General features: G+C 42.0%; 2 protein-coding genes and 1 pseudogene across 3 annotated transcripts; all 3 read left to right on the top strand.

The window, feature by feature from the left end:
- The first annotated feature begins 9,130 nt into the window (after positions 1–9,130).
- Positions 9,131–23,515, top strand: LOC306638563 (olfactory receptor 2AT4-like; annotated as a pseudogene). Its single transcript has 2 exons — positions 9,131–9,702; positions 23,511–23,515. The product of its transcript is annotated as an olfactory receptor 2AT4-like (transcript).
- Positions 23,516–23,750: 235 nt separating this feature from the next.
- Positions 23,751–24,714, top strand: LOC306638562 (olfactory receptor 2AT4-like; the record flags this gene model as incomplete). The annotated part of the gene is given in 2 exon segments (XM_079101781.1): positions 23,751–24,677; positions 24,679–24,714. Coding segments are annotated over 2 exon segments (963 nt in total).
- A 13,733-nt stretch (positions 24,715–38,447) lies between these two features.
- On the top strand, positions 38,448–39,413 carry LOC306638618 (olfactory receptor 2AT4-like; the record flags this gene model as incomplete). Its single annotated transcript, XM_079101811.1, has 1 exon — positions 38,448–39,413. The coding sequence occupies one exon, from the start codon at positions 38,448–38,450 to the stop codon at positions 39,411–39,413; it is 966 nt and encodes a 321-aa protein (XP_078957937.1).
- Between the last annotated feature and the right edge of the window lie 28,163 nt (positions 39,414–67,576).

The following is a 67,576-nucleotide window of genomic DNA, read 5'->3' as shown; positions in this document are numbered from 1 at the left end:
AGTTACTTTAGTGCTCTAAGCCTCAGTTTACTTGACTGACATTCAGTACATGTCAGGCACTGTTCTAAGTACTCTATTTGTATTGTACAGTCAGTGTTGCCAACAACCTATTATGATCCCCAATTTACAGATGAGGAAGCTGAGGCTCAGAGAGGCTAAGACACTTGCTTAAGGTTACACAGCTGGTAAGAGGCAGCCCGGGATCTGAACCTAGATAGCCTGGCCCCAGAATCCAAATGCCTAACCATGACTCTAACTGCTCAGAGGGCTGGCTTGAGGACTCAGCCACCAGCCACTAGTCCCTAAGCCTTGGAGTCGAATGCTGAGTTGAGTACTGAACTAGTGCCTGTGGCTGGGTTCCAGTCCTGTTCTACTGATGACCATCTGTGTGACTTCCCCTGTCAAACAACAGCAAGGGCTTAAATCCCAGCTGGTGACCCCCAGATCTCTGCTGCAGCCAGGGCTCCTCCTGAGCTCTTCGCATCCACCCCAGGAGAGCTCCTGGTCCTCTGGGGAAATGCCCCTCCCAGTCCCTGCTGAGCCACCAGTCTCCTCAGTGTCAGACCTGTCCCCAACTGTGTCCCTCCCCTCAACCTGTGTGACGACTCTGTCCTTCACATTCTTCTGCCTCCTCTTGCCCCCACCCCTGAGTCCAGAGCCCAGTCCTCAGTCCTCCGGGACCCTTGCACGGTCCCCTCGCTCTTGCGGGACTCCGCTCTCCCTGCTCCAACCCGCCCTCCACATTCCACCCATGTCTTTCTGAATGCTGGACTTACTGTGCCAGAAACTACGTTTAAGAAAACTCTTTTTTCTGGGAGCAAAACTTTCTCCCTTAGCCTGATATTCGACACCCATCCCCACATACCTGTGACCGACCTTCCCGGCCCCATCCAGTCACCAGCCCCCTCTTGTCTCCCTGCCTCTGGCCAAACGCCCTTCCTCAACCTCCAAGAACCACCCCGCCGCCCACACCTGAGCGTTTCCAGACTCCTCCAGGGAGAAGGTGGACGTGGCCGAGCTCGCCTCCCAGGTTCCACAAGCCCTCGGTGGAGGAGCAGCTGGAGCTGGCCGCCCGCATGGAGCTTCCCGCTCCCCTTGGCCAGCTCCTCTGCCCCAGCCGCCTCTCCCTGCTGCCCCTCTAGCGTCCCTCCAGTGAGGCAGAGTTCTGATGCTTCTTTCTCCTCTGGGACCCTGGACTAAGAACGAGGTGGCCCAGGGTGACCCATCGCAGGACCAGCACCGTCCCGAAGAGAAACTGTGGAAGAGTCTCAGCCTTCCCAGGGCGAAAAGCCTCAGAAGAAAGGACACCTGGGGTGGCCTCTGTGGGGCTGTAGGGGCGATGGTCCCACAGCACTTCACAGTTTGCAAAATACATAAAACGTGTCACTACACCTTTCCCGGAGCGATTGTGTGGGTACCATCACCCTCCTCCACGAAGGGGAGACAAAGGCAGAGGGAAATGCAGTCACCTGCCCAAGGATGCACGGCTGGTTGGTGGTAGAACTGGGATTTGAACCGAGATGCACGTGGCCCCACCCCACGGTGAATGCCCTTCCCTCAGACTGCACTCCTCCTGGTGGCAGTGAGAGGGTGACAGCAATCACGTCAGAGGCCCCAGCGGTGGGCGCCAATTCTGGACTTTCCTCCCCAGAGCTCTGTCGGGCTCCTGCCCAGGCTGGGGAAGGCAACCCGGGTTCTCTCTAGATGTATTTATAACTTCATTTTCTTTCTTGTCACTTTCGCATCTGGCCAGGCCTCACACAGGTGGCCAGGAGCAGTGGGGCTGAGACAGAGAGAGACAGATTGTCACCAGGGCCGGGCACGGGCAGTTGGCCTCTGCCTCAGCTGAGGGCTGGGCTATTTTCTGTTTTGAAGTTTTAAGTATTCCTGAGATGTAGGCTCCTTCTGTAGATGTTGCTGGACCTCGCCACCTGCTGAGAAAGGAGAGACAGTGGACAGTGAGTGTGTGGACCTTCCCAGAGAGAGGGACAGGGGTCCCTCATGCAATTTGGGTGGAGAATGTTTGTGACACCTTCTTGCATCCTCTACTGCCTTTGAACTTGCACCATGTTAGACGAAGCTTCCACACAGAAGTGCTGGAGCCCTGCTCAGTGGCGCACAGGCAGCTGAGGCAGGAGGATGGCAAGTTCAAGGCCAGCCTCAGCAATTTAGTGAGATCCTGTCTCAAAATTTAAAAATAGCCAACCACAGTGGCACACACCTGTAATCCCAGTGACTTGGGAGATTGAGGCAAGAGGACCACGAATTCAAAGTCAGCCTCAGTAAGTACAGCAAGGAGTTAAGCAACTCAGTGAGACCCTGTCTCTAAATAAAATACAAAAAAGCCCTGGGGATGTGGCTCAGTGGTTGAGTCCCCATGAGTTCAATCCCCAGTACCAAATGAAATAGAACAAAATTAATTAAAAATTAAAAATTAAAAAAAAAAGACTGGGGATGTAGCTCGGTGTAAAGCTCCCCAGGGTTCAATTTCCAGCCCTGAAACAAGACTAAACAACTTACTGGATGAACAAACACTCATTTCTTTCTTTCTTTCTTGTTTTTTTTTTTTTTTTGTTGTTTTTTTTTTTTCTTTTTTGCATCACTGTGGGTTGAACTCAGGGCCTTAGCACATGCTAGGCAAGCAAGCTACCACTGAGCTGCATTCCCAGAGCTTATAAACCCTCATTTCACAGAAAAGGAAACAGATTCTCAAATGTGTCAGACTTGAATTCAAATCCAGCTGGCACCAAGCTCTGAGCCTTATCTACTCTCCTGCCTCCCAGTCCTGTTTGATGGTGAACAAATACACCTACACTCCCAGCATCCTCAGGAAATTCTCCCAACACTCAGGAGGCTCATCCCCAGCTAGGTCTGTAAACTCACAGTACCAGGTCTGTAAACCTAACCTGTAACCCACTTTGTTTCTCGGCCCTTCTCTACTCCTTGAGACTCTGCCAACACTTCACGGTCAAGAGGCACCGGCCTTGCAGAGGGATCAAACTCTAACTCTGACCAAGGCAGGTTTGGAGACTTGACCTCTCTGAGCTTCCTCATCTATAAAAGAGGGGTAATAAAAATTACTGCTTGGATTAAATGAAATGAAGTATGTGGCCACCAGGGCACAGTTGTTAGCACAGGAAGCACTTAACAAGGGCAGCCGTTACTGTTACTGTTTTGACTCTTCCTGTTCCTTCCTACCAAGCTCCCTGGCTGGACTTCCTCTAGCCTCTCCTGTTCTCATCCATTCTCCTTGCCACGGTGACTCTGAGCTTTCTGAAACATGTCACTACAATGTTAGTGCGCCGTCTAGAGGCTGTATCTGGCTTTCTAGTGTCCTCAGGCTGAGTTCTTACTCCTTAGCCTGGAATTTGGGACCCTTTCCCTTCTGGCCCCCACGGACCCCTTTCACCTCACCTTTTGAGACTCCTGGTCTCTCCATCTATACTGGATTCCAAACTTCTGTCCAGCCCCCTACACGCCTCCTGCCTGTCCTGCTGTGGTGACTTGGTTTACCCCTTCCGTATTGGCCTGGGAGAATGCTCCTCATCTGCTTGTAATTTGTGATTTGGAAAGCCGTCTTCCATAAGACAAGTCTCCCGTGTCCTGCCCTCCTCTGGGCCTCGTGACTCTTGAGTAGCAGAGCTCACAGTGGTTATAAAGGCCAGTTTTTCCCTTGGCCACCCCACTAGACCGTCAGATGGCTGTGACGCGACACCCAGCATAAAGCTAGCTTCATTCAGTGTGGCATGAACATCGAGCTGCAGTTCTCCTAATCCTCAAATGGCAGCAGCCTGGTTAAGCCAGAGGGGCAAGTGCACTGGGGCCAGAGGGAAAGGCAGTCACGGAAGGTCCCCTGAAGGAGGAAGGACTTGGAACGACAGGGCATCGAGAAAGGGCAAGGGCAACAAAGAGCGAGAGCGAGCGAGCGAGTATGCAGAGGCAGGTAAGACTGGGGTCCAAGAGGCCTCTGCTGTCACACTTGCTCCTCTAGCTCCAGGGCATCCAAGGGGCCCCAAGACCAGTGGCACATTTTACAGTCACACAGAGAATCTCAGCCCTTTCTCATTGTGTCCTTGGTTGGCATAGAAGCTGGACTGGGGGTGAACAAAGCTGAGAGTTCAGATCTGCCTGGGCTTGGGTGGCTGCACCCCGGCACCCCTTCCACCCGAGCCTTCTCCCTGTCTGCACCTGATCATACCGATTGTTGTTCAGTCAGTCCCCATAGACCATAAAGTTTTATGTCCCAGTGAGGACTATTAATCTTGTTGTTCTAATTATCAGCAAAGCCCAGTGGTAGCTGCTAACAAACCACCTGGGAGTCCCCCCAAAACATTACTCAAGGTCACAGTGGAAGGGGATCTCTAGGGGTCAGGGTCCCGGCAGACTGGGAGGTGTAGAGCTTGGGAGTTAATGCAATGAGGCTCAGCCCTGAGCTGGATGGGGAGACGAAGGAGCCACTGCAGAGGCCTGGGTAGGACAGCTGGACTGGGCCAAGCTGTAGAGGTGTAGGGCAAGAAGGCCAATAGGGAAGTGCCCAGAGCTAGCCCCAGTCCCAGCAGGGACCCAGCTCCAGGAGGACAGGGTGTTGGGAGGAGGCAGTGAGGGCCCTTCACCCAACTCTCTGAGAGGGGCTCTAAAAGGAGGGAGGCAGCTCTGCTCCTTCTGCTTTAGTTGATGGCATTCTGGGCTGCCTGGGCTCTGCTGCTGAGTTGCCAGCTGTTGCCCTCTCTGGGCCTCCCCAACCCTCTGGCAAGAATAAGGGAACTGGACCAGAAGATCTTGACAGAGCTGAATGGCTTCTGATTATATCGCAGTGCTGGACAGAAAGCCCTGAGGTGGTCAGGACAGCCACGGCCCAATCTCTGCCTCTGGAAAATTAGGAAGCGAGGGGCCAGTGTACCACTGACATGCTAGCTTTCTAGGAGAGAGGGCAGAACGAATCCTGGCCCCAGAGAACCCCCAGGCCAGAGAGGAACAGATGCGTACGTGGACAACAACGCCTAGATGATCTGGGCCCAGACAGGCAGGCGTAAGTGTCTCTCCCATGCAGGGTCTTTAGGAGTCCTGGCCAGGGAACAGGTATAGGGCTTCTGGTGAAACTGCCACAAACTCTCTGTGTGACCTTGACCGAGTCATTCCCCTTGCTGAGTCATTTTTATTTGAAAAACAGGGTTCAGGGGAAGTGGGGATTAGACAACCTTGTTTGCCTGAGGCTCTGGAGATCTGGGATTGCCCAATATACCTTGCACCTTCATGGTCCGAGTGGGTGGTGGGAACAACATCTTGGAATTATAGCAAGTTTCAGAGAAGTGTGGTTTGTATTCTTTTAGAGGCTATAAGAAAAATCCCTGCTGACTGGTCCATTATGGGAAAAAGTTCAGCTTAACTCGTGTTAACCCTTATATTTATTAATTCATTTATTAGAAATCATCATAGAGGGTTTATTAGGAGTCAGGAAGCAGGTGTGAAACATTTATGCTTAGGATGTGAAGCTTGGGTGCCCAGACATTTTTTTTTTTTTTTAATGAAAATAGCCCAGTCCCTCTCTTCCTTATTTATTTATTTATTTATTTATTTATTTATTTTGCAGGGGTACCAGGGATTGACCTCAGGGGCACTTGACCACTGAGCCACACCCCCAGCCCTACTTTGTATTTTATTTAGAGACAGGGTCTCACTGAGTTGCTTAGCACCTCACTTTTGCTGAGGCTGGCTTTCAACTTGCGATCCTCCTGCCTCAGTCTCCGAGCCGCTGGGATTACAGGCATTAAATCCACCACACTAGGCCTTAAGTCACTTCTTGAAATAGCATTTTCCTAGCCATTTACAGCTCCTGCTTAGTATTCAGTCCATCTGAAACTATTTTGAAATGCCCTCAGAACAAAACAGTGATTTATAGCTGTCTCTGATATCAACCTAAGAAACAGAGGGAAATAAAACCTTTTGCCTAATTTTCCTCCAGGTGGAAATCAGAACTTCCAAGTTCTTTAGGTAGCTCGACTGGTGGCAAGGGTCAGAGCCAGAGCCAGGAATCCTGGCCCTAGGTCTGAGTCTGTCATAGACCAGCTGTTGACCTGATGGCGACCCCTCCTCCACCCCACCCAAATCTGATTCCTTCACTTGTGAGGAAAGAACATGGACACCACTATCTGTGGGGCTGTTTCCCCTCTTACATATTCTGTGACATGAGAAAGATTTTGTTAGAAGGAGAAGCCAAAGGTGGTGTTGGGAAAGCCAAGTGAAACTGTCCAAGGAGTTATCAGAGTAGAAGTGGCAATGTTCCAGAGGTCACATTACCTGGCCCTAGATGAAATAGAGGGACAAGTCCAAGGTAAAGGACAGGTCATCATCTTCCTTTAGCTCAGTTCTGTGGATTGTAAAGTCTCACTTTAGAGATCGTGGGGTGCCAGGAATGCCCAGTCAATTTTCTATTGCTGTAACTGAATACCACAGACTGGGAAATATATAAAGAATAAAGGTTTATTCAGCTCATGGCTCTTGAAGTCCAAGAGCACGGCGACAGCATCTGATGAGCATCTGGTAGGGTCTTCCTGCTGGGTCATGACGTGGTGGAGGGCATCACATGGTGGGACAGAGCAACACACTAAATCTTCCTTTTCTTAAAAAGCTACTAGTGTAACCATGGGGATCCCACTCTCATGACTTCTTGTTCTGTTACCCAGAGGCTCCCCCTCCAAGTGCATATGACTTTGGGAAATGTCTCCACATGAGTTTGGGAAGGGACAAATAACCAGACCATCACACCCAGTAACCTTCTCCCACAGCTTAGGGTGAAAGGAATGATTCTCTGCAGTGGTTGGTCTTTTCTTGCGACACCGGTTCTATGACTTTTCAGCTCTGTGCGACACCCTTTGAAGTAGGACAAAGAAAGGAAGCTCCAGGGTAGTGCATGAAACCACTAAACAGCAGCCAGGAGGAGGGAAGACCTACAGAGCGACTTGGTGGTACCCTGTGGACACGCTTCTCCTTCACGGGAAAATAGAATTCAACTTGGATTCCATCAGAGGAAAAGATTCCTTCTATCAAGGACATATTGCAATACAAAGTCTGCCCTCTGAAGGTGTCTGATGGTCTGGGAAACGAGGGACTTTCAGTGCTAAACCCAGGAAAGCTCTGGGCAAATCAGGATGGCTGATCACTGTACCACATGACAAGGAACTAGGATACAAAGGCAGGTCACAGGGCACCCAGGTTAGTCTGACACAGACACAGAGAGTCCCAGCACTGGTGCACAGAAGGGGAGGCCATTCCTGGGTTCCCTGGGGAAGCAGCTAAAGATAAAGATAACACAGACAGGGCAGGGGTCCTCAAGAGGATGGAAATGCAGAGTCAAAGATAAAGGGCAGACATGGTGTCCCTGCCCAGATGGAGTGAGAGGATGGAGTGGGCACAGAAGGAGAGGAGTTGAATCCAGAGCAGAGCAGAAGTGGTTCTTCCAGCCATCTCTGCAGAAACCTGCCAATTCCTCAGAGTTCATGGACACAAATCCTCATGGAGGCTAGGGACAATTCTGGAGGCCAGGGACAATCCTGGAAGCCTAGAGGAGAACCTCCAAGTAAACCACGTGGAGTTTTCTCTAGGACCTAACTTCACTCACTCTCAACCAGTGAATCTGCTGTCTTCAAAAGGTCCTGAATTAAACAAGTCCATTCAGGAATTGTGAAGAGCTATCTAGACTAGATGGGCTTGTATCAAATGACTGTAGTCAAGATGGCGGTGTGACTGTGGGCAAAACGTGGCAAGTGATTCGTCAACATTACTACACCCTGAATGTTCCTTCACCTGTGGTGGCAGCACTAGCCTGAAACATCAGACCTGCTTAAAGGAGCTACTTGATTTTATAGTTGGCATTTAAATATACCTCTCTAGTCTTTTTCTCTCAGATGGGTTCCATTTGCCTTCCAATCTTGCAGTATTATTAATGTTCACTTATGTAACTTTTTTTGTTTATTTTAGAACCCATAGATCTAGGTTTAGAAGGTTGCTTAAGGGTTTTAAATCTAGCTCCTATTCAAGTATTAAATCTCTTCTGTAGCGTCCAGCCAAAAAGACTCCACCTTGCATACATGTTCTTACATGGAATTCGCTACTTTCCAAGCTACCTTTTGCCTTATGCAATAGTTCTGATTGAAGGAAACTTCTTCCCTATGTGGGTTGAGCTCTGGGCTCCTGAAGCTGCTGCCACTCTTCCTAAGTGTTCTTCCTTTCTTCTCACAGCCCTTTAGGCATTCGCATCCACCTCTCTTCTCATCAAACAGGACCACCTCTCTCAACCATTGCTGTTAGACACTTCACGGTTCTGAGCATCTTACTCGTGCAAAAAATTCCTGACATAAAGAAAATGTTGGGCCAAGCACAGTGGCACATGTAATCCCAGCAGCTCAGGAGGCTGAGGCAGGAGGATCACGAGTTCAAAGCCAGCCTCAACAAAAGCAAGGTGCTAAGCAACTCAGTGAGACCCTGTCTCTAAATAAAACAAAATAGGGCTGGGGATGTGGCTCAGTGGTTGAGTGCCCCTGAGTTCAATCCTCCCTCCATACCAAAACAAAAATACAGAAAGAAAGAAAATATTGGGATTATGATCTATGGTTGGAAAGAAAAAATGCACGTGCTAGTTACAGTATTCCTGATTGCTCTGGGTTCCAAATGTGTCCTGATGTCCCCAGTTCTGTCTGCAGACACCCACTGTCTGATCCACTATGGGAGGCACAGCTTATACCGAATCAGAGGACTCCTTGACAGTCTCTGCCTGCTGGGCATTCCTCTTTGACAAGAGTCCCTCTTCCTCCCCTTCTTCTTGATTTTCTTCTTAATCTACTTGCTCATCCAGATGATAATGCCCTGATCCCAGTGGCTGTGGTGGCATAGCCCAGTGTCCACAAGCCCAGGTGCACATCTCTTTCTCAACCTCATTCTCTCTCTCTCTTTTCAATACTGGGGATTAAACCCAGGGTGCTCTACCATTGAGCTACATCCCCAGTCCTTTTAATTTTTTTATTTTGAGACAAGGTCTAGGTAAGTTGCCCAGGCTAGCCTTGAACTTGCATTTCTCTTGCCTCAGACTATGCAGTCTCTGGGATCATGGCTGTGTACGACCAAGCCCAGATCCATGCACCTCCTGATCAGTCTTTCAGCCCTGGACATCTTATCCTTGTACCCATTGTCCCTATTTCTGCTTGAGAACTACTTCCTCAGTTTCTCCACCTGCTTCTAGCAGATGCACCTGTTCCATGGCCTCAGCTGCTTAGAAGTCTTCCTCCTGGTGGTCAGGCCTATGACTGCTCTTGGTTATCTACTGCCCACTGCACTTCCCATCCACGTAATCCCACACATCAATGCTGCACTGGCAGCCAGTGCCTGGCTCACCGCCCTCCTCCTGCCCATCCCAGCAGTGGTACAGACCTCCCAGATGGCATCTGACAACATTGCCCACATCTATCACTGCTTCTGTGACCACCTGGCTGTGGTCCAGGCCTCCTGCTCTGACACCGCTCCCCAGGCCCTCATGGGCTTCTGCATCGCCATGGTGGTCTCCTTCTTCCCCCTTCTCCTGGTGCTTCTATGCTCACATCCTGGTCTTGGTGCTTCACATCAGCTCCTGAGAAGGACATTCAGAGGCCTTCTTCCCCTGCAGCTCTTATCCTGTGATGGTGGACATCCTTTGCAGTTTGAATGCTGGATGTACCACGAAGCCTTGGTCCCTAGGGTGGGGCTATTGGCAGGTGCCAGGAACCTTTAGGCAATGGGGTCTTGTTGGAGGTCCTGAGGTCATTGGGGACATGCTCCCAAAGGGGATTATAAGACCCTGGTCTCTTCCTCTTTACTTCCTGCTTCACGATATAATCACTTTGCTCCAACACACACATCTGCTATGATCTATCATCCTTACCAGAGACCCAAACTGATGATGCCACTTCATCTTGAACTGGAAACTCCAGAACTGTGAGCCAAAGTAAATTGGCTCAGGCATTTCACTATCATAACAGGAAGCTGACTAATACAGCACCTGCTATTCATCCACTGCCATCGCCATCAAGGCCTATAGAGCCCACCTGCTGAGAATGCTCTTTGTCCGTCTCACACCTGCGCTCAACCCACTCAGCTACACGCAGAAGGACTTACATTTGCAGGCAGCAACGCGGAGGAATCTCACTTAGTGTTGAACAAAATAATTAAGACTCAGCCAGGCACGGTGGTGTACATCTGCAAACCCAGCAACTTGGGAGGCTGAGGTTGTAGGATGCCAAGTTCAAAGCCACCCTCAGCTACTTAGGAAGGCCCTAAGCATCTTAGAGAGATCCTGGCTCTAAATAAAATGTAAAAATGGCTGGGGATGTGGCTCAGTGTGCACGTTTGCCCCTGGGTTCAATCCCTGGTTTAAAAAAAAAAAAAAAGAATTAAGACTCAAAATGATATAGTACTAATCGGTTATATAAAGTTTAGGACTGAACAGAACTAAATTTTTTTTTAATCAATGCATATAGAGGTCATAAATCGTGAAGAAAGAATAATTAATCATAAAAATCAGAATCATGGTTACTTCTAGGAGAGGAAGAGGGCTGTAAGCACTGAGAGACCCCAGGGGTTTGTGAGGTGTTGTCAGTGTTCTCTTCTGAATGTTGACACAGGGGGTTGCTTTAAATCAGACTGTACACAGTCGTGTGTTGCTTAACAGGGATAAGTTTTGAGAAATGCGTCACTAGGGGACTTCATCACTGGGAAGGCATCGCAGTGGATGGTGTGGCCGACTACGCACCGAGGCTGTATGAAATGCATTGCTCCCGGGGAGAAGATGAGCAAAATAGCGTGATAGTAAACCAAGTGATGCAATCGAAGACGAAAGAGATACAAAATGCAGGAGGCAACTGCCAGAGCAGCACAGCACGCTGGCTACAGTAAACTTTTTTTTTCATAAGTAGGACTACACACTAAAATAATTATTTAAAAGTATAGTATAGTAAATACCTAAAATGGTAACAGCCATTTATTAGCATTATCAAGCATTAGTTCTGTACATAATTGTGTAGCCTGCACTTGTACACAACTGGTAATGCAGGAGGGCTGTTCACGCCAGCCACACCTCAGACCCAGGAGGAAGGTGTGGCACTAGGATTATTTTAATCAGATTTTCTGCTGCTGTGACTAAAAGACCTGCCAGAACAGCTATAGAGGAGGAAGAGTTTGAGGGCTCACGGTTTCAGAGGTCTCAATCCATAGACAGCAGTTTCCATTTCTTGGGACTCTGGGTGAGGCAGAACATCATGGCAGAAGAAAGTGGTAGAGGAAAGTGGCTTACAGGGTGATCAGGAAGCAGAGAGTCTACTTGCCAGGTACAAATATAAACCCAAAGCCATGCCCCAATTCCACCTCCTCCAGCCACACCCTACCACTTCGGTTACCACTCAGTTAATCCCTATCAGGGGATTAAACCACTGATTGGGTTAAGACTCTTAAAACCCAATCATTTCTCCTCTGAACCTTCTTGCACTGTCGCACGCGTGAGCTGTTGGGGGACACCTCACATACAAACCATAACAATGACCCTCCAATGGCTATGACATCATAGGTAAAAAGGAATTTTTTGACCCCATTACAATTTTTTTGTTGTTGTTTGTTTTGTTTTATTTTTTTGTACCAGGGATTGAACTCAGGGTCGCTTTACCACTGAGCCACATCCCCAACCCTCTTTTATATTTTATTTAGAGACAGGGCCTCACTAAGCTGCTGAGGCTGGCTTTGAACTCAAAATCCTCCTGCCTCAGCCTCCCAAGCCTCTAAGAGTACAGGTGTGCACCACAGCACACCTTACAGTCTATGGGACCACCATCTTATATGCAATTTGTCATTGACTGAAATGTCATTATGTCACATATGACTGCAGTTAGGCTCTCTATATTCTTGTTCTGTATGAATCTTATATTTCATACCAAACTCACATAAGGCATTGCTCCAGGGCAGAGGTTGCGATAGTGGTTGTCAGTGTTTGGTCCAGGTCTTCCAAGGGCACAGTGGATGGTCTGCTCTTCACGTTCATCATAAGCATTAGCTGCTCAATATCATTTTCCCCATGAGTACACTCATCTGAGCAATCTCTCTCTCTCTCTCTCTCTCTCTCTCTCTCTCTCTCTCTCTTTCTCTCTTCTTTTGGTATCAAGGATTGAACTCAGGGATGATTAACTGCTGAGCCACATCCTTAGTATTTCTAACCCTATTTTATATTTATTTTGAAACAGGGTCTTGCTAAGTTGCTTAGGGCCTCCCTAAATTGCTGAGGTTGATTTTGAACTTGCTATCCTCCTGCCTCAGCCTCTGGAGACGCTGGGATTAGGGTCATGTGCCACCACACCTATTTTAAGCGACTTTGCTGAACTTTGGAGCTAGCAAGAAGAGCTAGAGGCCCAAAAAAAATTGGAACAGTCACTGCCCTCAAGATGCTTCCAGTCCAGGGAGGGTCATAGCAGTGGGCACAAACAGCACAGTGTGGTAGGTGCTATTGCTGAGATATCCAGGGATGGTAGGAGTGGAAGTTGGTGTTCAGTCATGAAGCATGTCTCCCATGAATGTTTCAATCCAGGGACCCTCTACTGCTCATTCTGAGTCACAATTATCACTGTTTTAAGTCAAAATTATGAAACAAGGAACAAGAGTGATATTTATGATTATCATTTCTCTAGCATATATTCTTGAGATAAATAAAAAACTTACACCAAATTCTGACTCAGAACTTTCTGTTTATATTTCAAATCACATGGTTCACTTTAATTTGTTATTTTCCCCTTACATTTTCTTAAAAGTATCTTCCCAGAGGTGTCCACACTAACATTACCTCCTTTCGCCTTTGAAGACTTGGTTATTTATAAACTAGATTTTTCCTAAGCAATGTATGTTTTAAATAATCTGCCCACTGTTTCTGTTATCTTTAAAGTCATAAAAGCTCTATCACTGAATGCTACTTCCACAAATATGTAAAAATTTGACAGTTTACTTCTAAATAACCAATGGGTCAAAGAAGAAATCATCAAGAACATTAGGAAGTATTATGAAAGAAATGAAAACAACATACTGTAACTTAGGGAATGCAGTTAAAGCAGTTCCTAGAGGGAAAATTATAGCTGTAAATGTCTATATTATATAGAAGAAAAATCTCAAATCAAAAAAATTTCATTATAGGAACTTAGAAAAGAACAGCAAATAAAACAGAATCAGGCACAAAATTATAAAGATTTGAGCAGAAATAAATGAAACAGAGAACAGAAAAACAATAGAGAAAATCAACAAAATCTAGGTTAGCTCTTTGACTATATCAGTCTTTACGCACGAAAAAAGAGAAGATTCCAATTACTAAAATAAGCAATAAATTGAGAGGGTATTACTACTCACCATATAGAGGCAAGTAAGAAATGTTAAAGGAAAAGACCACCACTCAGTATCTGAAACAAGCCAGGCAAGGTGGCACAAGCCTGTAATCCCAGTGGCTCTGGAGGCTGAGGCAGGAGGATGGCAAGTTCAAAGCCAGCCTCAGCAACTTAGCGAGGCTGTAACAACTGAGACCTTGTCTCTAAATAAAATACAAAAAAGGGCTGGGGATGTGCCTCAGTAGTTAAGTGCCCCTGGTTCAATCCCTGGTACTAAAATATATATAAATGAAACAAAGAGCTGGATTTATCACTAGCTCCTGTACATGGCTGGAAAACGTGGAGATCAGAGGCTGGTGGACTTCAGGCAGGGCAATTTAGGGACTGGTCTGCCTTTGTTGTGGAAGTGTGGTTATGGAGGGAAGATGTTCTGAGTGACTTTGAGAAGTGCGTGAACTGATGTGAAGCTGTCATTGAACAATAAGCAGGTTTAAAACCAGTTCTGATGATTATTCATTACCATGGCTAATAGAACAACCAGTCCTTTCCTAGAAGTATAACAATTTTATTCTCAGAGGTAATCAAAAGGTTTTTCATCTCATGATATAATAATAGCAGTTCTTCAAAATGTTGGCTTTTTCCAAAGAAATCTCCCCCAACATTTTCACTTTCCTGTTTTGGCTCATTTTCTTATATAAAACCAAATAAAACAAGAACCCTCTGAAAAAGACATCTAGACTTGGGTTTAGTTTGTCTGATTTTCCCTACTTTCCACAATTCTGCCAACGGTTGCACTCCACCTGGGTTCTTCCAGTCCAGGCACCCAACTCTTTTTATCAGTTTCAGCCACACATCCCCAAAGTCTTTGTCATTCTCATGCTGCCAAAAAAATAGCTTTTTAAAGTTTATTAATGTTCTCTATTGTGTCTGAGAAACAGGAAGCAGACCCCAAAAAGCCACCTATCATCTGGCAATTCTGCAGGATTCTTTGCTTTTAACTTATCAGTGGTTAGATCTCCACCACCACCACCCCCAAAATTTTTTTCAATATTTTCCTTTATGGTCCTAAAGCAATGATCCTCATGAACACATTTATCCCAACCCAAAATTCCTCTCTTCCACAGAGTGAGAAGACATGAAGAAATGAAGACAGTACACATAGTTTCTGCTTGTCATTCAAAGAAATTTCCAAAACCATCTTCAGCTCCATCATGAACTTCACTAGATCAAAAGAGGACCGCAATCTCTGCCCAGCTGCCCATGATTTACTAATCCCATTTTGCAGCTGTAAACCTAGTCACCAGCGGTCTCTTATGGAAGTCTGCTGTGACTGAAATGAACCCCATGCGCATGGATTTCCCCTGGTTCTGGGCAGAAGCATCAGACCCAATTATAAGAGGGTCGTCTCAATCATTGCTGAGACTCAGTGTTCCCAAAATCCTTACATACGGGTCCAAAGGTTCTGCCCATGTGTACCCTGTGCCATTTTAAAATGTAATAATTGCTTGACCCCAAAGTTCTACTTCTAGGGGATCTGCTCCCTCAGAGAAATATTCTGTCACATGTAACCCCAAATGCATGTTAAAAGGATATTCATCACAAACTAGCCACAGTAGTGATAATTGGATACAACTTAAATGTCCACAACAGGTGTCTTATTAGAGAAACTACATCCATATTATGAAATACCAAATACAAGATCAAAGGAATCAGTTCATAGAAAGATTCCAAGACTCATTGTTAAATTAAAATTACTTTACACAATAAGTGCAAGATGATTCAATTTATGTTAAGAGAAAAACCATACACTCACTTGGAAAAGTCTGGAAGAAACAAAATCAGGACCAGTGATTAGCTATGGGGTGTAGACGGGGGAATATGGAGAAGGGATGGCACAAAAAGGACTTTCACTTTCACTCAAAAAAGCTCTGTAATGATTAAAATATCATCAGTAGATCAGTGAAGATCTACTTGTTCATTGTGAAATTTTTTAAGTAAATTCATATACATATAAGTGAAAAAGTGACAAGAATCGGAAACAGAGTAGTAAAGCCAAAGGAGGAAATGAGAGAGACCGAGGCAGGAGGGGGTCTGAGACTCTCGCCTTTGTCCCACCTGGAGTTAGGATGTAGCTTTCTACCCTCACCTTCCTTCCACAAAATCTTGGCATGTTTGTTATGGCACAGCAGCAGCTGAGTTTTAGTATTTTGCTTCATTAAATAGTAGCTTGTACTTACCGAATGCTTAGTGATTGACAGACTCTGGACTAAGCAACCGAGCACCACCCAGTGGCCTGTGACATTAGTGGTGCTGCTACACCCTTTCTATAGGTGAGGAAGCCTCTGTGAGACTCAGGTCTCAGCCCCTCGATGACATGCTGCTGAGCCTGGCTCCTAGCTCTGCCATGTGCACTCGTGTGACTTTGGGCAAGTCATTTCACTTCTCTAGATCTAAGTTTCCTCAAATACAAAATAGTGTGAGCAATCTTGACTCCTGCCTTCCCTGGTGGTTGAGGCCCAACTGAGAAAACAGGATCAAAACTGTCCCACTGGTGATCAAGTTCTGGGGCCCTTGAGAGCTGTCAGTGATGCTGTTTTCACCATCAGCCAGGTCTCCTGCTCCACCCTGGGAAGTCGTTCCCAGCTGACAGGCAGGTCTGTGGTCCCAGAGGAAAGCCAGCTGGAGGGGATGCCCCGGCAGGCCTGGCTGCAGGGAGGTGCCCGGAGGTTTAGTGGGCTGTGGCTCAGCTCTTACCTGGCCCTTCCCAACAGAGCCAAATGTGATGACTCCACAGAAGACACGCAGGAGGACCAGGCTTGGCTGGTGAGCTGGGCTGGGGATGGAGCTGCAGATGCAGACAAAGGCTGGGGTGGAGGCAGGTTCTGGAGGCCGGGGTGTGAAGGGTCCTGGTGCAGAGTTTGGGAACACTCACCTGAGGTATGAATGACAAGGTCTCAGAATCTACATCAGCTGCGCACACAGTCCTTGTGACTGTAGGTCAGACACAAGGAGGCCAGGACAGGGATGTGCAGTCACCAGCAGGAGGTGGCAGATCTGGAAGGAGAGTCTCACGAGGAGGCAAAGCCAATGACAGCAAGAGACATGGGGATAATTAATGAAGCATCTGTCAACTCTGCAAGAGTCACAGATGAGGGAAATGCGGTGCAGGCAGGGAAAGTGGAAACCAGATCTTTCTAACTCCAAAGTTAATGGACCTACATTATTTACATGCATTGCTCCTTTTTTATGGGAACAGCACAGTGAGAGCCTCATGACTGAATTGCATAGATTTGGGGGTTGTCATGAGGTGCAACGATACAATGATTGTAAAGAATTAAGCCTGCTTAAGAAATGGGAGCACTCTTGTTCTCCCTCCTTAGGGCCTTGGGCCCTGAGCCATCCATCTCTGAACACCTCCATTGTCCAAATGTAGAAGGAATGCACAAAAAAATTTTTTGACCTGAAGAAGATAATATTTTTCTAAAAGCCTCTTTTTTTGCAGATGGAGAAACTGAGGCTTAGAAACCCAAAAGCACAGCAAGTGAGCAACGAGGCTGGTTTAGGAGCCAGGACTCTTGGTTACCAGGAGGGGCTCAGTCCTTTGTAGCAAGTTGGCGGTAGAAACAACCTCTTTTCTCATCTTTTACCACCTGTGGCCTTGGATGAGGGCCTTCTCTGATCCTCAGTTTCTTCATTTGTTGAAGTAACATAACCCCTCCTTGGCAGGGTTGTGTGATGAGAGATGATGTTCATAAAAGTGCAGGTTGGGTATTCAGGTGGCTGGTTTTTCTGTCTTTTCTGTCTGCCACTGGGATAGTACCTGGTTCTTGGCAATCTCTACAGGGAAAATCCTATTAAGAGAGTGGTTCCCCAACAATACCATTAATAACCCGAAGCATCAAAAACACTGATGTAATTAAAAATAAAATTGCTTCTTCTAAGTAAACAGTAAGTGTAAAGAAGTAAAAACAATATTCTGATTTTTACCACAATGTTACATCAATGCTCTTTAAAAATATTAGGTACTGAATTCTTTCAAAAATATTTTTGGGGGCTGGGTTTGTGGGTCAGGGAGAGAGGACTTGCCTAGCATGTGTGAGGCACTGGGTTTGATCCTCAGCACCACATAAAAACAAATAAATAAGATTTTTAAAAATGTCGGTGCTTCTCCTCATCTGCCTGGCGCCCTAGGCACATTCCATTTGTCTGTTGCACAGACCTGCTCTGCCAGAACAGCAGTTTAGGGGAGCAAAGTGTTTTAGTGCCTTTGGGGTGAACACAAAAACCTCAACTGGCTGGACTGCCCTGTGGTCCCAAGTAAATGGGGCAGCCCAGGCTCCTGGCTGAGGTACCGCTGGCTCGAGGCTGATAACCCAGCCTCCCGGAGTCTAGTTCTAGTGCTGTCACCTCTCTTACTGTGTGACCTTGGGAAAATCACAGCCCACTTCCCAGCCTCCCTTCTGTGTCCCCATAAAAAAAGGGGTTAGACTAAAACCGCTTAATCACTAATGGCTCCTTCATGCCTATTTTATGATTCATCAGCAAAAAGAAGCAAATTGAGGGAGCTGCACTGGGCTCCCGCCTCTCCGGCAGGAGCTCTGGGAAGGGCAGCGGTGCATTATTAAATAGAAAACAATCAGCCCCGCTCCTGCCCTGAGAGTGCTCTTGGTCTGGTAAAGCCAGAGGCACATAAATAGACCATGACAACTCAGTGTGATCAGAAGGATGACAAAGGGAAGTACAGCAACTTCAAGGCTTTGGAAAAGAGGCCACTGAGCCACCCAGGACTGTGAGGCCTCTCGGAGGAGGTGATATTTTGAGTTGAGTTTGGCAGAAGCACAGGCAAGGGCAGGAGTTGCCATGGTCTAGAACGGGGGGGATGAAGTGGCCAGGCGTGGCTGGCAGGCTCTGGAGCCTTCTTCCCTCATGGAACTGGGTGCTGGCTGGAAGCCAGGACACTGGGTTCAAGACCTGTACTTCTATAAATGTGTTGGTTGATCTTGGAAAGATACTCTGTATTTCTGGACTTCAGAATCAGCAAATGCCCCCTCTGTTTAATGGAAGTGAGGCAGAGAAGTTTTGGTAAAATTGTACTCAGCGGCTCTGAGTTTTAGCCCCTCAAATGCCATCTCAACCTAATTCAGTGACGGTGAATCCTTAGTTGACTTTTTCTGAGCCATAATGACATTCAGAAAAATGTAGCTTGCATCTGTTTGGGGTTTAGAAAACCTGCTGGTGGGCTTAGGCAGCGAGGGTCTGGTCAACTTCAGGGGAGGGGCAGGGGTTTGCTTTCCTGCCTGGGTAATGGGGCCAACCCCTAGAACTCTTTCAAGGGTGCATTCACAATAGAGTGACTGTCCCATGAAGACATTTTACCAACCTTCACTCTCTAATGGAGACCAGGTCACACGCTTAAGAGACAAAAACCAAACTCTGAAATGTGGAGATCAGCCCACCAAATGACACTAGCAGCCAAAGAAATGAGAAGGAACGAGAAAACCTTTGTCCCAGTCTCTCCTCTCATGAAAATTTCAGCTTCCAGATTCTCCAGGCTAGAGAAGAAAGAGGGTTGATGGGGAGGGGACTGGACTCCAGTCCTAGACCAGTGGCTCACTGGACATGGGATCTTGGGCAGATCAGAAACTTTTTGTCTTTTGTCCTTTTTGTAAAGAAAAAAGCTGACTAGACATTTTCAGTTTTGACATTTTTGCAGTTCAGTGCTGTGACAGGTGTTTTATTAGAGTTAAGAGGAATGGGAAAGTTTCTGGAAAAATCAGGGAGGCAGTAATCTTAAAATCATGGCATTGAAGAGGCCACAATAGCCATGTGCACACAGGCTTGCTCCTGGCGCGTTCATTCAGAAGAACATTCCAAAATAGCAGGTGAGTCCTACTCTCCCTCAGTTGGAGACCCCCGTTCTGCGAGTCAGTAAGGGGAAAGTAACTTCTAGGGCAGGGCTTTGGACTTTGGGCTCTTGTCACAACACGGCGTGTGTTCTTCTCTAGTGACGGCGGCTCCCAAGTCTTGACCTTACCGCAGCACCTACTTCTCTGGGGCTAGGGAAGCCTAGGCAAGAAACGGTCAATCAGAAACACCTGCTGAACAGGCCGCAGCTGGGAGGAAGGAAAAGACACAATATCACACAAGGATGCCCTTCCATCAAGGGGCAATTGGATGTTCTAGGTAGCTGCCAACATAGGTAGACTACTCCTTTAACTTGACTCCCATCTGGAAGTGACTCCTCCCACAAAAGGCATCCTCTGCCATTCTTTTCACTGAAACACCAGAGGCAAGCAGTGTGCTCAGTTCTACGTGTGGGTTTGTTTGTTTAAGGAACACAGGAAAATAAAGTCCACAAGTGTTAGGTACAGATAGAAACGGCTCTCTAGTTAGAGATGAGCTAAAGACATAGCAAAATAAGTAGCACATTGCCAGCAACCCAGAAGCCTCTCTGCCCCAGACCCGACCAATCCTCTCCCACAACGTAGCTGCTGTTGTCTCCGTCATCATGGATGAACTTTTTCTGTTTTTGATCTTCATCTAAATGGGAACATGTAGCATGTAATCTTTGGGTCTGGTTTCTCTTATTCAACCTCATGGCTGTGAGTGGCCTGTATTGTGTTGCACGTAATGGTGGCTCATCCTTTTTTTTACAGCATTGAGTACCTCGTTGTATGACTATACTACAATCTGTCCATTCTACTGTCAATGGATATTTGGGTTGTTTCATTTGAGAACTATAAATAAAAGCTTCTAGGTATACATTTCTTATTAAGGCAAAATTTACGTGCCATAAAAGTTACCATTTTAAACTAAGTGGATTAATGACTTTTAGTATATTATACAATGTTGTGCACTCATTACAACTATCAAATTCCAGTACATTTTCATCACTCCCATATCCCTTAAGCAGTCATCCTCCCTTTCCCCACGCCCATTCTTTAGTCCTGGCAATCACTAATCTATCTGCCTCTATAGAGGCCTATTCTGGACATACCATATAAATGAAATCATACAACATGTGGTCTTTTATATATGGCTTCTTTCATTTAGCATAATGTTTAAAAGATGTATCCATGTCTTTTCTTTTCATGACTGAGTAATATTCCATTGTATGGATGTACCACATTTTGTTTATCCATTCATCAGTTGATGAATATTTCAGTGTTCTGCCTTTTGACTATCATAAATAATTCTGCAATGAACATTCATGTACAAGTTCTTGTGTGACATGTATGTTCAATTTTTGGGGTGTATTTTTAGGGCCATGGATACAGCACTTATTTCTCTTGGCATGTGTCCGGAAGCAGGACTGCCAAGTCATAAGTTGTATGAGTTTTTGCCAAACTGTTATGCAGAGTGGTTTCCCAGGTGCCAGCAATGTGTGAGAGCACTTATTACTCCTAATTTTCACTAACACTTGGGAGCTTTACATGTTAGCTACCCTGGTGAGCATGTGGAGGTATCATTATGCTTTAATTTACATTTGTATGAGGGCCACAAATGTTGATCTCTTTTTCATGTGCTTATTCACCATTTGGATGGTCTTTTTTTATGAGGTACCTGCCTAGTTAAGTCTTTCTCCCATTTTTCTCTTAGTTCATCTGTTTCTTTCTTATTGCTTGTGGAAGATTTGTATCTATGCTGAATACATGCCCTTTGATATATGCATTGAAAATATTTTCTCCCATTCAATGTCCTACCTTCTCACTTTGGGTTTTGTGTTTGTTTGTTTGTTTTGTTGTGTTTTTTTTTTTTGTACTAGAAATTGAACCCAGAGGCACTTTACCACTGAGCCACATTCCAAGCCCTTTTTATTTTTTTGAGACAGGGTCTCGTTAAGTTGCTTGGGGCCTCCTTAAGTTGCTGAGGCTGGCTTTGAACTTGCAATCCTCCTGCCTCATCCTCCTGAGCTAGGCATGTGCCATCATATTTGGCATTGTATTTTTTAATTGACATAAAATCTACATGATAATACACAGATTTTAAGTGTATAATTCTATGTGAATTCATAAATATAAAGAAGCAGCCATGTAACCACCCCTCAACTCAATATATAGAATATTTCCATCACTTCAGAAAGTGTACTCTGGCCCACTTCTTGTCAATTCTCACCCCTGCAGGCAATCACTGTACTGGCTTATAATACCATAGATTAGTTTGGCTTGTCAGTTAACATCAATGAAATCACATAGCATGTACTCTTTATCTCTTTCTGGGATTTTGATATTTTCTACTGATCTGTTTTTCAGATCTCTAATCTGTCATCCATTGTGTTCAATTTGCCATTATGTTTATCCAATGAATTCTTAGTTTCAAATATTGTATATGTTCGTTCTAGGATGTTTGACTTTTTAAAATTTTTTTTTAAATTTTTTGATGGAACTTTATTTTACTTCTTTATATGTGGTGCCGACAACCCAACCCAGGGCCTTACATATGCCAGGCAAGGGCTCTACCACTGAGCCACAAACCCAGTCGCAGATGTTTGATTTTTAAAAATAGAATCCAATCTTCTGTTGAAATTCTCTATTTCAAAGTCCATTTTACCAATATTTTCCTCAACATAAAAGCATAAGTATACCAAAGTCCTTGTTTGCTAACTCAGTTATCTGGATCATATGTATGTCAACTTTTGTAGTATGTTTTTTCTCTTAGCACTTGGTCACATTTTCCTTCTTTTTGCATATCTAATAATTTTTTTATCATTTTATTTATTTATATTTATGTGGTGCTGGGGATCAAACCCAGTGCCTCACATGTGCTAGGCAATCACTCTGCCACCGAGTCAGAACCCCAGCCCATCTGATAGTTTTTATTGTGGGTAGAATGTTATATTAGATTCATGGAGAGCCTACATGACATCTCACCTGATAGATTTCTCCCTTTTCTCTATCAGGATGGTGGAGTAAGGAGCTTATCATCTTGATGCTTGAGTTTCGTCAGGACTGAGTTTCAGTTCTAGTAGGATTTAGTCTAACTCTGATCTGTTTCTGTTCCTAGGCATGACCATCCTGTATTTTGAATTTATAACCTTATTGATCTGTCTCCTCAGCCCTGAAAGACTGAGAGATTTGTTTCTTCTTTTAGAAGGTCTGAGTAGGTCCTTGGATTCCCTTTTACCCCCTTCCATAGCGTCTACCCTGGTACATATAGCTTCAATGCTTGGGAAATATTTTGGGGGGAGGACAGTGTGTTTGAGGCAAGCCTTCCCCATTAGTCTTTTATTTTTATTTTTTAATGTTTTAGCTACTTTTATTTTTTACAACTAGTCTTTCAAGCATCACAAAATCATGAGAGATTTTATTCTTTTTGAAGCCCTCATCCTAGCTCTCCAGAATTCAGAAGTCCCATTAAAATTTCTGATCAATTTTTTTTTTTTTTTTTGGGTGCTGGGGATTGAACCCAGGGCCTTGTGCATGCAAGGTAAACACTCTACCAATTGAGCTATATCTCCAGTCCCAAAATTTCTAATCTATTTTGCAAGTCTTTTTTTTTTTTGACTGACAAAAGGTTTGTTTCTTTCTCTTTCTGCCTAGTCCAACTTCAAAACCCATCATGGCCCCCAAACCGAATGTTCCCAGAGAAGCAAGGAGCTGGTGATTGTTAGTTTGCTTGGGAGGGCCATTCCAACCTGAAGAGTTCAATTTTATCCTTATTGCACATATGTTTCTTCAATTTGTTTAAAAATGAGATTTGTGTAATTTATCCAGGTTTTCCTAGTTATCACAGTGGAAAAGTTCAGCTACCATGCCTGTTACATCCTTGACAGGAGCAGAAGTTCAGATACCAAGCTTCAGTGGAGTCAGGAAGGACCATAACTCAGGGAATACAGGGGAGGAAGAAGCTTATTAAGTATCTGAGCAGCAGCATATTACAGACAACCTTGGACACGGCAGCCCCTCCAAAACCACGTGGTGGAACTTTGACTGCAAAAACAAGAGACACAAGATTAATGACTTGATTCAAGAAATCTCACAACCCAAACCACACACCATGGAACCTAAGATGGGGACCAGAAAGTCTTTCCAAAGAAATCAGTCATGATTAAATAACCAACTATTTAGATCTGATTTCCCAGCAAAATGTAAACTCTCAGAAAACAGGAATTTTGCCTTTCTTCTTCCCCTTCAGCATGATCACCTAAACACAGCATAAAGCCTTCCATTTACTAGATCATTAATTAATCAATTGATAATTAAGATTTGAAAAATTTTGGGTTCACTGGGTAGATCATAATTGTGCTCATATTAACAATAGAGTAATCATTATAGGATTATCATTCCCAAATCCTTTGTTTTTATGGTTTCCAGATGTTCTCAGTGTCCAGATGTTCCAACTGTCCAGCTACCAGAAATCCAGCTGTGTCTCACTATGGAGGTCACGACCTGTAACGGCTCAGTGGACAGCACCCCTGTCTTCTACCTGGTGGGCATCCCCTCTCTACCAGAGTCCTTCTTCCTCCCCATGTTCTTTATTTTCCTCCTGTTCTACCTTCTGATTCTCACAGGTAATGTCCTGATCTTGGTGGCTGTGGTGGCAGAGCCCAGCCTGCACAAACCCATGTACTTCTTTCTAATCAACCTCTCAGCCCTAGATATCCTTTTCACCACAACTACAGTCCCTAAGATGCTGTCCCTATTCCTGCTTGGGGACCACTTCCTCAGCTTCCCCTCCTGCCTACTGCAGATGTACCTCTTCCAAAGCTTTACATGCTCAGAAGCCTTCCTCCTGGTGGTCATGGCCTACGACCGCTATGTGGCTATCTGCCGCCCACTGCACTACCCCGTCCACATGACCCCACAGACTAACGCTGCACTGGCGGCCAGTGCCTGGCTCACCGCCCTCCTCCTGCCTGTCCCAGCAGTGATACAGACCTCCCAGATGGCATATAATAATATTGCCCACATCTATCACTGCTTCTGTGACCACTTCGCTCTAGTCCAGGCCTCCTGCTCTGACACGGCTCCCCAGGCTCTCATGGGCTTCTGCATCGCCATGGTGGTCTCCTTCTTCCCCCTTCTCCTGGTGCTTCTGTCCTATGCCCACATCCTGGCCTCCGTGCTTCGCATCAACTCCCGAGAAGGACGTTCAAAGGCCTTCTCCACCTGCAGCTCCCACCTCCTGGTGGTGGGCACCTACTACTCGTCCATTGCTGTGGCCTATGTGGCCTACAGGGCTGACCTGCCCCTTGACTTCCACATCATGGGCAATGTGGCCTATGCTATCCTCACACCGATTCTTAACCCCCTCATTTACACGCTGAGAAACAAGGATGTCAAAGCAGCCATCATGAAATTGCATATCTCAAAAACCAGGCTGTGACAGGAACTTTTGACCTTTAAATGCAGCCAATTCTGCTCCCAAGACACCAAATAATGATGCTTATCTTGGTGTGGAAACTCAATAAATATCATTGAATGAATAAAGTAATGATATAAAATAGTAAAATAAAATTCAGGTGAGCAGACAGCTCCAAAAGTGATTTTCATACTTCGGTCCCCTGGTACACTGGAATGATGTTAATGTGCACAGGAATTTTAATTTGTTGTATAAAATTTTCACTACTGAATAATTCAACAAAAGTTTGCTGAAATTAAAAAAAAATCTGCATGGCAGAAAAAAACCCTTTATAAGCAAAGTCAAAAAATAAAAGACAGCTCAGAAAAAGAACAACTATTTATAACACATGATGAGCTCGTAGAACTTTAGAAGAAAAAGTCTAATATTTCAATATAAAAATGGGCACAATGTGAGTAGACAGATTATCAAAACCTGCCTCTTACACCATGAAAAGTTATTTCATCTACTATCTAAATGTATACAAACTAAAACTATACCAAAATGCCATTTTTCACTTATTTAGAAAAGCAAAATCCTATGATTTTGATGACATTCCTGGGAAAAGTAGAAGTCTCCTAAGCCACTTATGAAGATGAAAATTAGTACAGTGCTACTGCAGTGCCCACCAAAGGTCCTCGTGCACATCCCCTCTGACTCAGTAATCTCACCTTAGGAATCTGTCCCAAAGATTCACTGGCAATCATTCTTTAGCTTACACATTCATCAATAAGGGACTCATTGAATAAAATATTAAAACGTATAATGAGCATACATTTTTCCTTTTAGTAAAGGAAATGAGTAAGGAAAGGAAACAAGTTAGCTCTACATGCTGATATGGTGTCATTCTTAAGAGGTATTGTTAAGTAAGTAGAGGGAGCAGTTGGGGACAGTGGTGCATGCCTTATAATCCCAATGACTTGGGAGGCTGAGACAGGAGGATTGAATGTTTGAGGCCAGCCAGGATGACTTAGTGAGATCCTGTCTCAAAATAAAATAAAATAAAATAAAATAAAATAGCTGGGGATATAGCTCAGTGTAGAGCATCCCTAGGTCGAATCCCTAGGAACAACACACACACACACACACACACACACACACACACACACACGAAGCTACAAAACAGTGTTTTCATAAGAAAAGAAATAACTTCCTTAAATTAAAAAAAAAGCTTTTAAAATATGATTTTGTGTTGTCCTCTCTTTTAGCTTATTATTTTTTAGTGGTTGTCCTTGGACTTACAATATACATTTTTAATTAATTACAGCCTACCTTGATGTGTAGAAGAACCTTGTAACAGTAGATCCCCAGCCTGGGTGTCATGTCAGACCTTTTACTTTCATATATGTTCTAAACACACTGAACATTGCTACTACTTTTGCTTTTGACAGTCACCTTTCAAAGCAATTAAGCAAAGAAATGAATTTCATTTTACTTTAGTTTTTTCCACTTGCATCACTTTTCATTTCCCTATCATTCCAACAAACCAGTTATAAAACTGCCAGGGAAATTCAAAGATGAACTAGGAATTCATGCGATCAACTTTATTGAGGCAGACTTTATAAGGAACGTGAAGGACATTTCTTTAAGTGGACATTTCCAAAAATCTTGACAAATACGTACAATGTTGTAACCTTCATCCCTGTGGAGATAAAAGAATGTTCCATCACCCAGAGGGGTTCATTGCAGTCCTCCTTACCATGTCCCTTGGCAAACACAGATTTGGTTTTGGTAGTATATAGATCAGTTTAACCTTTTCCAGGATTTCATATAAATGAAACATACTTGGTTCCTGTCATTCGCCACACGGTTTTTAGACATTCACCTGTTTTATTGCTCATGCGAGTGGTGTTTTCCTTTGTACAGCTGACAAATACTTTTTCTTTTGCCTTATTGTTTTACTTCTTCCTTTTAAAGCTTCTAAAATTCTTTTTCTCTTCTTTTTTCTTGTTGCACCAACTAAAATTTCCAGTACAATGTTATAAAAGTGGTGAAAGCTGACATTCTTGCATTGTTCTTATTCTTTATAGTAGTTTTTCACTGCTGTGTTAGCTGAAGGTTTTTGTAGAACAACTAGAAATAAAAATATAAACGTACCACTTATAATAGCAGCCAAAATACTTAGGGATAAATTTAGAAAAATATGGGCAATACACTTTACTAAAACTGCAAAACACTGCTAAAATGAAGTAAAGAAATGGGTACTAGCCAATTTACCATAACTTAATATAAAACTACAGTAAGCTAGACACTATACTCTCGGCATAGGAATAGAAATATAGATTAATAGGACAGAAGTTTATAAATTGAGCCAATATTCACTGAAGAAGGAAAGTCATACCAGGGATTGAACTCAGGGGCACACAAGCACTCAGCCACATCCCCAGCCGTTTTGTATTTTATTTAGAGACAGGGTCTCGCTGAGTTGTTTAGTACCTCACCATTGCTGAGGCTGGCTTTGAACTCAAGATCCTCCTGTCTCAGCCTCCTGAGCCTCTGGGATTTTAGGCATGCCCCACTGTGCCTGGCAGAAGGAAAGTCTTAACAAACAGTGTTATAACAACTGGATAGCCATATTATTCCCTTAATGGCCAATTCTGCAAATGCTGATGAAAAATAAACTGTGTGGGGATGAGAAAACAGGCACCTTTCCCCAAAAAAGTTTCTTTGCACCTTGTCACCCCCTCACCTTTGCATATACAAACATAGCTCCTGAGATGGTCTCCAAAGGAGAAAAATTATAAATCTGTCCTATGAGGGAGTTCGGGAGTGAGCAGGAAGTTTCAGATGGTCTGAAAGGGTCGAGTGTTCTCAACTCTTCTTGCATATCCACATCCTGTTCGTGAGATTTGCAATCAAGGATTTAGCACTGACCAGAGAACACATCTTTGGGAAGTGATCTCAGGCTGCCGTTTGACAGCACAAGAGACCAGGTTCTGGATGGGGCATCCTCCCTGCTCCAGCGTTCCATGGCCAGTCTAGTTTCTTATTTGCTTCCATTTGGTCAACCTAATATTGGAGATTTTTTCAACCACACCCCTTGAGAAATCATCAACCCTCACCTTTATGAGCACACTCTTTATTCTCTTAAAATTCTCTAAGGCCACAAAGACTCATCAGAGTTTTGCCCTTCCTTGTTAGGAATGTTTTAGGTACTAGCCAAATGGGTCGCTTCACGACGCATCCTCTTAGCTTATTGGCATTCCCGCCGGAAGCTCGCCGACTCTATCCATGGCCACTCCACTACCCAGACAGCAGCCGTAACTTCTTTACCTCCTTTTTTCTCTACAGTTTTTTAAAACCAATTTTTTTGAGATAAGTGTACAAATGTGTCCCAATCTCCCTTCTCAGCTCTGACTCCAGGCAACCCCTGAGCTGATTTTCATCTCTATAGATGAGACTTGTCTCTTTAGGAGTTTCATGTAAATTGAATGATACAGGGTGTAGTATTCTGAATCTGACTTTTGCTCAGCATATTTTAAGAATTCACCCATGTTTTTACGTGTATCAATAGTGCGTTCCTTTTTATTGCTAGAATTATTTCATTGCGTGGATATACATGTTCATTGGCCAGTGGGTGATCATTTGGGTTTTGGGTATTATAAATAAAGCTTCCAAGGACATTTTGTATATGTATGTGGAAATACACTTTCATTTCTGTTGGGAAATACTTGGGCGTGGAAATGCTAATTCACGCGGTAACTTTAATTTAAAAGAACTCTGTAACTGCTTTTCTGTGTGCTCCATTCCCACAGTTGTCCCATATCCTTCCCATTGGTTTTATGAGTTAAAAATCTTAGCCATTCTAATGAATGAGTAGTTGTACTTCAATGGTGGTTTTATTTTGCATTTCCATGATGACTAATGATGTTGGGCATGTTTTCATGAGCTCATTGTTCATTCGTGTCTTTTTTTATAGCATATGTTCAAATATTTAGCCTATTTATAAGTGGATTATTTTCATTTAATGAGTTGCAGGAGTTCTCTATTTTAAATATCAGTCTTCTGTCATGTTTATATTATTTTTTCCCAGTTTTTGATTTCCCTTTTCATTTTCTTGATGATGTCATTTGAAGGGTTCACGTTTTTAATTTTGATAACATCTAATTTCCCACTTTTTCCTTTATGTTTTGTGTTTCTTGTACCGTATTTAAAATGTGTTTGTCTACCTCAAGTTTTCAAATATTTTCCTCCTATGTTTTCTTTTAGATGTTTTGTAGCTTTGAGTTTTAACATTTAGGTTTATAGTTCCTTTTGAGTTGATTTTTGTATATGGTATGAGGTAAATATCAAGTTTCATATCTTTCAGGTAGATATTCTGAATATCATGTTGCCTATGTCCTCCCAACTTATTCTTTTTTTTTTTTTTTTTTTTTTTTCAGAATCGTTTTGGTTCTTTCAGGTCCTTTGTGTTTCCATATAAAGTTTAGAAGCACTTCAGTCCACAAAAAAAAATGCCTACTTGGATTTGATGGGAATTGTATTGATTCCATAAAGCAATTTGGGCATATTTGACACCTAAACAATGTTGACTCTTCTACTCTATAATCATGGTTTATATCTCCATTATTTAAATCTTTACCTTTAAAATTTTTCTCAGCAATGTTTTATAGTTTTGAGTACCATCTTGCATATATTTTGTTAAATTTATCCCCAAATATTTCATGGCTTTGCCATTATAAATGATATTATTTTTATTTTTAATTGATATATAATAATTATGTATTTAAATTTCCTTTCCAATAGTTTATTTTGCATGTAGAAATAAAGTATATTTTATACAATAATTTTGTATCCTGTTATCTTGCTAAACTCATGTATTAGTTTTAGAAGCTATTTTAGTTTCTTTAGAATTTTCAACATATTTGATCATGCCATTTGTGAATAATGACTTTATTTATTCCTTTCTAATATATATGCCTTTTATTATTTTCTTCTTCCCTTTTTTGCACTGGTTAGGATCTTCAGCACAATGTTAAATAAAAGTTGTGAGAGAAGACATGTTGTCTTGTCCTGACCTTAGAATAAAATGTGTTCAGTATTACACCATTAACTATGATGTCAGTTGTGGAGTTTTCAAAGATATCCATAGATCAAGCTGAGGATGTTATGTTCTATGAATTCTATTTGTATAGGATACTTTCAGTGAGTACAGAATTCTAAGCTGGAAGGTTTGTCCTTTTAGCAATGTGAAGATGCCATCCCATAGTCTGTTGGCTTCCATAGTTCCTATTGAAAAGATGGCTGTCAATCCTATGCTGCTACATTAAAAGCAATTAGTCTTACTTTCTCTATTTTTCAGTTATTCCCTTTATCTTCAGTTTTCGACAGTTTGACTTTGATATAAATGTGGTTCCTTTATTTATTTATTTTTTCTGTCTTAATTCATTTTTGTTTTGTTTGGCCCGGAATTTGCTGAACTTCTTAAATCTGTGAGTTGACTTTAGAGTCAGGTTGGAAATTTCTCAAACATCATCTCTGCACAAATTGTTTCTATTTTCTTCTTTTCTATTATTTTTCTGGTACTGGGGATTAAACCCAGATGTACTTTACTATTGAACTACATCCCCATCCCTTTTTATTTTTTAATATTGAGGCAGGGTCTCACTAAGTTGCTTAGGGCCTCTCTAAGTTGCTGAGGCTGGCCTGGGACTTGTGACCCTCCTTACCTCAGCTTCCCAAGTCACTGGAATTACAGCCATGTGCCACCACATCCAGGTGTCCAAATCTTTTCGGCAGGATTCCCTTCATTTTCATCTATTGGGACTCAATGAGTACACATTAGAACTTTTTGCCAGGTCTTACAACATTTTTCTTTTCCAAATATTTTTCCTCCTGTGATTTGATTTGGATATTTTCTGTTTTTCATTTCACTCATCCTTTCTTATGTATAACCATCTAAAAATTCTGAAGTTGGCACACTAATTTTTAGTTACAGAATGTTCATTTGTTTTCTTTCTGTTTTTTTTTAATAGATTCAAATTCTGTCTTTAAATTCTGTTTCTTATATTTTGTCTCTTTTTTCTCTTTTCTTTAAAAATTATTAACCATAGTTATTTACAGTTACTAGCTGATAATTATATCTGAATCAACTTATCTGTTTCTACTCTCTCTTCCTCTTCTTGTTTTTGCTCACTGACTTGCTTGCTTATTTGTAATCATGCCTCACACTTTTAAAAAATATTTTATTTATTTATTTATTTATTTATTACCAGAACTTTATGGTTATACACAGTAGTTGGGTTCATCAAACTCATACCTGCATGGAAATTGAATTTGGTTCATGATCCCCCTTTTCCCTCTCTTTTTCTTTCCCCTCTCCCCTTCTCCGTCCTCTACTCTACCAGACTTACTTTTTCTCACTATTTATCTGTATTTAGTTGGTTCCTTATGTAATCTTATCCTCTCCCTCTTTCCTTTATTTTACTCTAGCTTCTGCATATTACAGAAAACATTCCACCTTTGAGTTTCTGAGTTTGACTATTTCACTTAGCATGATATTCTCCATTCATTTACCAGCAAATTCCATAATTTCATTCTTTTTAATGACTGAATAGAATTCCATTGTGTGTGTGTGCTTGTGTGTGTGTGTGTGTGTGTGTGTGTGTGTGTGTGTGTGATTGATTTCTTAATCCATTCATCTATTGATGGGCATTTGGGTTGATTCCATAATTTAGCTATTATGAATGTGTTACTATAATTGATGTGGTTGTGTCACTGTAGTATGCCGATTTTAGGTCTTTTGGGAAAATACCCAGGAGTGGGATAGTAGGATCATATGGTGGTTCCATCCCTAGTTTTTTGAGAAATCTTCATACTTCTTTCCAGAGTAGTTGCACTAGTCTGTGATCCAACCAACAATGTACAAGTGTTCCTTTCTCCCCACAACCTCATCAGCATTTATTGCTATTCATATTCTTGAACATTGCCATTCTGACTGGAGTGAGATGAAATCTTAGTGTAGTTTTGATTTGCATTTTCCTGATTGCTAGAAAGGTTGAACTTTTTTTCACATATATATTGCCTTTGTGTTTTAAGAAGTTTCTGTTCCTTTGCCCATTTATTGATTGGGTTATTATTATTATTTTGGTATTAAGTTTTTTTAGTTCTTTCACATTTGGGATATTAATTCCCTATTGGAGGGGTAGCTGGCCAAGATTTTCTCCCATTTGGTAGACTCTTTCTTTGCACTCTTAATCATTTCCTTTGCTGTGCAGAAGCTTTTTAGTTTAACAGCATCCTGCTTATTGATTCTTGATTTTATTTCTTGCACTTTGGGGGTCTTGTAAAGGAAGTTGGTGCCAGTACCTATATGATGGAGTGCTCACCCTATGTTTTCTCCTAGCAGTTGTAAAGTTTCTGGTCTAATTCCTAAGCCTAATCCATTTTGATTTGAATTTTGTGCAGGGTGAGAGATAAGGGTCTAACTTCATTTTTCTACATATAGTTATCCGGTTTTCCCAGCAACACTTCTTTAAAGGCTGTCTTTTGCCAAGATCTATTTTTGCATGCCTCATACTTTTTGATTGGGTACTGGGCATTGAAAATTTTTAAAAGTTTACGTTTCTGAATGATTTATTCTCCTCTAGAAAGGGTCGTGTTCTTTCCAGCAAATAGTTCAAATGGATTGTCCTTGTGCCTTGGTTTTAGATTATGGCTCATTTATTTCAATTTTTCTTTTACTTTTGGATTTGGTCCTTATTCCTAGAGCCTGGCACTTTAGGGTTTCCATTGGAATCCCCTCCATTCAAATGGGGCTCCCCTGCCCATGAAAACCACTGACTGACTCTCCAACATCACATGGCCATTAAACTCTTTCTGCAGCTCTTTAGCCTCCCAGTTGCTGCATTCCTCTGGATCCTTCGAGCCTTTCCCTGTATTTACATACCTCAGGTGTTGGTCAATGACTTAAGGGAATATATACACCAATTTTGGCATTCCTTCTCGGCAGTATCTTCCTTTCCAGGAATTTGGCAACTAAACTTCCAGTCATTTTGGCAACCCAAACTCCAATCCGTATCTCTGTAGCCCAACGGGACTTCTGTTTCCTATTTGGGTTCTGTTTTCTAATCCCACAAGTTGTGAAGTGTCCTCAGGTAAAGAACTGGGGTCATATGGAACTCCACCTCCTGTGCCTTCCTTCTCCCAGGACTGAAGACTTGACGGCCTGCCCTGGGCTTTCTCCAGAGTCTTCAAACAGTTGTTTTACATGTTTTGTGCAGCTTCTATGGGTTTTTAAATTTTTTTTTCATATAGTTTAGCCCAAACAAACTACTCTATCATAGCCCAAACTTTCAATTCCTCTTGAGATTTTGAGGTAAGGTAAACTATTGGTAGGAGAATCACAGTCTCTTAGGAGTTTAATACAAATCCATGTTTTGTTCTGTAGATAACCATCTTCCTTTTGAGAGATAATTCCTGGTCTGAATGTCTGACCAGGGAACACTAAATGAATATGGGTCCCTAACTGTTCCTTATGAATTTGTTATTAATTTGAACAAAAAAAATTAAAATTGATCACATCCTACCATCAATTGAAAGTAAGAACGGTCATATGAGGTTCAAGCAGATCACGAAGACACTAGTAAGTTGCACGAGCAGGGACACCCAGTCTTGTTGCATTGGCATCTTTCCATCAACTCTAACATACAGCTTCATGGGAAATTCCCTGTAATCAACTCCCTCAGAAAGAAAAAAAATCAGGCCTGTAATTACAAATATTTCTTTTAAATATGCTTGGACTACTCCAAGTGGACCGCTGCTGCCTTGCAGTGCCATTCTGGGGGCCTGGAAGGAACATCAGAGAAGTAAATACTATCAATGGGCAGAACTTATGGGTGTGTATTTATTTCTTTCACCTGGAAAGTTCCAGGTGAGAGGACTTTGAGGCCAGCTTGGACAACTCAGCAAGATCCTGTCTTGAAATAAAAATAAAAGGGCTGAGGATGTAGCTCAGTGGTAGAGAATCCCAATTGTAACTCACCATGCTGGAAAGAAAAAGAGAGAAGGAAAGAAAGAAGTGAATGAATTGGTGGGAGGAGTTGAGGTGGTAGACCTCTCAGAATGGGTGCAAATTATGGAGAAACGTATGTCTCCAAAATCAGCAAGAGTAGGATATATCAAGTAGACACAATGATCCATCCCATGGATATCAATCAGTGTCTGTCCTAGCTCCTTTTTGCTCAATATATTCACGGGGAAAAAATGTCACAGTAGTGTGGATGGGGGTTATACACAGATGCATCAAGGTCAACCTGGCTTGGTTTCTGATAAGTACCAATATGCCAGTCACAAAGTCCAATACTGAGCAAATGATGTGAGCCATCGCTCAAGGAAACTCATCCCTATGGGTGGCAGGTTAATTACATTGGATCTCTTTCATCATCTGGGGGGAAGTGGTTTGTCTTTATTGGAGTAGAAACCTATTCTGGGTATGAATTTACCTTTATTGCTCACAGTGTTTCGGCCAGTTTCACCTTCTAAAGATTTAATAAATGCCTTATTCATCATGATGATATCCCATATGCCCTTGCTTTTGACAAAGGAACTCAATTTATAGCAAAAGAGGTGAAGCAGTAAGTCTCATGTTCATAGGAGTCACTGACCTTACAATGTACCCCATCTCTCAGAGCAGCTGGCCTGGTTGAAGAATGGAGAAATAACCTGCACTCCTTAAGACAGATTTAGTTCCTAAAGCATGAACATTTTAGTTCCTAAGCATGGAATGGACCTGCCAGAAATGGAATCATCATTTTATTGAACTGGAAGTAGATAATGCCACCTAAGCTTTGGGGGCTCCACATGCAACTGAATTGATAAGCAAAGAAGGGTACAACTAAAATATCTGATGAGAAAGAGGAAACATAGTCATGGCTATGTAATGGGAGGAAGAATTATTTCTGGAACCAGAGACTTCTCTGGAGGGTATATTAGTACTTCTTTGTGCAATTGTAAAAGTGAATGGAAAACCAGTAAACCAATACAGGAAGATGTTTCATAATTAATAGCTCCATACCCAATCCTCTTGACCAGTTTGCAATCTTATCGTAGAGATCAAGATGCTAGGCAGGGAACAGGGCCCTGGGTCTGAATACTAGTTCTGCCTCTAGACACCAGTGTTAAAAGGGTCAAGTTATTTCACTTCCTGGACTTCATTTTCCTTCTCTTGGATTTCCTGTATACCCTGTTGCTACTTCCTGTCTTCTTTATCATTGTGAGTATCAAATGGGATAATGAGAATAAAAGATACACCATTACTGTAAAACTTTGCACCCTTGAGGGCTGTTAACAATGATCTCAGTATCGTCAAAGCCTGGGGACAAATCCTAACTGCTCACGTCATTCATACTCTGGGAGATGCCAGGAAGTGATCTCTGAGGGATGGTAGGTGTGGTGCCAGGGGAGCACTATCTTTAGGGAGAGCACCCCAAGAGGTCTGCCTGAAAGGAGGGGCATGAGGGTATAATGGGCCACGGCTCAGCCCCAAGCCTGCTACCTCCATCAAGGCCTCACGTGGAGAACTGCGGAACACAGCAGTGTGGACCAGGCTCAGCAGGTACACGTTGTTGGGGATGGAGTGCCCAGAGATAGGCAAAGAAAGCTAGGATGGAAAGACAGGAGCGGGGCCCGGGGCTACAAACCTGGGCCAGAGTTTAGGAAGATGAATTGGGTCTACATGGAAGCAGGCATCCAGAGTCCACCTGTGGGACCTTGGGCTAGATATCTCAATATATGAGGGGGAGGAGGGTGTGTTCACTGATGGAGTTCAAACTATCTTGGCTAAGGCCTCCCTACACAAAGACATAGCTGACCACAGCAGAAACCACTGGCAAGGTTGCAAACCTTGAGCTCTTACAAGTTCCAAGCTCTTTGTAAGAACTGTCTAATCATTCCCTCAATAAAGAAAACCCTGGGAGGTCTCAAAGAGGGAAATAAGGCTCAGAGAGGGGAAAGTGATCTGTCCAAGGTCACACCTTGAGATAGGAATAGGATTGGAATCTAGTCCTTTCTAACTCCCAAGTTAGAAGCACTAAGGTGCATGCGGCATAATGAAGGTAAAATCTGGGCCTTGCAGAGAGGACTCACTAAGTAGAAGAGCACTCTCCCTCCCGCTTTGGGGCATGGACCATGCAACATCTCTCTGAAAGCTCCACTCTGCCAAACACAGAGAAGACACTCGGAAAATGGCTCATCGAGTTAAAGTCATTCAAGGATCCTTTCCTCAAACCCCTCACTATACAGATGAGAAAAACCAAGACTCAGGGGCTCAAAGTCACAGCAAGTGAGCATCAAGGCTGGTCCAGGAGCCAGGACTCTTGGTTGCCAGGAGGGGCTCCACCTTTTGCAGCAGGCTGGCTACAGAGACAACCTGCTGCTCTCGCCCCTCATCAGCTGTGGCCTGCCCTTTTCTGACCCTCAATTTCTTCATTCGTTAAAGCCACATAACCCCTCCTTGGCAGAATTCTGTGACAAGAGGAATGCTCATAAAAGTGCAGGTTGGGCATTCAGGTGACTGATTTTTCTGTCTTTTTTCCCATAACTGACTGTAGACAATTCCTATAGGCAAGATCTGTGCCTTGAGATGCTGTTCTGTGGGCCCTAAGCACAGGATTGTATTACTTAGAGGTAGCATGTAATCAGAAAAATACGACCTTGAACTGTAAAATAAGTGTAAGAAAGTTCAACCAAATTCCAGTATTTCCTATGATGAACTAGTTGACTATGCTTGGAAGTATAAAATGTTAAATTTTTTTCAAAAACTAGTTTTGATGACCCTGCTTTGCTGGTGACCTAAGCCTGAGCTGCCTGTTGGATGGTCCAGCAATGAAAAATCCATAGGCATCTCTCCACGAGGATCTCAGCACCTGTTTCCATCTGGAAAACAGTGGACAGAGGAGCGAGGAGAAAGGGCAGCTAGACTTGGTGGCCTCCTAGGACCCTTTTAGTTTTGACCTTCTGAGCTTCTGCCCCTCCAATGTCCCAACTCAGCCTAACCTGGAAACAACAGCCCATGGCTTCCTCTGAGTGCAGCAATGTCCAAGGAGGTACAGTCTGTGTCCCTTTGGGTGTGAAGAAACCCTAATTACTGAATCTGTTAGAATGGGGTCTGACTAACTGACGGACAGCTGTCAATTTGGGACAAAGCAGACTCATTCTTTTGCCAGGTTCTAGGACACTACTTCAAGGAAGCATTGGCATTGCCGAAAACCAATTTAGTATCTACCATATAGAAACCCAGAGAAAAAGTTGGTTTTGTCTGATATTATCAATTGAAAAAACAAAAAGGGAAATAGAGATCTTTGTCCTAATGTTTTCCCCTTGGAAACATGAACCCCCTTGGATTCTCCAGTAAAAAATGCTGAGAAGAAAGAGCACTGCCCTGGGAATCAAAGACCCGGCCCAGTCCCTGGCTGTCAGCCAGCGGCTTAGCACCTGGGAAAGCCCCTGCCCTCGAGCTACACAGTCTCTGGCCTAGCGGGGAAGGTGTTGAAAAAATTTTTAAGTATTTTCCAGTTGAGATATTGATTGTTTTATGCCTGAGATTTTTGTTGACGTTAAAAGAATGGAACATTAGAAATGACTCTGAGGAAAACTGCACATGGATCATCAGGAATAAGGAAGCAATAATACACGTGTTAACTTGGATAAGCCCCGAGGGTCTCTTAGTCCAAGGGACAAGCCTACAATAGAGAATAAATCAGTATTTCCCTTCCGCTCAAAATCCCTAGGTCCTTGGGTCGAAGCACTCATTTCTGATTCCTCCGCGAGAGATTCTCTTGTCTCAGAGCAACTACTGCAGGCACAGCCCGGTTCACCCCTATCAGCAGTGCCTCTGGAGGGCGCCTGCTGGGCAGTGTGTGCGCAGTGGTCAAGCTTGAGCTCCTGCCGCTTGCAGCTGCCACCAGGGAGGAACACTGAGTGAAATTGCAGAGACTGTCTGGATTCTCTGTTAATGCAGAATTTTTGGAGAGGCCATTATCAGGACCCCAGTCAGGATTAGTCCCTCCTGCCAAGAGTCACTTCCTTCATTATAACAATGAAAAGAGCCCAATACCCAGAATCAGGACCTGAGTACTCAGCTTAGATGGAGACAGAAGAACCATGAACCAAGCAAACGAAAGAAAGAAGCCATTCCCTGGTTAATAATTACAGCAGGAAGGCAGCCTGTTACAGAAAATCAGCTCTCTCTAGCTACATGGTGACAAAGATGTCCTTTTTTAAAAAAACTTGAAGCAATGCCAAAAGAGAAAGGAATTAGGGTCCTGGTTTAAGAGATCTGATATCCCCCAAAAGGTCATATGGGACATGGAAAAGAATACAGAAATTCTTCCACAGCACTTAACTACAATTAAATAATTACGTGATTCATTGCTTAATGTATTTCTTTGCTACTAGAATTTCAGCCCCATGAGGTTAGAAACCTTCTCCTGCTTGTTTGATTTGTCTACTGTCTGCCCACCCAGCAAATGAAACATGGTTTGTAAATTGTAGGAATTTTTTTCTATACTTAATTTTAAAAGGAAAGAGGGAATTATGGGATACGTTGAAGAGTTTGGGGATAGGACAGTCCCATTATCTATAATTATTTGTCAATAAAGGAGATTGCATTAAGTGTAGAGTGATTACCTATAATTCTCATTCCAGAATTTCTCTCATTGTTCTGGTTCCAGATGAGCCTGGTTGCCAGATGTTCTCACTACTCCCCTCCTGAACCTCCAGCACTCACCTACCATGGAGACCACACCCTGTAATGGATCAGGGGACTCCTCAGTCATCTTCTACCTTATGGGCATTCCCTCTCTTCCAAAATCCCTCTTCCTTCCTATCTTCTTCATCTTTCTCCTTCTCTACCTACTCATCCTAGTGGGTAATGCCCTGATCCTAGCGGCTGTGGTGGCAGAGCCCAGCCTCCACAAGCCCATGTACTTCTTCCTAATTAATCTCTCAGCCCTGGACATTCTTTCTACTACAACCACTGTTCCCAAGATGCTGTCCCTCTTCCTGCTTGGGGACCACTTCCTCAGCTTCCCTACCTGCTTTCTGCAGATGTACCTGTTCCATGGCCTCAACTGCTCAGAAGCCTTCCTCCTGGTGGTCATGGCCTACGACCGCTATGTGGCTATCTGCCGTCCACTGCACTACTCCGTCCACATGACCCCACAGACTAACGCTGTACTGGCGGCCAGTGCCTGGCTCACCGCCCTCCTCCTGCCTGTCCCAGCAGTGGTACAGACCTCCCAGATGGCATTTGACAACATTGCCCATATCTATCACTGCTTCTGTGACCACCTGGCTGTGGTCCAGGCCTCCTGCTCTGACACGGCTCCCCAGGCTCTCATGGGCTTCTGCATCGCCATGGTGGTCTCCTTCTTCCCCCTTCTCCTGGTGCTTCTGTCCTATGCCCACATCCTGGCCTCCGTGCTTCGCATCAACTCCCGAGAAGGACGTTCAAAGGCCTTCTCCACCTGCAGCTCCCACCTCCTGGTGGTGGGCACCTACTACTCGTCCATTGCTGTGGCCTATGTGGCCTACAGGGCTGACCTGCCCCTCGACTTCCACATCATGGGCAATGTGGCCTATGCTATCCTCACACCTGTTCTCAACCCCCTCATTTACACGCTGAGAAACAAGGATGTCAAAGCAGCCATCACCAAAATAGCATGTCTCCAGGAGCCAAAGGACACTGGGAATCCCTGACTCAGAGGGGCAATTCCATCTTCTCTCATAAACACAACAGCACAGAGAAAAGTAGAAAATTCAGGCAGCAAGGTAGAACAGCAATTCTCACGTATGTCCTAGCTATTCCTCCATTATAATCAAATAATAATATTTTCCTTCATTCATAGTCAGCATGTTTTTAAGATGTAAGTCCTCAATTTCATAAGACTATAAATACAATTGAGGTCACATTGTCATTAAATCAATGTCCATTCTCAGAGCCTTCAAATATTCAGCAACAAATTCAGTCTTTTCACTTGCATCTCTTCTTTCATTATTTCTGAAAATCACCAGCATCTCTGGCATGTAGGTATAAATCATTCTTGTCCTTTGTGCAGAAGTAGCTGCTCACAAACACCCCTCACAAGAAAAACTGCAATAGTTATCTCAATCCAACTGCTAAAAATTCACTGCCACCAAAAATATTTCAATGATGTCCCACAGGAGGTCTACCTCTGCTGTCTAGACCCTCATGGTGTCTTCAAGGCAGGTCTTGAAGGTGTCTCCAGCAGCTTATGCTCAGGTAAGGTTGTTCCTGAACCCACCTGTTTGGACAAAAAACATCACAGTTGTTTTCATTCTAAGCGCACTGTTGTTCCCTACCCATGACAATGGGTGGCTAAGTAGAGAAATTTCTCCTTATCAGTAGTATGCTGTTCCCACAGCTAGCATTTTTTTCTCAAACTACAGTTCCTCTTTCTGTCCTTAGTAGACAGCCCAGCCCCTCAATCCCTTCTTCTATGCTAAATTCCTCTTAAAGTCCTGCCTGGTTTGTCCAGCCAGGGAAACAGAGAACAGTAAAAAGTATTTGGTGGGAAGGTGGGTGACCCTGATGACAGATGTCCTCAATCTTCGGCTCTTCACAGATAGTCTCATTCCAATTGCTAGGGTTCCAGTTTTTGCCAATCATGGCATGAATTTTAACCATTTTCCTATTGCATAAAACCCAATGAAGATGGGAACTCAACTAAAGCAATTCCACAAAAAATATGATTTGCTGCTGGATTCATCTCTCAGTGGTCTCAGAAATCCTGCTACAGTCAGGGCTTCGTGAAGCAGAGAGATATAAAGCCTCTGAGTTTCCTTGTTTGCCGACCTGGGATTGGACTCCTGTTTTCTATTTAAATCTTATTCATTCTATAATATGTTTGTTTCTCACTCTTTGAAACTATGTCTAGACCTCTCTAGACCACAATCCTCAACTTCTAAAGGAAACAGTAATAAACTGCCTTGCCCCTGAATTTCATGAGCTGTTAGAATTCAACCTAAGGATGTGGAGAGGAATGTTTTTCTCTCTCTACACCACTACCATCCAATAAACAACTCCCAAATTACCTCCATTTTACTACAGAAGTTCTGTTTTGGGCTCCTCTGTTCAGAACTTCTTTTCTGGTATCAATTTTAGTTTTAGGTGAAACTGGTTTGCTATGTCCCCAGATCGTGACACCCTTTCATCCTCAGCAACCCTTGTAGATGGAACAAAGAATTAATCATGTGGAGAATGAACTGCAGTGAGATGGAATCCCCAGCTAGTTCTACCCTCACTCACTATTTTCTTGTGGCTCCTCCTAAACATTTATCACAAGTAGATGTGAAATAATAACAATGAAAACAACAATATTTTCATCTGTAGTCACATCTGCTAATTGGCACAGTCTCTGTATTTCCCACACAAGAATGTTTCAAACTTTTGTGCATTGAAGAACATAACATGATGTTCTGCCTCACCTCAGGCCTAAAGCTAAGGTGTTGGCCATCTATGAACTGAGACTTCTGAAACCATGAGCCCCCAATAAAGTTTCCCTCCTCTAAAATTGTTCTTGTCAGATCTTTTGGTCACAGCAACACAAAGATGACTAAAACACATACAATGGAATATTATTCAGCCACAAAAAGGAATGAAATTCTTATACTTGCTGCAATATAGATGAACTTTAAAGACTTTACACTAAATGAAATAACCCAGGCATATTTTCACTTATATAAGTTGCCCAGAATAGTTAAGTTCATAGAGACAGAAAGTAGAACAATAGTTACCAGGATTTGGGGGTTTGGGAATAATGGAAAGATTTTTCTTTTAATGGTGCAGAGCCCCTGTTTGGGATGATGAAAAAATTCTGTAAGTGGATAATGGTAATGGTTGGACAACATCGTGAATGTGCTTAATGTCACCAATTTGTGAAAGTGGTTAAATGGTAAATTGTACTTCATATATATTTTATCATAGTTTTTAAAAATTTAAATAGTCTCAAACCAAGTCACAGTTGAGGTCACTCAGTAGCTTTGGGATTGGCCGCCCTTTTGTCAGATGTCCATCTCTGCACCAACAAGCTACAGTCAGAGGGAGAGGGATGGAGGGCAGTCATGTGGGTTAGCACCAACATAAAGAACGGAGAAGGAGATGGGGGGGTCTTGGGAAGAAATAAGTCAAAGGATACAAAATTTTAGTTAGTAGAGAGAAATAAGTTCAAGAGATATGTTTGCAACATGGTGACAATAATTAATACTAATGTATTACGCACTTGAAAATCATAGAGAGTAGATTTTTAGTGTTCTCAGTGCAAAAAAATGAGATAATATATGTAAATTAATTTGATTTAGCCATTCCACATGTATATATATTTCAAAACATTGTGTTGTAAACAATAAACACATACAATTTTTTTATTTATCAACGAACTAAATAAATAACCTAAAAAGAATCACTGGAGCAGTTTGCCTTGAAAAGATGGGAGGGCCGGGGGGCAGGCACCTGGGGCCCCATGCACTGGGAGGAGGCACTCCCTGGTGGCCCTCAGGTAGAGGCTGTGAAGGTATGGGGGCCAACGGGCAGTCTCCTGTCTCCTCTCTCACCCTATTGCCTCTCACCTCCATGGACTGGGCAAGTGTCACCCCTTCCCTCTCTTGAGTGAGCACAGCAGTCTCCACTGGCCTCTACCGTATGCCTGTGCTCTAGGCATGCAGAGGCCATGGTGGGCTTCTGGACATGTGGATCTGTTCGCGGACCGCCTTCCACGTGACTTCCACAGATAGCCTTTCTCTATCTGGCACTGTGATCTCTTTGGCCTCCAGTGTCCCCATGGCTTCTCACATGACCCTTCTAACCTCCTTCCAGCTTTTCAAACACACCAAGTCCACCAATAACAAACTCTCCTTTTCTGGAAGTGATCTTTCTCCTTAAGTCAAGTCAGCCTTCTCCTGAAATATCTCCAGGGAGCCTGCTCTGGCACTTCACCCTGAAATGTAAGATAGGCACCATTCTTGGGTGCCCCAGAGCACTTATTGTTCCCCATCATGGCTTTTGTTTCAGGCCTTGTGAGAGCAGAGCTCGGGGCACAGTGCGCTCTTAAGCTCCCGCGACCCCCTGGCTTGTTTACTTCTCCTCTTTCAATCCTCTTCCCGCCAAAGCAGTCTAAGGTGCTGGATACAGGTCCATAGATACAAGTGTATCTTTGTAAAATATGTAGTGTTGTTTGGTACCTGTCTGTGTATTTTTAATTTACATAAAAGACTGTCATAACTCCAGTTATTTCTGATCTTTTTTTTACCCAATTCTATTTTTCAGATCTATGTTGCTTTTCTACATCTAGTTTTATTGGTTCCAACTGATGCATGATCCATTGGATGATTTCATCACATTTTACTTTCTTCTTGTGAAGGACACCCAAATTGCCTCTAACTCTTCCACTAGTAGGTCTTGATGAATGACCTTGTATATATCCCTTTATGGACCCATGGAGGATTTGCCCTGGAATATAAGCCAAGGAGTGAAATAGGTTAGTCACTGGGTGTGCCTAACCTTGAGCTAAATCCTCAAGATTTGTAGTGTCCAACATTTGCAAATTCACCCGCTCCTTTATCCAATACCAGTACTTGGGAAGCTTTCAGGGCACAGAGCAGCCACACTGAGTCCCCTGTGAGCAGATTTTCAGGTGAGATCAAACAATATGGCCTCAGTCCTTTTGGTGTCTACCTGGAGTCACAGTTTTGCATGAAAATCACGTGGTGATTTCATGTTTAAAACATCCCCCAAGCATAGTGCCAAAGTGTGGTCTAGTGTTGCCAAGTGTAAGAAGGCTGTGGTGTGCCTTAAGGAGAAAATACGTGTGTCGGCTGGGCTTTGTTCAGACATGAGTTATAGAGCTATTGGCTTTAGTTCATTGTCAGTGAATCAATGATGTTTGTTAAATAAGGTGTCTTTAAACAGAAATATGTATTATTCGATTAACAAAAATGTTGAAACTATAGGTTTGTAGAAAACTAACCTTGTATTTCCCTTAGAACTATTTTTCACTGTTTACTAATTCTATTTGCAGTAACTTCACAGAACATAATTAATGCAAATAAAGAAAGTTGTGCTTTAGATAATTTCCCAGAATGGTTGTACCATTTTCACACCCTCACCAAAACTTGCTATATTCAACTTTCTACTTTTTTTTTCTTATCAAGATAAAAACTGTAGAATGAAACAGACGGTATTACCCTATATATATGTATGATTACATGAATGGTGTGAATATACATTGTGTACAATCATAGAAATGAAAATTTGTACCCCATTTGTGTACAATGAATCAAAATGTGTCTGTTAAAAAAAAAAAAAAAAGCTACCTCATTCTGAGCTGGGCATGGTGATGCATACTTATAATCTCAGCGGCTTCGGAGGCTGAGGCAGGAGGATCACAAATTCAAACCCAGCCTCATCAACTTAGCAAGGCTCTAAGCAACATAGCCAGACCTGTCTCAAAATAAAAACTAGAAAGGCTGGGGATGTGACACAATGATTAAGTGCCCCTGGCTTCAATCCCAGGTACAAAAACAAACAAACAAACAAATAAAGCCCTACCTCATTTGTTTAATTTGCATTTCTCTAGTTACTAATGAATATAGAAATTTTTTATCATACTTGTTAGCACTTGCATGTCACTTTGTATGAATTGCTCATTGAAAATTTTGGCTCATTTTCTTTGGATTTCTTGTCTGATTTTATTGCTTTGCGGGACTTCCATGTTTGTTCCTTGTCAACTTTAAATATTGTAAATAATTTTTCCCAGTTTGCAATCTGTCCTTCATTGAGCAAAAATTCTTACTTTGATATGGTCAAACCCATCACATTTTTAACATTATGATCTGTGGGATTTTAACTTTCCCTTCCACATATATCACAAAGGTATTCTCCAACATTTTCTTTCATTAGTGTCCTAGTTTTATTATTCCCATTTATATCCTGAATCTGTCTACAGTGTCTCTCTGTTTATGATATAAGAAAGGGCTTCCTCTTTCTTTCTTTCTTCTTTTCATATTGAAAGTCATTTTTTCCCTCAAATCCAGATTTTAAAAATCTGTTCTTCTATTGCATGATGCTTTTTTTATCAATATAAAATTCCTATATATCTTACCTACTTCTGAGCTACTTATTTTGTTCTATTATCAATTTGCCTATTGTTATGCCAGAAATATATTGTTTTATTATTACAGCTTTTGAATATACCTTTTTTATAATTGGACATAGGAAGCCCCTTAAATCCTTTCATGGTTTCAAAGTTGATTTAGCTAAATGCTTGTCTTTATTCTTGTACTTACATTTTGGACTAAGTTTGTAAACTCCCTCAAAAATACAGCAATATGCCAGGTGCAGTGGCACATACCTATAATCTCAGCAGCTCAGGAGAATGAGGTGGGAGAATCATGAGTTCAAAGCCAGCCTCAACAATTTAGTGAGGCCTTAAGCAACTTAGTGAGATCCTGTCTTTAAATAAAATATAAAAAGGTGTTGGAGATGTGACTCAGTGGTTAAGCACCCCTGGGTTCAATACCCACTACCAAATAAATATATAAACATAGCAATAAATTTGGGGGGAATTGCATTACGCTACTCCTCCCACTTGTTTGATGTATCTCCCCACTTATTTAAACCTTTCAATGTCTATCATTTAAGTTTTTAATTTTTCAGCAAACATGGTAGTGACTTTTGGTAGTATGAACTTCATTATTTGTTACTACCATGAAAAGCATTTAAAAGATTTTTCTAGTTGTTAGGCTAGTAAAAGAAAACCAGTTTCTAGCCAACAATGAGTTTCCCAACTATTGCCCTGTGGCACCGAATTGTAATTACCCTGTTGTGACTTGTATGCATTCTTCATTGGAGGAGGGAAGTCAGGAGAGGGCAGGCACTGGGCCAGTCTTTTCCATGTCTGTGTCCCCATGCCTTTCATAGGGCCTTAATGAATGTTCAGCCCTTGACACATAGTGTCCATCAGCATTGGTTCCCTCCCTCTGAACAGTCATCTCGTCCAATCCTACATTGCATAGATAGATACAGGCATGTCCAAAGAGCGAGAACATGCATTTCCTAAGGACTCAAACAAAAAACTGGAGCTACCGCCCAACTCCTGACTGAGATCATTCCATTTCCATTAAGCTGTCTCTGTTCATTAAGTATCCCTACCTTAACCTTTTAGGAAAAGTGGATGCAGATTCATACTCTGTAAGTGAAAACAAAGTCAAGGGTCCATTTTCCTCAAAAGGCTCAAGGACCTGGAGGGTGATTCACAGTGAAAGTGTGACAGGCCTGATTATAGAATGAAATTATAAGAACATTATGGTGAAAGAACCAATGCCTGGAGAAAGGATTAATTTTCCTAATCTTTGTAACTTTCTGAATTCTGTGGAAATGTAGCAGCATCACTACTTGCTAGGCCAATTAACTATGGTCTAAAGTACAGCCTTGTAGGCTTAGTTCTTAGAACAATAGTTTTTAGGGAGGAAAATTCAAGTTATCTTGAGTTACTGCTGCCTGTGGCCACTTCACAATAACACTCGCAGGTGTTTTATAGTCTTTGTTCTACGTCTATGAACTACTTATCGTAAATTCCCTGTGCAGGGTCTTTGATCATGGAGGCCAAGAATGCAAACCTACCAATGTTGTCCTGGTTAAGAAATGATGTCAAATCTCCTGTAAAAGCCACATGTAACCTCAGCTCGGGGCGCAGAACTTCAGGGCACTAGTTCATCTGAGTCACACACACACACACACACACACACACACACACACAAATAAATAAACCTGAGTTCTCTAACCCTCTGAGTGATTCGTGGTCACTTGCTGAGGCTGATTTTCCATAACAACAGGAAATATCAAGCTGCTGCTTCTCTCATTCTCCAGTCAGTCCTCTAGACCAGTGCTTCTGGAACTCCAGTGTGTGTGGAAATCCTCCTCAGGTTTCTGGGCTCCATTCTCCTTTTTCCATCCAGTAGGTCTTAGGTGGGGCCCAAAGATTTACAATTCTAACATAAATAAGTGCACAGCAAGTACTCAGTAAACGTTGGCTTTTAACAATATTGTGTTGAACATAATGTCCATTGCTTAGCATTGCCCTACAACGTTCTCCTTACATGCAGTGGAAAAGAAGAGTTTTATTTAAAAGTAAACTATTGTCTTTTCTTTTGCCAAGTAATGAAATGCTTCATATCCAGCCAAATTCTTTTTTGCCTGGCTGACAGGAACTCAGAACCTCTTTCTCATCTTTTGCACCTTTCTTTGTCAAGTGCCTAAAAATATCTATTTCTCTTCTCCCTCCCTCTAAATTATTTTTGTTATGTTTTGTCCTATTTACCTTGTCTTCAGCTATCTCAGGTCCTTCTTATACATCAAATATAAATAAACACGTTATGTCTTATATATAAATGTTGAGATATAATTATGAAGACAGCAGCTTAAAACAAAATAATGACCACCAGAAAAAATGTGAGGACTAGATATTATTTTGTGTTACCTTTTCTTTTCAGTAGATTGTTTTGAATAATCTCCAGTTTCGACTAGTCTTCCCATCCCTGAACTGCTTCATTAATGTTCCCCGGGGAGGAGGGGCCATCAGACCTGAGCAACATGAAGGAAGTGTTGAGGTGATACTGACAACGAGGGCCTAGGCCAAGCCAGCAGTTGCTCCTCTGGCATAAGAGTCCGGTGAGATTTCACTGGCATTTCTCTCTTACTGGGACCTCCTCTGGCTGGAATCCCCTCCATTTCAGTTGCCAGTGGACCAATATTCAGAAATGAACTTACTGTCTCAGAAGACCCCTGGGGAAAGTTCTGGAAAGGAGCTGTTGCTATCTCCTATTGACTCTTCTGGATCCTAACCATGTTGAGTGGTCAGCATGGGCATACTGGCCCCCCAAAAGAGGAGAAATATCCCTGAGGAGATGGGGTGGCATGGGCTTGGGGTGTTGCCTATGCATGTTCTAGGCTGTGGGGAAGAGTATAAAGAAACTGGACAAGGGGAAGTTCAGGTTCAGGATGGGATACCAGAGCAGAAACTCAACCCTGAGACTGTAAATTTATCGCCCATTCTAGTGCCTCCTTATAAATTCTGAAGTGCCAAATAAATATCTTTCCTGACTTTAAGTCCCTGATAGCTCATAGGCCCTAAGGTTAAGGGACTAGCAGTCAGAACCCTTGCTTCTCTTATTCTAAATATTCGTGATTCCCAAAGCAAGATTTTGAGAGTAAGGTTCAAATATTCAAATATTCTATTATCTTAATCCATTCTTAGAGTATAAGATATTAAAATTCTCAGGTTTGAGGGATATGGTTTAAAAAGTGAAGTTTTACAATTTAGACAAAATGATCACAAGGCAAAGGAAACCAAAATCTAAAATTCCATGAGTTTAGAGATTTTAGATTCATAGAGTCTAAAATACTAAAACCTTAAGAAACTAAGTTTTTCCAAAAAAAACCTCCAAATTGTTAAAATTTTAAGTCTTACAGTTAAAATATGGGATCTATAGTTTTATGACTTTATACCTAATCACTGGTGGAACTTGAGCAAATAAATCCATTTTCCAGCCCATCTACCAGGAGGTGATTTATGACTTCCAAGATGGTGCTCAGAGGCAAACCTTAGTGAAGGTCATAGCTGTTCATTCCTGGCAAATCAGTTCCTCATAAGGCCAGATCAGTTATGGTGGCGAACCTCATCTCCAATTTTGTACCTTCTCTGAAGTGCTGGAGTGGACCTGTGTTGCTTTTCAGTGTGCCCAGGATCTCTTCCTTTTAGGAAAATCCCTGCTGCACTCATGTGACTTCAGTGAGCCTGTTAACCACACAGGTGGGTAGGTGACTTATTCTGATGAGAATATCTCCACATCCTGAACACAGTGAATCTTCTACAAGTGAGCCCAGGGATTTGTCAAGAATGAGCTATATGATAGGAGAGACAACATTGAGGACTCCCATCACCTAGGATGATGAGCTGTAAAGACAGTATCAGCACAGTGAGTCAAGAGTTGTTACTCGCCAACTCAGGTGAAAGAAGTCCAGGCTGACTTACCTTCAGGCATAGTAGGTACAGAGCCTAGAGTACACCGTATTTTTAGGACTCAGATCAGCTATTTCAGAAGTCAAACCACTTCCTTAGAATTCCCAGATAAGTGCACAAGTAAATTGCCTACTCAAGCTGGTGTGCTGGACATGGTTATGTTGGCTGCTCAGAATCTTCCTAGGTTTGAGGAGCTTCCCACTAAAGAAGCCTTCCCTTGTTTCCCAGTCTCCCTACTAAGTAGAGCCCAGGCATGTGGCCTAGATTCTCTGTTCCCACAGAGATTTTGTAAGCCACTGATAACCTTTAGGAAAATTCTTTGCTGATTAAAGCCAACCAGGGTGGTTTTCTGTTATTTGCGGATAAGACCCTGACAGGTGCAGCTAATTGGAGCTAGGCTTGTCTCCCTTGCAATCAAGGGGTTTTGCTAATACACAGCAGAGCTCTCTTCTGCATCTGTACCTTTCTCCAGGTCCAGAACAAATCTGTGCTCATTTCTTCCCAACAGCTCTGCTCTTTTATCCTTGGAGAGAGAGGACAGGTTAGGTTGAGTGCTATCCGGAGCAGGAATAGAGACAAAGATATCCATGGAACACAGTGTGAAAGGTTAGTGTGATTCCAAGACTTCCCAGTGCCTTTGTCTTTTCTCTTTTTTTAAATTTTAATATTTTTTAAATTATGGACACAGTACCTTTATTTTATTAATTTACTTTTATGTGGTGCTGAGGATCGAACCCAGTGCCTCACGTAGGTTAGGCATGCACTCTGCCACTGAGCTTCAATCCCAGCCCCTGTCTTTTCTCTCCTGACTCCGGCTTCTCCTTTACCTCTGGTAAAGATGATTCCCTCTGGTATCATCTTTAGAAAGTAGGGTGCAAAGAGAATTATTTTGTTTTGCTCCATTCTCCTGCAAGCACCACAACATTCTCCTCTAAGGAGACGTACGAGAAGAACCTTCAGGATTGTGGAATTGATGGACTTGGGGACAAAAATCAGGACCTGCCACAAGGACAAACCCCTGAGCGGGGAGAAGAAAAGCTCAGGAAGAGGAAATGCAGCCCAGTAGGGATGTGGAAGGACAAAAGAAGGGCCTCAGGAGACCCAAATCTACAATTTGGCCTGAGCACCTATAAAGTGGCCTAGCTACCCCACGGTCACACAGTCAGCACCATCACCTCATTCACAGCCACCATCTCAACCCCTCTCCCCAAATCATCTTGCACACCTTCAACCTGGTCTCAGTATCCTGAAGATTATTTTCCACTGGCGGTCTTGTATCCCCTCTACACCTCTGATGCTACACATCTGTATCAACTTCCTTCTTTGATTATGGGCCTTACTTTCCTCTTGGGTTACTTGCTTCTCTCAGATTTGCTTTATCTTCTGAGTATGCCTGTGTCCTCTTGTCATTCCTACAATCCTGGAAATGGAGACTGAGTATGATTCATCTCAGTCCTTGGGGCTCAGGACAAAGCCTGACACAGAACAAGGGCTAAATCTTGTGACTAGGTTGCATCATAGACAGTCAGTCATCAGTAGATGTTGATTGATTGGTTTTCAACTCTGTTTATTTAATAAAGATGTTTCTTGAATTAGTTTACTGATGTCTTTCAGGTTGAGAGAGAGAGAGAGAGAGAGAGAAACTGTCCCTCCTCCCAATACAAAAATGGAGGGAAGATAATAAGAACAGTGAATAAGACTATTTGATGTCCTTGAGGTAGCAATCCCAGCGAATGCAATGGAAAGAAGTTTTAAAGATAAATAGTAGGAAAGTTCCATGGAATAAAGAACTGTGCAGCATTGAAGGGTACAGCATATTTCAAGAAAAAATGGTGCAGGAAGATCAATACCTACATAGTCTTTGGTTAAGTTATCAAACTCCAAGGATAAAGAAAAAATATTTCAAGCACTTGAGAAGAAAAATTCTTCTCAGCATCATTCAACATCACAACATGATAGGACAATGTCTCTGAAGTCATTCAAGACTAAACACAATAGACAAATGTTCTCAGACGTGGGGCTGAGGTTGTGGCTCAGTGGTAGAGTGCTCACCTAGCATGTGTAAGGCACTGGGTTTGATTCTCAGCACCACATAAAAATAAATAAAATAAAAGTATTGTGTATATCTACAACTAAAAAACTTTTTAAAAAAATGTTCTCAGACACGAAGGAGCCCAGGCAGTAGTAGTAGTAGTAGTGCGCTCTTTATTAAAAACCAAGTAAAGTGTTGGAGATATAGGAGGCATGAGATCGTGGGTTCAACCGCCAGCAGGGGGGCAAACTCTACTACACAGCCTATAATCCTAGCTATTTGAGAGCTGAGGCAAGAAAATCACACGTTTGAGACCAGCCTGGGGAACTTAGCAAGACCCTGTCTCAAAATAAAAAATAAAAAGAGCTGGGGATGTAGCTCAGTGGTAGAGCACCCCTGGGTTCAATCCCCAGTACTGACAAAAGAGGGGGAAAAAAAAGAACAATGATGAAAGGCTAAACAATCCACTTAAACATGGAACCCAGACTAAAGAACTTTGGGGCTTATCTCTACAAAATAGAAATTAACGTTCTAAACTTTGACAGAGTAAAATTAATAATATAAATAACGTCTCTGAAGATCAAAGGGAAGTGAGAACAAATGTACAAAGTTAATATCCTAAAGTTAATATCCTCTAAAATTAAAGTGACAAATTAGAAAATAATGACTCTGATCCCTTAAAGTTTTTCATAATCTTTTTATTTCTTAATTTTTATGCTTCTTTTAGGAGTTAATAGTTATTAAGCTGAAGATACATTTAGTTTAAGTTCATTGGTGTCTTCAGTTTTATTTGTTTCTTTTTCTTTTATTAAATTTAAGTAAAATAAAATTCAACTATGTTTTAATGGGACTTGCTTGTGTATTGATAAATATAAGAGGAACTTCATATTGAAAATAAATAAAGGTGTTCTGACTCCTCTATTGAACTGGCACGATTGCCTATTCCTCTTACGACCACAGGGAAAACACTGCAACGCTGAGAAAACTCTAAGCAGTTCCTGAGGTGCCGGGGCCCATCTGGAGCTCGTGGACTAGACGGTGGTGGTATTGGTTTTGGACAGAAAGTAACCTTGAAGGATTGTAGAAGGACAAAGCAAAAAGGGAATAATTGGAGTTCTGCTTTGATGTCTCTCAAAGCATTATCTTAGGACAAACTCTTCCTTGCTCCCTACAGCAGCAGCAATTTGGAGCTCAGCTCCAGGTGACCTCGCAAGTAAAATGGTGGTAATACAGAGCACTTCTGAGAAACTGAGAACCGGAAGTGTGGACAACAGTATGGACCTTTGTCTGTGCATACTACCCCGCCAGAAGCCTGGAAATGGGTCATTACCAGCTAATTACAGTCTGAACCTAATGCAGCTTCTCCCTATAAGGCAAGGGGTGATAACTTGGCCTCCTGAGAAGTTGTTTCAAGGACGAGGTGATTGAGTATGACAATACTCAACCTGGATTTCCTGTGCTATCCACATCCTGAGTTAATTGGAACTTACACAGTTTGGTTCTGACCTTTCATCATATGAACTGATAGATCCCCATGAGCCTATGTTTTGGGGGGGAATTGAATTAGTAGACTAAGATAACAAAGCTTTCAAGGAGTGCAACCTATTTTAAGGAAAAACAACATATAGGATTACAGATTTTCATAGTAACAGAAATACTGAAGCAAAAGGATCAAGAATCAAGTTTAGCTTTAAAATATACTTACATGGACATAACTTTCCTGTTCACATGTGAATATACGACCAGTGTAACTCCATACCTTCTACAACCACAAGAATGAGAGGTTATACCCCATGTATGTATGTTATGTAAAAATACACTCTATTGTCACATATATCTAAAAAGAACAAATTTTTAAAAACCATCCCCCTCCAAAAAACTCCTGCCTAACTTACCTACTAAAACCTTCTCACTCTAATAAATCTAATCAAATTAATGAATGTTAAATACACACACATATATGGTGGTGCATGCCTGTAATCCCAGTGGCTCAGGAGACTGAGACAGGAGGATCTCAAGTTCAACACCAGCCTCAACAACTTATGAAGGCCCTAAACAACTTAGTGAGAACCTGTCTCCAAAAACAAACAACAACAACAACAAAAAGTGTAGGGATGTGGCTCAGTAGTAAAGCGCCCCTGGGTTAAATCTCAAGTACCAAAAAAAAAAAAAAAAATTTATAATGATGAGTTAAGACATTAGCAGTGTATCACATACATGAGTAAACAAAAGATTCAAGCAGAAATATTAAAGATGACAAATGCAATAGTCAAAATAGAGAATACAGTCCATGAAGTTAACAACAGATATTACTAAGAAATTAGGAAACTGGAAAACCACAATGAAAAAAGTGCCTATGGTTGATAAAGAAATTTTTAAGGTATATTTAATGTTAAATTTTTTAAATCACTTAGAGATATGAAGAATTTCAACAGAGAAACTATGATAAAGACACAAAAAATATTTCTAAAGTTACAAAATACAATAATTGAAACTAAAATTGAATGGATGGGCTCACCAGCAAATTAGATATTTAAAGAAAAAAGTAAGTGATCTGCAACATACATCAGAATAAAATATCCAGAATTAGGCATAATACAACAAAAGCATAACAAATACAGAAGAGAGTATAAGAACTGTATACAATGGAGAAAGAAGGTCTAACAAAGTTCAATCACTACTAGTAGAAAAAATGGAGAAGTTTTAATATTTGAGGAGCAAGTGATTAAGAATTTTTCAAATTCCAACTAAAGACACAAATCCATATATTCAAGTAACGCTACACCCTACAAACTCTAATGAGAATAAATGGATATATATCATAATAAGGTTGTTAAAAAACAAAGAATGATAAAAACTCTTAAATAAGCCAGTTTTTTAAAAGGAAGAATTCCCCTCAATGAACATACTTTATATTCTGGTAGTAGGTTTTTTGATAGAAATGATAGAAATAGAAGACAATGTAATATTTTGAAAGTAGTAATAGAAAATAATAATTACCAACCAAAAAATTTATACATCCTTTAAAAGAACTGAATAAAGCAAATTTCTGACAAACAAAAGCTGAAGAATTTATCATCATCAACCTATACTAATGGGTATTTCAGGCAAGAAAAAACTAAATTCAGAGAGGACTTTAGATACAAGAAGAAATGAATATCAACAAAAGTGGTAAATACGCAGGTAGATTAAATATCTATTGTTACTGCATGATAAGGTAATGTTATCAACTGTTTCTGACAGTGCTGCCATCTGGCTTTTGCAATTCCACGATTATACCATCCTAAATGATTTTAGGGAACGGAGTTCCACAACAATCTCCTACTGTTGGGTAGCTGGAGGCCAGGATTCCAATCAAGCTTTGTAACAGCCCTGCATGTGTCCCTCCCCCACCTCCCAGCTTCAGTTTTATCTCTGTAAATTGAGAGACTTGGGTTAAAATGTCTTTAAGGACTCTTCCTAATCTGAACCACTAGGATGCTGAAAGTTGCTTGTAGATGGAGGGATTTGAATGCTCTTAAAAAGGCCTGTCTTCAGGGAACATGCTGAATTAACTATTTTTCCCACTGCTTTTTCCTTTGAAGCAAATTGGTAAGCATTCATTCACCCAATAAACACTTATGAAAAAACTATAAGCTAGATATAGGAAATAAAGAAATGAACAAGACAAAATTCCTCTTCTTGTAGAATCTACATTCAGTGAAAGAACAGAGAATAAATAAGCCAAGATAATTATAATTTATGTAGTACTATTAATGAAGTAATCTATCAGACACACGTGTGACTAGCTCAGATTTAGGTGAAACAGACCTAGCTCAGATCTGTTTCTTTCCCTGAGGAAAGACAATAACAATCTCAGGGTGGGGTTAGGAAAGCATGAGCCTGTAGGGTGGTTTCCAAGCATTGCACTGCCACAATAGTGAGAGAATCAGCTCAACGGTTGGAGGGGAACACACCTGTGTCCTATTTGGGGAGAGGAGACTCAACTTAGGGCATGGAAGTCAGGGCCCAGAGGAGGGAGGAGAAGACCAATAATCAACATCACTGAATACTTGCTGTGGACCCTGCCCAGAGACAGCAGCTTTAGATCATTGTTTCTAGGTCTCACGACAAATTAGTCATGAAAGTGTTACTGCCCCATTTTACAGAGGAGGAAACTGGGGCTTTCAGAAATGAAGTGACTTTATAAAGTGGCAGAAAGAGGCTTGACAATCAGATTTCTCTGATTCCAAATCTGATGCTGATTCACATGAGATTTAATTTTTTTATGAACTAAAGATAGGTATTGAAAGAATGGACATTTTTTTAAGCTGTCTGTTTTATCTCAACTCCCTAAGGTTTCCCTCCCAGTAATGGGAACAAAGCCCTTAAAGCTGTTCCAGGAAACAGCCCCAAACAGAGAGTAAAAGAGTAAATTGAGCCTGATAGCCAGATAGTGCTCAAACAGTAGGATTACCAGGAACTATTGACCAGAATCTACACCCTGTTGTAAAACATTGTGAAACATGTTGTCAGCAAACCCAGACCCCCTTTGAAATTTCCTGGCAGCTTTGTTCCCCCTTTTCCCCCTTTCATGTGTGACCCCTCCCGATGTGTGGTTTCTGCCTTTATAAACCTACAAGATTTTCTGCTAGGGACTCGACTCCTGGAGTTGGGTCCCAGCGCGCTGGAATAAACACCTCTTGCGGTTTGCATCAAGTGACGCCTCCTGGGTTGATTGGGGTTGCCATCCATCCATGGGACAGAGTTGGGGTTTCCTTTTTGGGGGCCTTACATTTGGGGGCTCGCCTGGGATAAGATGGCCCCCCCTCATCCGCGGAGTCGACCTTGGAGGTAAGAAGGGGTACCCCGAAGTTGTCTGTCTTTGTCTTGTGTTTTGTTAGTTGGTCTGGTTCTGTGAGCGCGCTTTCAGTTTCGGTGGCAGCCGTTCGGTGACTCATGAGAGTGGCCGAACAGTGGCCGGCAGACGTGCCTGGGGGGCCACAGGTTGCAGCCCTGGGGGACGCCCTAAGGGTGGAAGGAGAGCCAGGGACGCCTGGTAGTCTCCGTCGGTAAGGGCGCTGATGGGGTTCAATTGGTGGATCAGAGATTGGCGCCCGTCTGTATCTGGTTCTGTTGTGTGTTTGTGGCGGAGGTGGAGGAAGGGTTGGAACAACTGGGGGGTTCTCGGACCGGGCTACTCTCGGGTGGACCCCAAAGGTTCCTTCTCTGGACTCCCCCTCCCGACAGCCCTGAAGGGTAACTTAGCAAAGTAGCTTCAGTCTCAAAAGTAATGAAAAATAAGGTCTCATAATTTTAACATCCAACCTGTCCTGATGAGGTGGCTAAAATGCCTTAGACACAGAGTTTCTGTTAAAACCTGTTAGATCCTTCCAGATCTCAGTCAAGGCTTACATTGAAATATAAATAAAAGAAGCCTAAAGGCTCAGTAGGAGACCGGTCTCAAACCCAGGGAAAGAAAAGGTAAAAAGAGTCTTTAAAACTCCAGCAAAGTAAATGCTATATTTTTAATTATATTTTTTTTGAGCTCATGATTTTTTGATCAGTTCTATTTTTTATTCAACTAGAGTTTTTGAACATCTGTTACACTGCAATGGAGATTCACCTATAAAGTTACAAGGGCTTGATTTTGTGTTATTTGTATGTTGTGCTGTCTGATGTCATGTTTTATCTGTATCAAAACTGAGCGCTCCTAAAATTAAAATTTAAAAATGGATCCAGATACTTTTAATTCACGTGATTTAAAAAGGGTTCAAATTCGGTAAACTAATAAAAGCAAAATGTCTTTGAAAATAACTCACAAGTCTCTAGGTGGTCAAGCTAATAAAATATTGATGTTAATAAAATGTCTAATATCAATTGTTTCTAGGACTTTTCTTCAACAGGGAAGAGACAGCAAATACTGTTCAGGACACTTGTCTGATATCTTGGTTTTTTACAGAATAAGTGAATTAGAGTTAACATGTATGGGATTACTCTAATGTGTTTGTAGAGACATCTGATTAATTTACAAAGTTAAAATGCTAATTGTTAAATAACATCGAGTACTTTTAACTCCTTAAATTCCATGGGGTATCATACTTAAACATTATTGGTGTTTTCATAGGTTGGTAAATAAAAGGGTTTAAACTTGCTTTGTGTCATCACTAAACTAAAAACAAGGTTACTAAGAGTTATGTCCTAACAAGTGCAATTCTATATACAAAGGGTCCCAAAAGTTTCAACTGTGTTTCAATTAGAGTACTATAAACAACAGAATATTTAATCTTATAAAAATAGAGTAATTTATCTAAATTCAGAAATTTCATAAGAGTTGTTGCAGAATGTGAACAAAAAGGGGACAACGAATAGGAAAGAGAAAATAAAAGGTTCTGGGTATGGAAATATATTTAGTAAAAGGAAAAAGGAAATGTTTCTGGGTAAGAAAGTGCTTGTGTGATGAAATACATGAGGGTCTAAGTAAGTGCTAAGAAAGTCTGTGTAAGTAAAGGGCAAGTTTCAACAAGTTTGTGTGTAACTAAGTTGGTTATATGTATGTGAGACAGCTAAACCTATTGAAGGTTTTTCCTAAGGTGAAATACTAACGTTCTGATATAAACCAAAGTTTAATCTATATGGTAGAATGACATGGTAAAATGACAAGGATTTGAAACACTAATTTACTCTTAACTTTGTGTCTATTAAGTTTATTCTTTAGAACAATTAGTCTTAAAAATTGGGGTGTATACAATTATGGTTAAACAACTATTATAGAGTATTATACTTTGTTACAGAGTATACATTTCTCTTCAAAAACTCAATTTGGGGAGGAGATTCAAGATGGCGGACTAGAGGGTGGCTGCGTTTCGTGTTGCTCCAGGACTCAGGACTCAAGAAGAGGAGATATAGAGAGCCTTGGGACCAACTCAAAGCAGCCGGGCGAGAATCTCCCACTGGGCAGGCGTCCCAGACGGGGCAGGAGTCCTGGACGGGGCGGTAGCCCCAAAAGCAGGGATCTTTGCAAAGTAGAACGGCCGGCGAGGCGCCCCTCCCCCCGCCGAAGCAGTGATCGCAGACAGCTGGGAGCATTGAAGAGGGGGCTGCCCAGAGGAGAAGGAGAAATACGGGCTCGGCACGTCGCTTGGAATTGGATCAGCTGTGCCAGGGCTCCGGGCGGCTATCCGGAGGAGCAGCGTGGACTCAGGACTCAAGAAAAGGAGATATTGAGAGACTTGGGACCAACTCAAAGCAGCCGGGTGAGTGTTTCCCACTGGGCAGGCATCCCGGACGGGGCGGTAGCCCCCGGACAGGGCGGTAGCCCCGAAAGCAGGGATCTTTGCAAAGTAGAACTGCCGGCGAGGCGCCCCTCCCCCCGCCGGAGCAGTGATCGCACAGAGCTGGGAGCATTGGAGAGGTGGCTGTTCACCACAGCGCTTGGACTCGGCGCAACCCACCCGCGCTCTGGGAGGCTGCCCAAAGGAGAAGGTGCTTGGTGAGCTGTTTGGACTGAACGTGACCACCCCTGAACACAGGGGTCTGCCCAGAGGAGAAGGAGAAATACGGGCTCGGCACGTTGCTTGGAATTGGAGCAGCTGCGCCAGGGCTCTGGGCGGCTATCCGGTGGAACAGCGTGGTGAGTGATTTGGTCCCAGAGCATCCGCTCCTGAACATAGGGGGGTTGTCTGGAGAAGGAGGAGGAGCACGGCGGGGTGCTTGGGCTCGAAGTGACTGCACCAGGGCTACGGGAGGCAGTCGGGACAAGAAGGTGCACAGTGAGTTCTTGGGACTCGTGACGCACCAGATCTCTGGGTGACTGCCTGGTGGAGAAAGTGGTGCGTGGTGGGTCACTTGGTCTTAGAGCGACCGCACGGAACAACAGGTGGCTGCCGGAGGAAAAGGCGTGTGGCGGGTCACTGGGACTCGGAGCGATTGTAAGGGGCTCCAGGTGGCTGCTCAGAGGAGGGGCCGCATAGCCAGGCGAAAAGTGCAGAGCAGGGTCCTAGATGGCTTCTTGGTGGAAGGGCCCCACAGACAAACTGAGGGGCGGAGCGAAGGCTCCAGGACTGCAGGCAGCTTCTCTGAGGAGAGGCAGCCGAAGGAGATTCGTTTGCGAAGGGTGAGGCTTCCAGGCCCAGGAGGTAGGTCCGGGTCCCTGGGAACATTGCAGAAGAAGGCTGCCCAGCCCAGGCGGTAGTTGTGAATTGAACGGAATCTCTGGGAGGAAAATCGACCAGCGAGACCTCCCCACCGGGTGACTCCTCCCTGTTGGGTGAGGTTCTCCCAAAAGGACCATAAAATCAGAGACACAGGCCCAAACTGGTCTTGCATCAGCCCACAACCTACTTCCCTTCTGGATGACCATTCATCAGCAAGTGAAGGTACCTCTGCCCACTAGCAGGGAATATACCCCACCAGAAGGCCACCACCTCTAGGGAGTCAGCTCCCTTGTGGAGCACTGCATTATCAACTTCCTCCAAGATTTCAGGCTACTGAAGACTAAGAGGGGATATAATAGAAATCTTCAGGGATATTATAAGACAATAGAGGAAATCTGCAATATCACAGCGGTCAACTGATACCTGAACAATATGAGAAAACAAGGAAAGAAAATGCTGCAAACAAATCTAGATGTTACATCAATGAAACCCAACGACAGCATGGCAGAAGAAATGACAGAAAGGGAGTTCAGAATGTACATAATTAAAATGCTCAGGGAAGCAAATGACGAGATGCAAGAGCAAATGCAGGCACTGAATGATCGCACCAATCGACAGTTAAAAGAGCAAATACAGGAAGCAAAAGATCACTTCAATAAAGAGTTAGAGATATTGAAAAAAAACCAAACAGAAATCCTTGAAATGAAGGAAACAATAAACCAAATTAAGAACTCCATAGAAAGCATAACCAATAGAATAGAACACCTGGAAGACAGAACATCAGACATTGAAGATAAAATATTTAACCTTGAAAACAAAGTTGAACGAACAGAGAAGATGGTAAGAAATCATGAACAGAATCTCCAAGAACTATGGGATATCATGAAGAGGCCAAATTTGAGAATTATTGGAATTGAGGAAGGCTTAGAGAAACAGACCAAAGGAATGAACAATCTATTCAATGAAATACTATCAGAAAATTTCCCAAATCTGAAGAATGAAATGGAAGATCAAGTACAAGAGGCTTATAGGACTCCAAATATACAAAATTACAACAGACCCACACCAAGGCACATTATACTGAAAATGCCCAACATACAAAATAAAGACAGAATTTTAAAGGCCGCAAGAGAGAGGAATCAAATTACATTCAGGGGGAAACCAATACGGATATCAGCAGATTTTTCAATCCAGACCCTAAAAGCTAGAAGGGCCTGGAACAACATTTTTCAAGCCCTGAAAGAAAATGGATGCCAACCAAGAATCTTATACCCAGCAAAACTTACCTTCAAATTTGATGATGAAATAAAATCCTTCCATGATAAACAAAAGCTAAAAGAATTTACAAAAAGAAAGCCAGCATTACAGAACATTCTCAGCAAAATATTCCATGAGGAAGAGATGAAAAACAAAGAAACAAATCAGCAATGGGAGGAACCATCCTAAAGGAATTGTCAAATAAAGGAAGAACCAAGTCGTCTCAAAATAAATAAATAAATAAATAAATAAATAAATAAATAAATAAATAAATAAATAAAATGAACCAAATGACCGGGAATACTAATCATATCTCAATAATAACCCTGAATATTAATGGCCTGAACTCATCAATCAAAAGACATAGACTGGCAGATTGGATCAAAAAGAAAGATCCAACAATATGTTGCCTGCAAGAGACTCACCTCGTAGAAAGAGATACACATAGACTAAAGGTGAAAGGATGGGAGAAAACATATCATGCACATGGACTCAGCAAAAAAGCTGGGGTATCCATCCTCATTACAGATAAGGTGGACTTCAAGTCAAAACTAGTCAAAAGGGATAAAGAAGGACATTACATACTGCTTAAGGGAACCATAAATCAGCAAGACATAACAATCATAAACATCTATGCCCCAAACAGTGGCTCATCCATGTATGTCAAACAAATCCTTCTCAATTTCAGAAACCAAATAGACCATAACACAATAATACTAGGTGATTTTAACACGCCTCTCTCACCACTGGACAGATCTTCCAAACAAAAATTGAACAAAGAAACCATAGATCTCAATAACACAATCAATAATTTAGACTTAACGGACATTTATAGAATATACCATCCAACCAAGAGCGAATACACTTTCTTCTCAGCAGCACATGGATCCTTCTCTAAAATAGACCATATATTATGCCACAAAGCTAATGTAAGCAAATACAAGAAGATAGAGACACTACCTTGTATTCTATCAGATCATAATGGTTTGAAGTTAGAAATAAATGAAAGAGTAAAAAACAGAAGCTACTCCAACACCTGGAGATTAAACAATATGCTATTACATGATGAATGGATAACAGAAGATATTAGGAAGGAAATTAAAAAATTCCTAGAGGTAAATGAGAACAAAGAAACATCATATCAAAATCTTTGGGACACTATGAAAGCAGTACTTAGAGGAAAATTTATTTCATGGAGCGCATTCAATAAAAGAAGTAAAAATCAACAAATAAACAACCTAATACTTCAGCTCAAAGCCCTAGAAAAGAAGAACAGACCAACACCAAAAGTAGTAGAAGACAGGAAATAGCTAAACTCAGAGCTGAAATCAACGAAATTGAAACAAAAGAAACTATACAAAAAATTGACAAAATAAATAGTTGGTTCTTTGAAAAAATAAACAAAATTGATAAACCCTTAGCCACTCTAACAAAGAGAAGACAAGAGAAAACCCAAATCACCAAAATTCGGAATGAACAAGGAAATATCACAACAGACACGACTGAAATACAAAACATAGTTAGAAGCTATTTTGAAAATCTATATTCTAACCAAATAGAAAATTTCGAAGACATCAACAGGTTTCTAGAGACATATGAATTGCCTAAATTGAACGAGGAGGACATACAAAATTTAAATAGATCAATTTCAAGTAATGAAGTAGAAGAGGTCATCAAAAGCCTACCAACAAAGAAAAGTCCAGGACCAGATGGGTTCTCAGCCGAGTTCTACAAAATCTTTAAAGAAGAGCTCATTCCAATACTTCTCAAAGTATTCCATGAAATAGAAGAGGAGGGTACCCTCCCAAACTCATTCTATGAAACCAATATTACCCTGATACCCAAGCCAGACAGAGATAAATCGAGGAAAGAAAATTTCAGACCGATATCATTAATGAACATTGACGCAAAAATTCTCAATAAAATTTTAGCAAATCGCATACAAAAATATATTAAAAAGATAGTGCACCACGATCAAGTGGGTTTTATCCCAGGGATGCAAGGTTGGTTCAACATCCGGAAATCAATAAATGTAATTCACCATATCAATAGACTTAAAGTCAAGAACCACATGATTATTTCAATAGATGCAGAAAAAGCATTTGATAAAATACAATACCCCTTCATGCTCAAAACACTAGAAAAAATAGGGATAGTGGGAACATTCCTTAACATTGTAAAGGCCATCTATGCTAAGCCCATGGCTAATATCATTCTAAACGGTGAAAAACTGAAAGCATTCCCCCTAAAAACTGGAACAAGACAGGGATGCCCTCTTTCACCACTGCTATTCAATATCGTTCTTGAGACTCTAGCCAGAGCAATTAGACAAACCAAGGAAATTAAAGGAATACGAATAGGAAAAGAAGAACTCAAACTATCCCTATTTGCGGATGATATGATTATATACTTAGAGGAACCAGGAAATTCCACCAGAAAACTGTTAGAACTCATAAGTGAATTCAGTAAAGTGGCAGGTTACAAGATCAATGCTCATAAATCCAATGCATTTTTATACATAAGTGAGGAATCCTCAGAAAGAGAAATTATGAAAACTACCCCATTCACCATAGCATCGAAAAAAATAAAATACTTGGGAATCAATCTCACAAAAGAGGTAAAAGACCTCTACAATGAGAACTACAGAACACTAAAGAAAGAAATCGAAGAAAACCTTAGAAGATGGAAAGATCTCCCATGTTCTTGGATAGGCCGAATTAATATTGTCAAAATGGCCATACTACCAAAAGTGCTATACAGATTCAATGCAATCCCAATTAAAATCCCAATGACGTACCTTACAGAAATAGAGCAAGCAATCATGAAATTCATCTGGAAGAATAAGAAACCCAGAATAGCTAAAGCAATCCTTCGCAGGAAAAATGAAGCAGGGGGTATCGCAATATCCGAACTTCAACTTTATTACAAAGCAATAGTAACAAAGACGGCATGGTACTGGTACCAAAATAGACAGGTAGATCAATGGTACAGAATAGAGGACACGGACACAAACCCAAATAAATACAACTTTCTAATACTAGACAAAGGCGCCAAAAATATGCAATGGAGAAAAGATAGCCTCTTCAACAAATGGTGCTGGGAGAATTGGAAATCCATATGCAACAGAATGAAACTAAACCCATATCTCTCACCCTGCACAAAACTCAACTCAAAATGGATTAAGGACCTTGGAATCAGACCAGAGACTCTGCAGATTATAGAAGAAAAAGTAGGTCCCGATCTTCAACATGTCGGCCTAGGACCAGACTTCCTCAACAGGACTCCCATAGCACAAGAAATAAAAGCAAGAATCAATAACTGGGATAGATTCAAACTAAAAAGCTTTCTTTCAGCAAAGGAAACTATCAGTAATGTGAAGAAAGAGCCTACAGAGTGGGAGAATATCTTTGCCAATCATACTTCAGATAGAGCACTAATCTCCAGAATCTATAAAGAACTCAAAAAACTCTACACCAAGAATACAAATAATCCAATCGACAAATGGGCTAAGGAAATGAACAGACACTTCACAGAAGAAGATGTACAAGCAATCAATAAACATATGAAAAAATGTTCAACATCTCTAGTAATAAGAGAAATGCAAATCAAAACCACCCTAAGATTCCATCTCACCCCAATTAGAATGGCGATTATCAAAAATACAAGCAACAGGTGTTGGCGAGGATGTGGGGAGAAAGGTACACTCATACATTGCTGGTGGGGCTGCAAATTAGTGCAGCCGCTCTGGAAAGCAGTGTGGAGATTCCTTAGAAAACTTGGAATGGACCCTCCATTTGACCCAGCTATCCCACTCCTTGGCCTATACCCAAAGGATCTAAAATCAGCATACTACAGAGATACAGCCACATCAATGTTCATAGCTGCTCAATTCACAATAGCCAGACTATGGAACTAACCTAGATGCCCTTCAATTGACGAGTGGATAAAGAAACTGTGGTATATATACACAATGGAATATTACTCAGCCATAAAGAATGACAAAATTATGGCATTTGCAGGCAAATGGATGAAATTGGAGAATATCATGCTAAGTGAGATAAGCCAATCTCAAAAAGACAAGGACGAATGATATCGCTAATAAGTGGAGGATGACACATAATGGGGGGGAGGGAAGGGTTAGTGTTAGGGTTAGAGTTAGGGTTAGGGAGGGGGGCAAGTATGGAGGAAGAAAGTACTGTATAGAGGGTAAGGAGGGGTGGGAGGGGTGGGGGGAAGGGGAAAAAATAACAGAATGAATCAAACAACATTATTGTATGTGGATTTATGATTACACAAATGGTATGCCTTTGCGCCATGTACAAACAGAGAGGCAACATGTATCCCATTTGTTTACAATTAAAAAAAAAACTCAATTTGGTAAGATAAAAGTGTCAAGGTATTTGTGAAATGGTCACTAGTTGTATATTAAATGTGTTCATATTTTTCAGGACCACAAGTTTTTAAAGCAAGGAATTTATTAAGCTCTGCTATCCTCCAGATTAAACTTGTCTGTAATGGTAATCTTAAACTTATAAAGAGTAAATTTTATTGGGGATTTATTTCTATCATTTAATGTTCTATTATAGGACCTGCTATCAATAGGGTATGTGTAAAATTTGTTACTTTTTACACTGAGATAAAGAATTTCAAATGTAAATGTATTTCTAAACATTAGAGTCTGATTTGTTTAAAGGGTAATATTGTGAAATATGAAAGAAACATGAAAACATTTTGCCACTTAATCACACAAAAGGAAAGTTAAAAGCTCTCTCAGCCTTTCTTTGATTCATGTTTTAGATACTATGTTAAATTGTGTTAATTATAAAGTTTATATAGACTCAGGAAACAGTATATGTAAACTACTTAATGGTATTTAAGGAAAAGAAGCAAAGATCAACATCAGAATTAGAACACTTAAGATCTGTAAAGAGCCACGCCTTACCTGAGATAAGGCTCTGCCTCCCACCTCACTGTTTGTAGAATAGCTCCAAAATAAGCCAGACTTCAGCTTATTTAAAGTTATAGTCAAAAGATTGGTTCTTGTTGTAAAAGTACTGTGATCTCAAATAGGGGATAGAATGTAGTTCTCAATCAAAATTCAAGATAGCTATTATACAAGCTGAATATATTTTTACTCTTGCTAATTTCATTTTGTAAAACTGTTACCTGTTAATGTTTTGCAGAAGTAGCTGCTCCAAGAACAAACAACCTAGGTAACTTGTGATAATAAGCCATCACCTATAGAATAGATAGTGGTAACTTCCAGTACTAATGCAGACTCCAGTTAGATAAAAGGGTAAAAAACTGTAAAGTTATGGACATTAAAGTTAAAGCCCATTACTCTTAATTTATGACTGGTGAGACTGGCTTGCTGGATAATTAAGATCCAACTTAGAAATTGGAGTTAAATACAGAGGTCAAGAAAAGTCCATATTTGGGTCTTGCCCTCAACGTTAGCCTGAACCCAGGGAATAAGAGAACTTCTCTAAGGAGCGTTGCAACTCTGGGTCACACAACCTCCTGATCAAGGAGATTGTTGAGACTAGAGGATGAAAAATTATCCAGTGCATCTGCTGCAGAGGAGGGTCATGGAAAAGGGGAAACATCCCTTGATGTTTCTAAAGGAAGTCACCTCATCAAGAGACCCTGCCTAATCAAAGTCACTGGTGGAGCTAAGGAGCTGCTCTTAAGTTCTGTACGAGTGACCCCTGTGGGAACTCAGCTGACTCTTTAACAAGACAGGAACCAGGTCAATTTGACCAGCTTGATCTTAGATACCCAGCAAAACAGTTAAAACCAAAATATAGCCATTCTTGGGCATTTAAAGGAAATAATAATTAAATGTAACTTAAGATGTACACTTGTATTAGCCCACTAGAATAAAGGCTGGAAGCTACAAATGAAAGAAAGATTCTTCAGCAAATGTGCCTGATAACTATCAAGAGAAACTGCCAGAGTCAGAAGTTTTTAGTCAGTTTAAGACCTTCCTAAGCTACACAGGTAGACTTAATCTATGTTTGCTAGTATGATTATCTATTCCTAAGTAACAGAAGTATAGAGCTCTCTAGTAAACACAGGTTATACCAATAAAGGGATATTTTACAAAATCAGATGACATTAAGTAGCTTATAAAAGATGGAGACGGTTGGCAAGTCACCGGAGAAGTCCGCTTTATTACAAGATGAGGCTTACATATATACTCTTGGGGCTTCCGGGTTAAGGGAGAAAGTGGCGTGTGGGTTTCTGATTGGTCCGGCTTGCCACCGGCGGGAAAATAGGTGGCGGGAAGCCGAGACTTATGGGAAGAAGAAGCCGCTCAGGGGCCATCTTTGGTGTGGATCGGACTGCATATGGAACCTTACATTCCCCCCTCTTTGGTTTATGGGAATTCGGGACGTTGATTTTCAATCTGGCTGCTTCCTGCTGATCAGGGGCGTCGTCAAGGGGCCCGGGGCAGGGGGGTTGGTTGTGAGGGGAGAACAAAGCGTTGGCTATTATATTGTATAATAAGCCATGTCAGATCAGAGTAATATATTACTTTGTCACCCGTAAAGTCCATAAAACTCCCTTGGAGCCATAAGTCCTCAATTTGGTCTAGGAATTCATTGTAGTCATTAGTCGGGTGGAGGAGCCATGCATCAGTGTCCAAGGTCCGTAGAAAGGATATTAGCCTTGGAAGAAGTTGGAGGAAGTCCATCATAGCAGGACGTCACCAGGCATTGTTCCCAGTAGGTAGCAGTTGATAGTTCCTGAGGAGAAGCTGGTTAAAGGCTTGGTTAGAAATTTTTTGTACTTGGTCTCTAACGAACCTTATGAGACAGGGGAGGAAGAAAATGATGCAAAGAACTCCAATAAGTGGACCTAATAGAGGGAGGCAACTACATAATTAATGAGTTCCAGTTTGTTGACAGGTGGACCAAATCCAGCTAGGGTCAGGGAAAAGAAGGGGAAAAAAGCAGAAAGGTAGGAAGTTATCATTCCTCCTGAATGGGTGAGAGGCGCAAGAGACGGAGTTTCAAAGGATTAGAGGGATCCACGGAACTGGTGTAGATGTTCGGCTTGCCCGTATTTATAGGGTCAGGATCCAGAGGAGTAGGGGGTGAGTCTCCTTGGTCAGCCGGGCAGGGTTTTAACCTGGAAATATGGATCCAAGGAGTGGTCTCGTTAGAAGGTAGGATGAGTTTAGCTGCGGTGGGGGTACTAAGGATTACTGGGTATGGTCCCAGCCATTTAGGAGATAAGGGTTCAGGTGTGGTTGGTGGAGTATAATAGGCAAGATCCCCTGGGTTCAAGGAGGGAGGAGGGGAGGTTGCAAGAGGACGGGGAAGTAACCATTCTTGATGTTTCCAAAGTTCAGCTCTAAGGTGAGAAAGGAGAGGAAGGCTGAGGGTATTTGGGATG

Source organism: Sciurus vulgaris (assembly GCF_902686455.1).
Source record: "Sciurus vulgaris genome assembly, chromosome: 11".
Lineage (NCBI taxonomy): Eukaryota > Metazoa > Chordata > Mammalia > Rodentia > Sciuridae > Sciurus > Sciurus vulgaris.
This window is presented reverse-complemented; position numbering and strand designations above follow the sequence as displayed.